General features: G+C 32.8%; 1 protein-coding gene and 1 pseudogene across 6 annotated transcripts; one reads left to right on the top strand and one right to left on the bottom strand.

Annotated features, from left to right (window-relative positions):
• The first annotated feature begins 16,368 nt into the window (after nt 1-16,368).
• LOC145587568 (E3 ubiquitin-protein ligase RSL1-like) lies at nt 16,369-23,974 on the top strand (annotated as a pseudogene). The gene is made up of 4 exons (XR_014101311.1): nt 16,369-16,876; nt 17,667-17,916; nt 20,998-21,770; nt 23,242-23,974. The product of XR_014101311.1 is annotated as an E3 ubiquitin-protein ligase RSL1-like (transcript).
• Nucleotides 23,975-27,854: 3,880 nt separating this feature from the next.
• Nucleotides 27,855-67,724, bottom strand: LOC145589479 (DNA-directed RNA polymerase III subunit 1-like). Of its 5 annotated transcripts, none has more exons than XM_081646061.1 (30): nt 67,622-67,724; nt 66,741-66,930; nt 66,487-66,616; nt 65,844-65,996; nt 62,151-62,316; nt 60,349-60,491; nt 60,038-60,150; nt 59,782-59,881; nt 57,106-57,321; nt 56,867-57,015; nt 56,634-56,775; nt 56,401-56,541; nt 55,551-55,739; nt 52,601-52,823; nt 51,016-51,109; nt 48,879-49,113; nt 47,624-47,815; nt 45,547-45,645; nt 44,512-44,715; nt 44,236-44,424; nt 41,835-41,982; nt 41,495-41,646; nt 39,187-39,345; nt 38,994-39,107; nt 38,813-38,889; nt 31,270-31,474; nt 30,964-31,166; nt 28,573-28,692; nt 28,354-28,461; nt 27,855-28,172 (listed from the first exon to the last, which is right to left on the bottom strand). In XM_081646061.1, the coding sequence occupies exons 2-28, from the start codon at nt 66,809-66,811 to the stop codon at nt 28,641-28,643; spliced, it is 4,059 nt and encodes a 1,352-aa protein (XP_081502187.1). In that variant the 5' UTR covers nt 66,812-66,930; nt 67,622-67,724; the 3' UTR covers nt 27,855-28,172; nt 28,354-28,461; nt 28,573-28,640. The 5 variants fall into 5 exon arrangements, with proteins under 5 accessions (XP_081502187.1, XP_081502189.1, XP_081502185.1 ...); XM_081646063.1 differs by having other exon boundaries at nt 27,855-28,130; XM_081646059.1 differs by having other exon boundaries at nt 27,855-28,461.
• Nucleotides 67,725-72,089: the final 4,365 nt, after the last annotated feature.

Below are 72,089 nucleotides of genomic sequence, written 5' to 3'. Positions count from 1 at the left end.
TACGTTACACCTTACTATTCAGTCATTGTGTAGTCATTTATTTGAACCAATTATTCATCTTAAGCAGTTACATTTGATTGTTATTTCATCAACATCTTGTTTTTGGTTACTTTTTGTTTTCATAACAATCTGCTAATTTTTATTTAAAGTTGCTCATCGCCCTTTGGTATATACTTTTTACATTTATCAAACAAGTTTAATGAAGAATGTTAGTTATGATTCATACATCCTCGTTTTTATTTGTTATACATGCATAACGATTTGTGTTTAATGTATACTTTGTTTTTGTTTCCCATTCTACTAAAAATATATGATATTATCTAAAAATATAACCGTCAAGTGTTAACGTTCTAAACAAATATTTAACAATTAAAAAATATCTAAGTTATAGCTGCATGACCAAAAATAATAATAAAACATTGGTGGCAGATGATTAATGGAGGCAACGGTTGATGTTAATAGGATTTGAATAGGATTTTGGTACGTCTTCGGAAGATTATTGATCAAACGTTTTTTGGTAGTATCGGTTTTATATTTCCAATCAACAATATCGATTTTCCTTTAATATTAGAATTTTTTAATAAGTATATAGGTTATGATCAACAATTGGCTATACAATCAAGTAATCTATTAAACTGTTAAATTAATAACAAACTAATTTTGTTTTAACCTATGTAATGTGCTTTTTGCAACATAATTTCAGTGAAATGGATAATGACGAAGATACTCATGTTATAGACCTCAATCAAGATCCTGATGAGAACATAAATGACCAGAACCGAGAATACGAGGATGATTTAGAGGTACAAGACGAAGAGCAAGCAAAGACTACGACAAATGAAGAGAACTTTGACCAGAACTCAAATGATCGAGACGTGATTGAGCCAGCTATAGGAAAGTGCTTTGCATCCGGGGAAGATTTTACAAAATTCTGTTATGATTATGCATTTAATAAAGGATTTATATTTTTTGCAAGAAACACTTGTTTGATGGCTTAGTTTAAGGCAAAGGGCATTAGTCGGACAGCTAGTGGGGAAAATGAGCCAAGTTACCATATGATGCAGCATATAAGATTTGTATGTAAGAAAGGTGGTAAAAGACAATCAGCCGGCTCGCAAATAAGTGAATGTAAGGTGGTTGTGTATGCAAGGATGATAGATGGTAAGATGTAGATACGAACATGTCGTTTGGAGCACAACCACGACCTACATCCAAAATCAAGTCGTTTGATGGTTAATTACAGAAGCATCGATCAGCCAACTGTTGACACGATTGTTAACAATGATCGTGCCGGCATATCCATAGTCAACAACTTCAAATCCATTCTAGTTGAAAATGGAGGTCATGGAAATATTACATTCAATCAACGAGACTTGAGAAACGTTGTAAACTTGGAGCGCCGAAAGTCCAGGTTTACAGGAGATGTCGTTGCTCTTGAGCAGTACTTTCAAAAGCAATATGATCTAAATAATAACTTTTACAACGCTATTCAAAGGGATTGTAAAGAAAGTTGATGAATGTGTTTTGGTCTGATGCAAGGAGTAGGTCGATGTGTGCAGATTTTGGCGACATTATAATATTTGACACTACATTCAACACCAACAGGTTAGATGGTTTTATTTATTTTTATTTTTTTTACAACAGATGGTTTAATTTAATTTGTACCTGGCTTAATAAAAAGAAAGGCATCGTAATTGTTACGTGTAATTAATATAGATTTGTTCCCTCAAAAAAAAATATACATTTGTTGTATCATCAGTAACATAACCATAACTTGTGATATGTGTACATGTAATAACAGTAATTAAACTAATCTTATCTATAAATGTTTAGCTTTGGTGAAATTGGTTATGTGGATTACTAAAATTCTTATTAATTATATAGTGACAATATAAATTTGGACTACCAATTAATTAGTAACATATCACTATACATTAGAATTTAAGATATAAAAGCTTGTGATAGTAACTTAAATTTAATAGTAACTTAAATGGTTAGAAGTATAAAATTTGGTACCTTAAGTGGTTTAATAGTAACTTAAATGCTGTAAAGTGTTAATGTCGTATTATTATCGAAGAAAATCATGTAGATTATTACAGTTTATAAGTGCGAATATAAGTAAAAAAAACTGTAGTGAGATTACCAATCAATTGCAATTTCAATTATAAACTGCCAGGTACCGTATGCCTTTCGCGCCCTTCGTTGGTGTCAACCATCATGGGTGTTCAATTGTCTTCGCATCTTGTTTAATCTCCCATGAAGATACGGATACCTTTGTATGGGTTTTCAATCAATGGCTTATATGTATAGGAAATGTGCCATTAGGTATTCTTACTGACCAAGACAAAGCTATTTCGAAGGCCGTAGAGACAGTGTTTCCAGGAGTACCACACAGGCTATGCTTGTGGCATATACTTCAAAATGCACCAAGGAATTTAGGAAGTAATAAACAGTGGAAAGATATTGAGGTTGCACTGCAAGTAGTTGTGCATGAATGTCTAGACCCAGATAAGTTTGACGAAGCATGGGATTGTATGGTGCAGAAATTTAAGTTAAGTGACAACAACTGGATAAAGGAATCATATGAGCTAAGGGATCGGTGGGCCCTGGGGTATTGTCAAGGCAATTACTGGGCAGGGATGTCATCTACTCAAAGAAGTGAAGGTATGAATCGTTTGTTCAAAAACTATGTCAGTATTGATATCCCGTTATGTAGATTCATTGAAATGTATGAGGCAGCACTGAAAGATTTGGTAGAAAAGGAGAAGAAATTGAACTTTGTTTCTTCGGACGCACCTCTTCCCGTGAACAAGACTATACTAGTGGAGTATGTATTTCACAGCAAGTACACAAATGCAAAATTCAAAGAAGTAAAAGAGGAGGCACTTGGGTTAATACATACAAATATAACAAAGACAATAACACTAGGTACCATGTCCTTTTTCCAAGCTGTTGAGAAGTTTCCAACCCCCATATTGAGGAGGAGGTGGAAAACCTACACTGTCACTATTGACAAGGACAAAGGTGATTTCTCATGCTCTTGCAATTTGTTTGAATTTAGAGGAATATTGTGTAAGCACATTATTAGAGTTATTGAGCTAGAGGATATTGAATTTATTCCCGAGAAATATATATTGAGTCAGTGGAGGAAAGATTTGGTTAGGGCGTATGAGGACATTGAGATTTCCTACTACGACCCTGATGAATTAAGAAGAGTACTAAGATTGAGAGAGTTAGCAAAAAGGCATAACTACCTGACCAGTTTAGCCATGCATAGTGAAGATACATTCAAGATGTACCAAGAGGCAACAGATAAAATTTGAATTGAATTAGAAGGTTCGATGGGTATAAAACGGAATAATAATAAAGAAAACGGCTGGTGGGATCAATCTACACGCAAAGTGTACGGGTATCGAAGGATTAGTCCTAAAGTAAACAATGAGAGACACCTCAAAAAAAAGTCTCTCAGAGCCCGAAGAGAATGGAATAAAAGACCCGGTTGACAAAAGACATACTGGAAGGGCAAACAAAACCAGAATTCCTAACCCATCGAAGAAGGGTGCACGCTGAAAGAAAAAGTATAAATATGCCCCTGAAGAAACTGCAAAGAGAGAGGTAACCTCGTTGTTTTTTGGTTTCCATTTTTTTATCCAAAATATGTTTTCCAATTTATAATCGAAATCATATTGTGTTATGAATTAATATAGTAACTGGATCCTATTTATTAATAACATAACAAGTACAAATATACCATCTTTCAAATTTTAATATAAACAAATAAAGTAGAAAATACTGAATAATTTGTGAGCAACTCTTACCGTGAATATGTATAAATTTCAACTCTTTTCTTCAAATGAGATAAGTACTTTTAATGGACGATGATTTGGAAGTACATAAGCATCAATCTTGCACTTTAGTACTATAATACAAATGTTTTACGTTAATACTACAATTTTAAGTTTATACGTTGATACATTTGCTATCATCCATAAATTGGGCTGTTTTATATATTTGTTTTTTTTTTTGTATATATAAACGAAGGAAATTATAAAGAGCACATTTGGCTCAATTAAGGGAAGGTGGAAATTACAAGATCAAATCACCAACCACCAGGGGATTGGTAATAGCAATAGTGTGCATGCTGCAAAAGATCAGGGACAAGCTCGTGACCAGAATACCATTTCATCCTTCAATCGGAGAAGCATTAGCGTTGAACAGTCAGATTCTACGTATAATCCAAGTTGTTCAGCTCCTACTTATAATCCAAGTACTGGAAATCCATTTGGTTACGTAGTACCTAGTAATAACTAAGCACATGAGTAATACGTGTGAATGAACACAAATTTATATCTAAAGTATGTGTTATAATAGATTTGACATTACTAGTTTATTGTTTATGAAACTTTTATTTCAGCACTTGCTACATATAATTTTTTAAGAGTTATTTTTAACCTTTAAATTCGATTACATTTTTTTTTTTATTTGACTACATTCAATTACATGTTAATTACAATATAAATTGTACGTAGGGAGAAAATATAGTATATTAAAATTAAAAACTAGTTATAACTATTGTAGCTTATATTATAGTTTGCAAATAAATTTTAAAAAAAATAGTTTGCAAATAAATGGCGTTGTATAGTGTCGATCACTACTAGTTCAAAACGATAGTACTTTTATATATAAAGTTCAAAATAAGGGATTCGTTGTTAGTAATAAGATTTTATACTACTTTTAATTGACAACCTGTTACCTTAAAAATGGTTAAGTTACTATTTTAATGTGTATACTACCTTCCGACTCCCTTCGGCCATTAATTGTTGCCATATTGTCATTTCATGGAGGTCTAATTTTGGATTAGTTAATACATGCATTACCGTTTGCTTAAAAAAGATAATAATAAAGTAATGTGATCTTGTAAGATTCGTGTCTTTATATATTGTTAATAAAATGACATTAGTAATATACATTTGACAATGTTCTATATTTATTAGCTTTAAAAGGGGAAAGATCTTGTCACAAATCAACAGTAATCATAGTATGTTTAAATTACATCAAGCTTAGGAAGTGATTGAGCATTAGTTCAGAAACGATTTTCTTACTCGTAATTTGTTTTTTCCTAATTAATGGCGATGTAAAATAGAAAATTGGAAGATTATTTTGTAAAAGAGGGGAGTATATTTGAAGATTAGTAACATTCGCGTCTTAACATAATCAATAATCTAATATGAATGCTAACATAGAAAAAATTAGAGTAGTAACGCTAACTTACAAAAAAAAAAAATGATTTTTCAATACAAAGATAAGTTATAAATTTACTTCTGACAAAATGAATATTGTTTAGTAACAGATAACTATTTCTGTTATATGTGATTTCTACACCAAGCGGCACATATATGTATTTGTATTTTGAAGATGCATTTTTTTTATAATAGCAATATTGTAAATAGTCATAGCTCATTTGTAATGTACTACAAATATTTATTTTCATTAATGTATATAGTAAATTAATACTTACATTATTTATTTTAACTAATAAATTACACATATGTTTAGTAAATAGGCTTGCTGGTTCAATCATATAATAAGAGTTCCATATGAGTTTTATAAGAACAGAAATTTAACACATTTGAAATTGTTTATTCATATCAAATTTGAAGTGAACTTTAACATTAACTCCATTTATCTATCAAATTTTGTAAAACTAGAGTGTATCCGTGCTAGCGTACAGTATACATGTAACATGTATATTTAAAAAGAAAAAATAATATTCCGTAGAAAAGATGTAAGTTTTTTTCTAAAAAAAAAATGATGGAAGTTACTTAATGGGAGGTTATTAAAAAAAAAAAAAAAAAAAAAAAAAAAAAAAAAAAAAAAAAAAAAAAAAAAAAAACTAAACTCAAGAGAGTTGAGGACTAAGGTTTTGGAGAAACCTCATTAACTGACTCTTAAATTATGTAAAATAAATTGTTTTTTTTTTCAAATTCTGAAAAGCAATGCGTTGTTTGATTTTTTTTTTATTTTTTCTTTTTTTGTAGTTTATAGACATTTAAATATTAACTCCCGCCTAATCATCCTCGAAATCAAATGTCATATCGATTTGGTCAATGGAAATACAATTTCAGATACGAGAATTATTTATTCGTTACTATTTTTATAACAAACATAATTATTAGAAAGGTTAGTGACACCAACTTAAAGTCGTAACATGTATTTGTCAGGTTTTTCAATATTTGTAGTTATGATTCTAAAATATTATTAACCGTTACTATTTTAATCAGAATCTTTTTAACACGAAAAATAACTCAATAAATGTTCTAATTGGGGTTCTCTGAATCTCTCTCCATCATCAAATGTTATGTACAAATTCCAATTGTCAAAATCAAATTAGAAGATTCATATAACAAAATAATTACTGCGAGATTTAAGTCCTGTGTTCGAATCTAATACTAAGTATTTGTTAATTCTAAGTGCAAGCTTTTTAATTTGTTTTTTTAATGTATTTGAATAGTACTCCCATCATTTGTTTAGTAACTCTAGATATTATACTACTAAGAATATACGTGTCACTATCAAGTTACTAATATATAGTTTTCAAAATACTAAAAAACGGTAATTGTTATTATATTACAATATAAAAACATTTTAACATCACGAAGAAATCGATTCTTCATCTTCGTCAAACCAAAATATTGGATTATACCCAGAATTGTACAATTCCAGAAAGTTTATCAAAACCAGACCACTTGATTTAATAAAATAAAATATATGTAACATTCAAGTTAAACAAAACTACAATTATTATTGGATTATAAAAAAACATTAACAATGAAGATTGAAATTACAACATTATAAGTCAATGATTTTATAAAATTACATAAAACGTGCTTTATTTATGGAGTGTGTAGAATGAAGTAGAATCTTGATGTATTGATCATATGAAATACATAGTTGAACACCATTGATTTTATTAAAAAAAATAAATAAATAAATAAAACATAAGTTACATCACCGGAAAATGCTTCCGTCGTTAATGGCTTCCTCTGTTTTTTTTTCCTTTTTTTTTTACATTACATTAATGATGGGGTGGGTGGGAAAGGTGGCCCCCAACCTTTGTAGCATTGGTGCCAAACAAAAACTCCCGCCTAATATACTGTTTTGGCGGTTTTTCCATGAATTATTCCCCCCCCCCAATTTTCCCTCTCCTTTATTTGGTGAATGGTTAGGTGTCAACATTTAATTGGCAGTGTATGTGGGGGCTACATACACTAAGTGTATGTGTAGTAGCTCGCCCTTCTACATGTACTTCTCTTTATTTCAACCTCACTACTCGTCATATAAAATGGGTCATAGTAGGGTCAATCTAAAGAAAAGCCAAACATAAACAACAAAGTATGAATCAGCAAAAGCTGAGTACATATGCACCAATAGGAATAAACACACTAAAATAAATATCCTAGTAATAGACAACAAATAAATAAATAAATAAATAAATAAGGGTATGTTCACATTTACTGAACTGAACTGATTGGAGCTGAACTGAACTGAATTGATCTAAACTGAATATTTTATAAGAGAGGAAAATTAGGAGCTGAACTGAACTGAACTAAACTGATTGGAGCTGAACTGAACTGAAATTAAGTAAATGTGAACAGGCCCTAAAACATGCTTGCCATACAACACAAGTCGAATTACCTTGACTCATATCTAACAATATTAGTTATTAAATAATAGCTTTGGATTATGCATCGAAAGAGTTTACTTCCTTAAAATAGCCCATTAAAAATAGAGCTTCCAATCAGGGAGCTACCCCAATTGGCACCTACTATGTCACACTTGGTGACGGAATTCTAGCGCATTAATAATAAAAGAAAGTACGGCGTCATGTATCCCTGTAGAAGCTATGGTTAAATATAAAACCCCATAACTCCCCCCATATGTTCATACTCAAGGTATATACGTTCCAACAGTTTTGGTGCGTATCTCTTACAATATACGTGATTTAACAATTTAACTTGTGATGACTCCAACCAATCAATTAAGAACAAACATAATAACAATCAACACATACTTTCAATTCATTCTTGAATTAATTAGTGAGCACATACTACTTATTTTAATTAAGGATTTTGCCTAGCTTTGTGCACAAAATTGCACGATTACTACCTTGGTGTATAAAATACACTAATAACTTACTTGACTCAATCTCAACTATGTGAGTGAGTAATAAATTAGTTTCTTGACTCGGCCTCAAATTATGTGGGTGAGTAAATAAATAAAATAACTTTCTTTACTCAACTCCAATAATAAATGGGTGAGAATACAATCATGAATCATGCTCAATGAATATAACTTTACTCTTTTCAATTAACATAAGCCTTGCTTATTAATTACATGTCTTCTTGATGATGAATAATAAATATATAACATGATTCAATTACTTTCAACTTGTATCAAGCTAATAATAATAATTGCTTCATACTCACGTACTTACATATAAGACATGGATAACCAATCGATCAATTCAAGTATCACAACACAACTTAACATGATACTAATTTCATACTTGATACCAATTTAACTTCCGAACACTACTAGTTACCGGGCAAATAACGACAGTTTTTTAACGATAGCTAGAAAAACTGTCGTAATATTTTAATTCTACGACGATATGATTTTTGTAACTGTTGTAATGTTACGACGTTTTTTAAACCGTCGTTGAGTTACGACAGTTTTTAGCCAATAAACTGGGGCAAATACAAGTTAATGTGCCAGATAAAAGAATTTTTGTTAATCTGGTGACATTTCTGTAAATATATTGAAAAAGCGTGGTTATTTATTTAGTACTTTTGGTGAGATGTCCAATTACTGTTTGCAACTTGCTTTTACTGTTTGGTAAGGAAATTACACATGTACCCCTCAACTAGTACATGAAAAGACGCATGTACCCCTCCACTGGTACTTGAAAAGACAATTATACCCCCAGATGTTTATCTGGGGAATTAACTGGGTACAACTCAATAAACTGTCGCAATAGAAACTAAAAATAAATATATAAAAAAAATAATATGTACGACAACTATAAAATTGTCGGTACTTACGACGGTTTTCAAAACTGTCGCAATTTGCAACAGCTTATGGCTGTCATAGAGTTGATTTTTTTTTAAAAAAAAATTAATGGTATTTAAATACACATCAACAAGCCCAAACCAAACCCTAATACTCTTCCGCCATTTCATTTTCTCTCCTCTCTATTTCCCCTCTCATTTTCTCTCTCCTCTCCTCTCATTTTCTCTAGTTTGCTCTCTTCTCAACCTTCTCTCAATTCCTCTCTTCTCTTTCTAAGATCATCTCCACTCTTCTCCTCCTCTCTTTTTCTGTCTCCTCTTTGTTTCTCATCCTCTTTCTTTCCTCTCTTTCTCGTCCTCCTTTTTTTTGTGTTAAAAAAAATGGCGAAGGTGGCTAAGCAAATTGAAATTCGTGTATTTAAGGTTCAATTTCGTGACGTTGAGGTGTTTTTTTTGTCAAATTCGACCAGAAAAATTCCAGATCTGGAGTTCTTATGGTCGAATTTGACAATCAACACCCAAAAAAGAGGAAATTTTTGAAGGTATGTTTATTTTCTTTTGATTTATTGAGGCTTGTTTATTCAAATTTTGTATTGTCTCGTTAATTTCTGTTTTTTTCGATTTTTTGTGGGTTTTTGATGATTTGATGTATATTGTATCTTTGTGTAAGGTGGTGGTGGGAAAGGAGAGTTGTCGGTTGTTGGTGGTGGGAAGGAAGATATAATGGTGGTGCGAAAGGTTGCTGTGGGGGTTAGGGGCAGGCAGGCCTGGGTATAGGTGGGGCAGGGGAAGGCCAACCATCGGTAAAACCATCTTTTACGACAGTTTTGTTTTTTGTCGTAACTTACGAAGGTTTTAAACTGTCGTATAATAATTACATCGACAAAATGAAAAACTGTCTTTGAAATTAGTAAAACCGTCGTAAAAATCTTTACGACAGTCAAACTGTTGTAAAAATAAAATTTTGCGACGATTCTAACTACGACAAAATGTTTACGAAAATTGACTGTCGCAACTATTTTTTGCGACAATTTTTGCTATTTTTTGCGACAAATTTTGGTTGTCGCAAAATAGCTTATTTCTTGTAGTGTAATATATATGGTACTATGCATAATAAATACATCCTATGCGCATACGTACCTCAAATTCGTCTTTCTAACTAGCCGCAATGCTAGAAATTACTCAAAAAACTTAAAGTCTCCTACAATACCAATTAATCCCTTGATTACACAAATTTTCAACAACTTTTAAACACTTTAAAACCTCTCTTATAAGCTGAAATTTTGGTTAAAAACCTTTAAAACTCTTTCTTTAAGTGGGTAATTAAAACCATAAAGTAATCAATTATAGTTTATACGTAAAACTTCCAGCATACTTTTGAAGATTTAAACCCCTCAAATAAATCTGAAAAATTCAATTAAAACCAATTAAAACATTCTCTATTTATAGATAATTAAACCCTTTTTATAAAAACACAATATAATAGTACTCCATAAAAATACAATCTTTAAGCTTTATTAACACTTCCAATCAATGGGTATATAACACCCCCAAATTAATTGCAAGTTAGAACCCTAAAAATCAATTCTCTTATAATTAAAACCATAACTTTTATACCTTATAAAATCATAATTTAAAACAAAATATACAAAATCTAAATTTATACTCTTTAATCATTAAAACACAATTTTAAAACATACTAATCATAATTTAACAATCAAAATCAATACCCAAAAATATATAATTATAGGAATCTTTTATATAATTGCATAGTGATTTAACCATAATCCTTCAAAAGGCCAATTCTCAAATCTCATGCATTTGAGTTTTTTTTTTTTTTTTTTTTTTTTTTTTTTTTTTTTTTTTTTTTTTTTTGCTGCTATAACCTCCAATTAAATAACTTCTACTTCTTCAATTTTTTTTCTAATAACTTTCACATCTTACATGCCGTACGTTAGCACGAATACAATCTAGTAATAATTAAAACAAGACGAGAGAGAAGGGTGTCTCACGGACAAGGTGACTGGTCACCAGCGACAGGTGTGCGATGATCGTCGGAGGTGGTCGGCCGATGAGGTGAGCTAAGGTGGACGTGGCAGCAACTTGGGGCATGCATGAAGCCATGTGTGAAGAAGTTTCACGCATGAAACTCCCAAAAATACTTGGGAAGAAAAGAAGAATAAGAAAAAGAAAGAAAGAAAAGAAAAGAAAAATAAAGAAAAAGAGAAAAGAAAGAAAAATAAAAGAAAAGAAAAAAAAAACTTACGTGGGAAAATCTGATTTCTTTGATCCTCTTCGTGTGGGAAAATTTTGGGGTTTTGAGGGATATTTATAGAATAGAGGATATGGTTAAAATTTGGGCTAAATAAATAAATGGGCTTGAGTTATGGAATATTTGACCCATAAGGGTTCAAATAAAGAATTGAGCTTAGTTAAATGATATGGGTAAATCCACTAGAAGTATGTAGGAATAGTTTACATACGATATTTTAAACAAGGCCCAATAGTTAGTAGTTTGGCCCAAAATAAATTTTGCTTTTATAAAACATTATAATTAAAATACTTTAACCCTTTAAAATATTTAATTAAAATACTTGAGCCCTTAAAAATATATTTTATAAATACTTAAATACTTTATAAAAATACATAAAAAAAAATATGGAGTATTACAGTTCAACCCCCTTAAAAGAAGTTTCGTCCCCAAAACTTAAGTATGAAAACTTTAAAAACTTGTTTAAAGACCAATAAATAGTTAAAATCTCAAAAACTTTTCTTAATACTTTTAGTTGTTGTACTTTTTGTGCCTCATACTTCCTATTTCTATACTCATTTCTACACAAACTTATGTGTAGAATAACAAACTTTCTAACAACTTACACAACCTACTGTGTAAAATAACAACTTTACTAACAAACTTACACAAAATACTGTGTAAATTATCACACTAGCTAACTACCTCACACTACTATTAGTGTAAGATTCAACCTTGGTAATAAACTTACACATCCTAGTGTGTAAGACAATCAAACTTATCAACTAAATCAGTGTAAAGCACTTTAAAATGCCAAAAATAAGGAAAAAGCGCGTAATTCTACCGCACTCTACCCCCCTTAAAGAAAACGACTTAACTCAACTTTAGAATTATGTTGTTCTCTTTCTCATTCCATCTTTGGTAAAATCATAATACTTCTTTATGTTCATTCCTTGTTGCGAGTACCAATAATCTTATCAATCCTTTACTCATTATTCCAAAAATAATTAATTTCCACCTAAACCATCGTTTACTAATCCTTTAGTAAAAGTAATAAGCCCCCTTATTAATTCCTTGTAACATACATAGAAATATGAAGCTCTCCTCCCTTAAATCCTCTCTTCTCTCTCCTCTATTTCAAGTCCCCCCCCCCCTTTTAAACCCTAGGAGCTCGTCGAAGCTCTGGTGGCGCGGCCGTACTCCGGTGAGCCTCCTCATCTTCTTTCTTATTTTTCTGCTTCTCTTCCCCTTTCCTTTCTATTCCCCTTTTCTGTCTTTTAATCTTTCTCACACTCTAAAAACCCGAAACTTTCACCTTCTTTATTGAGGATTTTTAATCCCTTTTTGAGGTGTTTGTGTGAGCTATCCTAGTTATCGAAGGTTTCGAGGGAGGTTTCAGATCGCCTTCGGCGCCGTTTCCCACTTTTGCGTGGAAGGTTAGTGTTCGTTCAAAGGGTCTCCCCGCCGGTGAAACAAGGCCTAAGGACTAGGCCTAACGCCGCCGTCATTGGTCATCGGCAATTTTGACTGTGATGGAAACGGTAAAGTTGGGGTTAGGGTTTTGTGGGTCCTTGCGCTGGAGGGCTAGGCCTAACACCGCCATCAAGAGAAGTTCGTGACAGAAACGGTGAAGTTAGGACTAGGGTTTCAAGGTTTCTTGTGTTCGTGGTCTCGGGGTTTTCGGTTTGGGTGGTGCTCTCCTCTAGTTTGTTCTCTTTTCTAATATGTGTTTTCTTGGTAAATTATCAGAGTTTACTTGTGTTAGTTTGTTTTATGGTATTTTTTAGCCTCCTTTAGTTGTTTTCCGGGCTATTGAGTTGTTTTGGCTATAGTATTTTGGATGGTTGTGTTCAGAGGGAGTTAGGATCCTTTGTTAAGGATTGTGGTGTGGTTATAGTGGTAAGAGAGTTTACAGGTGTGGCTGTTGGGGGTTTGAACAAGAAGTTGGCCTTGGCTAAGGTGAAGTGTGTATTTTGTTGGAGTGGTATTGGTTTGGTTTCTTTTCCTTCGGTTGTAATGATTCTTGTGATCATTACTCTTGAAATTTGTTATCTGAAGAAGGCGCCCAAACTTTTTTTGGGGTTTCTCTAGCCTCGAAGATGTCAAATCTTTCTTGCTAACAAGGAAAGCTATTGATTGGAAGGTCACTAGTTTAAGTGACCCATTTGAAGACCTTACTTGGTGATGAGTTGATCCCGCTAGGTAAGGAAAAGCTAGCCATGGTAAAACAATTTTGATTCACTTCGTTTTTCTCTTTATGCATGGTGTGTAGTATGTTTTTGCTTCTTGGTTTGTAAGGAGTCCCTAATCTACGACAGGTCTAGTCAATTCAAATTTAATTTTGTTTTTAATGTCAAAAGTTGTTGTAAAGGCTTAAGGGTTAAAAGCCATGTTTTAAGTTTTAGTTCTTGTTCTGTATTTTGTAAACTCTGATTTTATAAATACAATTGCTATTGTAAAAAAAAAAAGGTAATAAGCGCCTTACTATCCCAAACCTTGATTTGTTTAGCTTTTTCGTAGATCAACTTTGTTAAAATCAACAGTTTCCTTTGTAACTCATGCCTTTAGTTTGTGTTCTTTCACAATGACTAATGAAGATGTCTTGTACTTTACCAAAGTCCAATGATAAGGCTACGCAAACTTATATATTTCCATATACTTTGGCTCAAATTTTCTTTCTACCAAAATTCATTTTTTGTTTCATGAGTTATACTTAATAACACTTGTTTTTGTTTAAATTTCACCACTCAATTCATTCTTGGATACTTTCACTTGCTTCTCTATAACTTAACTCATTTAAGTCCTTTAAACAGTCATGTCACTTATGTTCCTTGACATAGTAAACTTTATAGTTCTTTCTATACAAAATTTCCAAATGTTCCCATGCTAATGTCGGTTTGTATATACCATACAAATTTATTGGTTTGTTGACACACTCGCTAGAAATCACTTAGCTCGAAGCTTCCTACAAATAAAAATACGTAACTATAATTAATCCACTATTCTCACAAATTTCCAGCACCTATAATACTCTTTAAACCTTATAATCAACCCAATTTAATGACATAAAAGCCATAAAACCTTTTCTTTAAGTGGGTACATCAAAACCTTTCTTTCTCTCTCTCTCTCTCTCTTTTTTTTTTTTTTTTTTTTTTTTTTTTTTTTTTTTTTTTTTTTTACGGGCACTTCAAATCCTTTCAAAAAGACTTAGTTTTCATGACTTAAATAAAATTTCAGCATACTTACATAATATAAAACATCACTTTTAGACTAGAAAATCATATTTAAATCATTAAAAACATTTTTCCCTTTTATGGGTCATCAAACCCTAACTCAATAATTAAAGAGTAGTGTATATAATTAAATTACAGCATTAAATTGAGGGTTTTACACTCATTAAAAACATGTTTTAAACCATGAATTAATCAATAATAACAACCTAGCACAATTCCTAACCAATTAAATAAAATCCCCAATTTCTAGGGTTTATAATTAGGGTTCTTGATTAAATAAAAATCTAAAATTTTTATCAATAATTTAACAACATCATAATCCCAAAATCAATACCAAAAAACATAATTAAAATCATGCTTTAAAATCAATAAAACAATAAAATTAAATTAGGAAGAGAAAGAGAGTTTTTATTTTTTTTATTTTTTTTAATTTTACCAAACCGCAAAAGAGGAGAGAGGAGAGTGAAGATGGCCAGCGGGGTGGCCGCCGGTGCTGTTGCCGTCGATGGTGGCACTGGTGGTCATCTAGTGGCGCCGACGTGAGGGGAGGAGAAGAGGGAGAGAGAGGCGTGGGAAAGAGAGAAAAAGAAGAAGAAAAATAAGAGGAAAAGGAGAGAGAAAATAAAGTTAGAATTTTTGGGATTTTTGTGAAATATGACAATTATGAATCTTGAGTGAAAAAATCTTGAGGTTTAAAAGTATTTATACTCCCCTTTTGAAACAAAAACTCATAATTACAAAACTGTCAATACTAAATCCTACTCCCCCTTACCTTTTCTTTTGGGGCCAACTTAGGCTTTGTTTAGTTCACCTTACTTTTGCTTATCTGATCTAGTCTGATCTTGTTTGATCTGATGTGGTTTGGTCTGATTTGGTCTAATCTGATATGATCTTATTATCTGACTTGACCAAACTTTGACCTTAAGTATACGATAATCTGTAAGAAAAAAATATATCAAGTGGGATCTTATTAAATTCGTAATAATGTGTATTTATTAATATGTAATTTTCATAATTTTTTTTAATTACGAAATTAAAGTAATTTAGCGATAAAAAATTGTACATAAAACGATGATATGATCTGAACTTATTTTTTTTTATCTGATATGATTTGAACTTATTTTTTCTGATGTGAACTTAAATTTTTCTGAAATAAGTAAAAATAAGGTGAACTAAACAAGGCCTTATTGGGCCCTTAAGTTTCCTTAACTTTCCAATAAGTTAGTCCAATCATTTAAATAAAATTAACGCAATTAAAAATGTTTTTGTTGCCTCAATTCATGACTCATTTAAGTTATACATACTTACATTTTATTTAAATAATTAATTTCTTTTTAAAATGAAATGAATCATTTTAATAAAAAATAAATAATTTATATAATATAATAAAAATACGGAGTATTACCGTCTAACCCCCTTAAAAGAAGTTTCATCCTCGAAACTTGAGTACGAAAATCATAAAACTTTGTTCAAAACTTGTTTAAAACCGTACTTTTTCACCCATTTAATAAAAACTTTTCTTAATACTTACCTCAATCCTCATGGCTTTTTTTGGTCCGGTATTCGTGGGTTTGACACTTTGAGAGTGAGGGATAAGGGTAAGGGATCCCCACCCTCAAAGTGTCACTTGTGAAGATTGAACTCTCAACCTCAAGATTGAAATATGACAATCTTACCACTGCACCAACCTTAACTTGATATTCGGATCAAATTTCGAGAAGAGAGTATTTTTTGTTTTCATTGTAAATATACATACGTATAAATCGTACGGAGTATAATCGTATTAAATAAGTCAAAACTGTGGAAGATCTCCTGACATTCCAGAGAATTCTTGTGTCTCGATCAAGCATCAACAATGGCAGCCACTTTCAACACCGACGATGAAATAACAGCCATAACAGAACAAAGAGTGGAATTAACCAACGCAAAAACCCTAGAATCCGACTTAGATTTCGCCTTCAATCTCCAATTAGAGGAAGCCTTAACCGCTTCTCTCTCTCTCTCCTCCCTTCTTCCTCTTCTTCTTCTCCTCCTCTTCCTCTTCCAGAACCTTCTTCTTCCAACAACAATGGCGACGAACTCAATTTCGCAGATATTCAGAGTGAAGAACTCGAAAAGCTTGAACAAGAACGCCGAGACCATGAATTCAGCGAAATTGAGGCGAAGAAATTACGAGATGATCTTAATCGTTGTATTCACGACCAGAAACTTGCTCTTGAGATTACTCGTTTGCCTGAAGATGATTGGGATGAATTTGGTGATGAATTCGAAAGGCCTTTCGATGAAGGTTCCTCGTCTTCTTCAGTCGCCTCTCCGATTTTCAGGTAGTTTTATTTAAAGCTGTGTTTTATTAAGTTTTTGAGTTTTATTCAGTACAAATTAGTTTTAATCGATAAATGTTGGTAACTCTGTTGAACAAATACATTGAATTTTAATAAGTTTTCGAGTTTTATTCAGTAAAAATAAGTTTTAATCGATAAATGTTGGTAACTCCGTTGAACAAATACATTGAATTTTGTTTAACTCCGTTAAACAAATACATTGAATTAGTATTAATGAATCAGTTTTCGATTTTTTATTCAATAAAAATAAGTTATAATAGTTAAATATTTGTAACTATGTAGAACAAGTACAATGGCGAATGAGTAAATATCAGGTGAAGAGAACAAGGTGTTAGGCTAGCTATTTTATTGTTTTAAGTGACCAGTTTATGTTTTTTGGATGTTATATTTTGGTTGAATATTTTATGTAGAGTTGTGATTTGTAATGTTATTGTATTAATAAAAGTGCAATGGTGATAGAAGGTTGATTTTGTAAGTCTATTGAGTGATTTTTCGTGTTTCTTGGTTTGGTTTGTTATGCCCGAATGACATATTTTGAAGGTTTTAGTTGTGTTTGAAGTTGGATATCCGGCATTTGAATTTGAATGCTTAAATGCATTGTCATTTGATATGATTTTTCCTAGTTTTATGGATGGTATTGTAGATGTAATTGTGCTTAAGTTAGCAATTTAGTATTGATTGTTTGCGTAATTGGATCTTAGGTGTCACACTTACCTGCGGATAGTATGTTACTATGTTGTGATTTTAATGTCTTATTTTGGTGAATCCTCAGGTTGTATTTTAAGGGCTTAGTGGAGGTAAAACAAGTAGGAAATACCGAGGCTACACTAGCTGGCATTGGAGTCGCAATTTGTGATCCAAGGGAAAACTTGATTTTTGAGTTGAGCAAGCCTTTGGTGGGGAATGGAAAGAGTCGTCGAATAACTCAGATCAAGGCTTTAATTGAAGGTCTTGAAACTGCTCGTGCACTGGATTTGAAGCGCATCATTATCTTTTGTGACAACCTTCCTGTTTACCGTTATGTGAGTAGAAACTCCCTTGTCCTTGTTCTTGTCCTTGACTTGATTGATTGTATATGTATTAAAATCGTGTGAAATGTATTTTTTGTGCAATTATATATGGCTATTCAGACTATACTGTGAGTGAGTCAGATAGGATCTTTTATGGCATGGATATCTTAAGGGCCTTTTTGCTTTTCATTTGATGGACGAGCCTTAGCCTTTATAACACCCCTCCACCATGAAATATTAGTTAGGAAAACTATATTGAGAGGCTAATATGATCACTTTCTGGATTTGGGAGTAGATAATGACTATATTTTTGGTATGTGTCAACTTGAGTTGAGCGATAGAATTGGAGAGAGGATAGGGATGACCCTACCATTGTGAAGTTATTATGGGTATGTCATGCTAAATTCCTTGTTTTTGAGATGTTGAGACTGCGTAGCTAGCTATATATTTTAGATAGAGGAAGCATATTGTTGTGAAAAAATGTCTTAGTCCCTCTGCCAATAATAACCGTTGATGCCATTCACTTGTTTTACTTTGAACATTTTTGTCCACTAGTAATGTATAAAAGCAAGTATTATTATGTAAAATGATGCAATTATTTTAATATGGATAAACTATCTAATCAATTTGTATACTCTAATTTGGAGTTCTATGAGAGTACTATAAGATAGCACTTGAGTTTTTCAAAAAAAATAAAATAAGATGTCACTTGAGCATATATTTCAGAACGCTGCATGCAGCTTGGCTAGCTAAATTGCATATGTAATATGCAAATCTTAGCAAAATTTAAATAGGGAGTCCATGTATGTACCACCTTGTGATGAGCTGATGATCCTTTTATCTCGGTTGCCACAGATCAAATATCAATTAGCTATAAATATTATGTGTTTAAATCTTCTTTGACCAGATAGCTAAAAGATTATTTTGTTTGCCACACTTGTATTAGTCATTAGTGCTGTTTGAACTTAAATATTTTTCCACCCAAAATTCCCTTACATCCTTGAACTTTTGGGGATGGAGCATGGGGCCAGGTACTCTCAAAGTAACAAATTTTCTCCATAGTTGTAGACAAGGCAGAGCTTAAACTATAAGAAGGAAACCTCAAACTGTCAATTCCCTTAATCCCATCCACTTAAATTATTTAATGCCGTGTCATGCTATAGAGTATTGTATTGTACTTGTGAAGGAAACCTCAAACTGTTACTTGCTACTGCAGTTTGTGATAAAGCTTAGATTTCAAAGCACCAAACTTGGGTATGATATTGTTTCTTGGCCACCTGAAAGCTTCCTAAATTGAATAAAGTTGAGTTTTTTTTGGGACAGAAGACGTTAAACATATTTTGAGCTTTTGAGTTTTGACTGCTTTGATTTGGATGAAGAATTCTGTTTATTCCCGGTGTGCAAAAAGTTTTATTTAAGGATTTTTCTTATCTAATATGGAGTAGTAGTATTGGGGTTTCAATGAAGTTGTTTCAAGGAAATTATGTTTAGAAGATTTTTCCACTGTATTTCAGATTAGTTTTCAGTCAGTTGGAATCCTAGTTGAATCCTTCTATAATCATTTTAGTGTCCTATTCGTATTTAGGAATTGAGCACTCTTTATATTGTAGTAGAGTGATTAGAGTCTTAAGATGCAACTGGCAGTATTTTATTGCTGATACTTAAAAGTGCGGTCGGCTACATTTAAAATGTGTTTATATCCTCAAGTTCATTTAAGTTACTACCTTGTTCACGTGTGGGATATTTTTTTTTTTTTTTTTTTTTTTCAACTGTATATATAAGAAAAAACACATTTTATTTAACCTCAAACGAAATGATACAAAGTAGGGGTCTAGGAGATCAGCAGCAACAAGGCCAAATAGTTATATATAAAAAAATTTAGCATAATAGCTATGAGTGAGCTCAAACAAAGCTAAATACACCACTTGCTCCCAAAAAGTAACCAGGGAGGAATTTCAACGATGGAAAATTTAATTATTCCTCTTTAGTTAGAGCACCAACATAATAGATATAACACAATTTGCTATTAAATTTTATACCTCTTTGCCTTCTTACTTACAATGAAATTTTAGTTGGCCTTAAACTCTTAAAGAGTAGACGGGGCAATTCAATGTAACCAGGGAGGACTTTCAACGATGGAAAATTTAATTATTCCTCTTTAGTTAGAGCACCAACATAATAGATATAACACAATTTGCTATTAAATTTTATACCTCTTTGCCTTCTTACTTACAATGAAATTTTAGTTGGCCTTAAACTCTTAAAGAGTAGACGGGGCAATTCAATGTATCCCTATTTCCAATGAAACATCACTTTTCTTATCTCCTTGGTTGTAAGACATAAATTACATGTGGGGTCGAAAAGTTTCATAATAAGACAAGTATTAAGTTTTCTCATACAGTCATACTAGCAACCCGAAAAAAGCTTCACACACTTTGACCTATGCATTATTCACATACTCTGACTAGCTTTGGTGTCATTGGTGATTTATATTTAAATGGAAAAATATAATCATGTGGGATCTTGTAAATTTACTTCAATTTATATTTTTAGTTAATGATAACTAAAGATATTAGCGATTGAAATAATGCAATGGCAAATGTGAAATGAGAATTGTTTCTAGTGAAAAGAAATAAAGGAAGTACATTCCTTGATTTTATTTTTCCCACGGTGGGTGATCAATTTACGGTTGGTTGTTAAAAATATGCCTTGTACAGTTAGCCCCTTAGGGTTTAACCTAGCCACTATTTTATGTGGGCTATGGTATTTGTTATGTGGGCTATGGTTTTCTGTTTTTGGGCTTATTTCTGGCCTATTCCATTTTATGTTTTGAGAGTACTGTATAAACTCCCTTAGGGTTTAACCTAGCCACTATTTTGTAATCTGTAATTATAACTCTCCTCTCGATTGCCTTTTTGTGGATGTAGCTAATTCATCGTTAGTGAACCATGTAAAACCTGTGGTCTTGTTGCTGATCTATTTAATCTTGGTTGGATCTGTTACAACAATAGTCATGCGTGAAATATAATTTTTTATTTTTTATTTTATTTTTATTATTTATTTATTTTTTTTTATTTTTTTTATTGGATGCAGGCTATGCATGCATGGCAACCAAAACAGAGGAAGGTTGTTAATTTAATGGCAAAAGTAGAATTTCTTCAAAAGGAATTTACCTACTATCGTCTTTGCCTTGTTTCCCGAAATGTTATAAAGTTTGCATTCAAGCTTGCTAGAGATGCTATCACTTCTCAGATCTCCAAACCTACTGAGCCTAACCGTCTCAAGATTTTGAAGGAGATTTGTGTGATCTGCTTGGAAGAGACAGATCAGGATAAAATGTTCACTATTGATAGATGTCTGCATAAATATTGTTTCTCTTGTATGAAGCAGCATGTGGAAGCAAAGTTACATAATGGGATGGTACCAAAATGCCCTCATGAAAGTTGCAAGTATGAGCTAAATGTTAGCAGCTGTGAAAAGTTCTTGTCACCTAAGCTAATTGAAATTATGAAACAACGAGTTAGAGAAGCATCGATACCTGTTGCTGAAAAGGTATATTGCCCTTACCCTAGGTGCTCAGTATTGATGTCAAGAGCTGAGATTAACGACTTTGCAAGGAAAGAAAATGTTAATAGAAGAATATCCGGGGCCAGAAAATGCTTAAAATGTCATGGGCTCTTTTGCATCTATTGTAGAGTGCCATGGCATAATAATATGTCCTGTTTAGAGTATAAGAGATCAAATCCAAATCCGCAGCCTGAAGATGCAAAGCTTAAGTCACTTGCAACTAAAAATTTGTGGCGCCAATGTGTGAAATGCAAACATATGATTGAACTCGCTCAAGGTTGCTACCACATGACATGCAGGTAAGTTTACTTCACACTTATATATTTTATATTAAAAATGTATTTGGTATGGCTGTATGGAAGCATACAAAGTTGATTTAATCTGGATGATAGGATGAGTTTGTCAAAATAGTCTAATGAGCAGTCACTAGTGTCAGGAGAATGGAAAATGAAGTCCTGAGGAACTGCTAACATCTTGTCACATGTATACTTAATTACCCACTCCGAATATTTAAATATTTGAAATATAAGTGCTAAGTAACTGGGAATGAAATCCAGATTTTTTTTATTTTTTTATTTTTATTTTTTATTTTGTTAGTTTTTTGTTTGTGGACGGTGCTTTTAGATGATTTTTGCTAGCTGACTCTGAATCATTTCAGAATTTGAATTGCCAGTATCAACCTTATGTTGTACGCACTGGGTTTTGGTGTGGGTTATGTGTTGTTAGAGTGCTAGGTTGAGGTTGTGGAGGACTGGAGGTGCAAATGGAAGATGCTAAGATGACTTGTAGTGAAAGAGTTGCCTAAGGTATATTAGGTAAAAGAGTATAAGAAAGCCAAAGTAGTATACCAATAACCAAGGGGTGAGAAGTAGAAGATGGCTTGCTGAGTAAGTGTAAAAGAAATGCAGGGCTGCTCATAGAAGAAATGTTATAGATAGAAGAGTTTAGGAAAAAAATCATGGCTGAATTTAATAGTTTGTTGAATGTTACAGACCCTTACAGTTATTAATGGATGCACCTAGTTGAAGTCTCATGACCTTGATGTTCACAGTGAGTGCGATCTTGATCATTGTGGGAATTCAAGATTCATATCAGCTTGTTGACGTCGTGTCCATTAATTTGTAGTGTTGGTACAATGGATGGAAAACATGATAAGACCTGTTAGCTTTCCTGGGTAGCTTTGGCTTAGATTCCCATATGACGAATGTGATAGAGTAATATTTCATGCCGGAAAGTTTACAACTTTACATTGATACTATCACATTCATTTTATTTGGTTACCCTCTCTATTACCCTTTCTTTTCTAACACTTGTGGCTGTTGGGCTGAACACCTTGAGAAGCCATCATATTCTACTCAGATTTCAAACCCGAGGCCCCTGCTCTCTGGTTCTTTAGACCATTTTGCCGATCTAATGAAGTAGAAACTGAATTTTGTTACATATTTTGCTTTTGAAAGAGCGGCGTGTGAGTGGAAATGGGAGTTTGGGGATTTGAAAGTGGTAATTGGAGCGAATTAGTATTCAGAGTCTGATAACAAAATCATTGATATATCTCTGACTAATGCCCTCCCTTTGCCATCCTCTTCCTTTTTGCTATGATAACACCAAAGGTTTTAAAGTGTTTTGAGTGTTATTCTTCTCTGTAACCCATAACCTTGACAAAATCTGGTTTTGTGATATAAATTTCTCATTCTCAATTTTAGTTTCCCTACAATGAACACCCTTAAGTTGTTAAAAACTAAAATTATAACATGTTCATATTGTATGCAGATGTGGGTTTGAATTTTGCTATACATGTGGAGCCGAGTGGAAGAACAAGAAGGCTACATGTTCATGTCCACTTTGGAATGAAAGGAATATCATGTATGATGACTCAGATTTTGGCGATGATGACGAAGAAGATTACGATGAAGATGAATATTACTCTGAATCTGGCTCTGACTCGGATTGGTAACTGCGTAGGAAGATCACAGCATTCATCTTCATTTTTGTTTATTTTGTTTATAAAATCGTTTTCATAGTCTAAGCATTAAAAACTGCTTACTGCATCCCCTCTCCCAATCTCAGTCACATCTTAGTCTTCTGAGCACTTGAGCAAATCCCAATCATTCTGATTCCTTCCTTTGTGTTTTTGTCTGTCACTAATTGTTTTGTTTTTGTTTTTGTTAAACTTGTTAAACTGATCAAGCCCCACTTGAACTATTAGCTGATCTTAACAATATTAATTTCGGCTTTCTAAGAAAAAACCCGCGGATCCTGGTTAAGTTGGAAAAATTACCCAGAATAATTTTAATTTTGCCACATTTGTCCAAAATAATTGAAAATAGTATGATAGAGGGGGGGTACCATGAAACATCACCCGGAAGTACATTACATATAAATAAAAGAATATTGGAACAAAGTTAATGTTCCTTCTTTTATTTATATGTAATGTTCTTTATTTTATATGTAATGTTTATTTTACCCATTCATTTTCTCTCTCTTCGATACTCTCTCTCCTCTTTCTCTAACTTCTTCCATTTTATTTCTTGATTTTTATAGTTTTTAAGTGCTTAATTGAGTTAATTCATCACTCACAAATGCATTTATGCTAGATTTTACATTTCAAAATCCGAATTTCATAATCAAATTTTCGGATTTTTCATGATTTGAGAATTTTGGGTATTTTTTTTTTATTTTGGCTAAAAAACTTGCAATTGAGTGTTCAACTTGCTTGATTTTCACTATTAATTCACTTTACAAGGGTTTTTTTTTACTCATTTGAGGTATTACTTCTCTTTCTTTGTTCTACTTCATGAATATGAAACCTTAGGTTGTGCTTCAATAGTGAACTCTCTCTTTGCTTGTTATTTTTACTAATATTTTGTGTTTTGTGATAATATTTGTTATTTTTACCTATATTTTGTGTTTTGTGATAATGAAGAATGTTTGTTTGAATTTTTGGCACTACCATTGTTGTTCATCATCTTCTTCCATGGTTTGGGTAGTAGTATTTTTTTATTATTTTATATGTAATATTCTTTTTCAAAAAGATAATGTTCTTTAATACTTAAAAATAATGTTATTTTATTTTTAAGTTATGTTCTTTTATTGTATGTAATGTTCTTTAATTTATATGTAGCCTTTTTTTTTTTTTTTTTTTTTTTTGAGATGTACTCCATTTATTATTCAACAACATAATATCCCACTTTTTATAAATTTAAATAAAAACCCTACTAATTAACTTTACGAACATTTGATTTCTATGTTAGCAAAATGAAATGTACAAATTCTAAGATAGACCTGATTTACAATAAATTATTGTAGACCAACTGCCCTTGTCATTTACTCACATGAGCTTCCCTCAGGTCTATTATTTTCTCTTTCTTCAAAGCTCCATTCTCTATCTTCATATCTGCAACACTCTCTCAACACTTTTGCTCTCTGATCTTCTTCTTCAATGGTGAAAATTAAACACGAGGCGGTGTTTCACAAAATCGTGGTAAATCCTCCTACTTCAACTTGATTTTTGAACTTTCTAAGCTTATTATGATTTTTTTTTTTTTTTTTTTTTTTTTTTTTTTTGGGCCCAGATTTTGTTCTTCTTGAATTGAAGCTCTTTAGTTTAGTATTAACGATCTAGGTTTTCAATTTTCGAGTTGATTTTTTGACTTTTAAAGCTTATTAATCGACATTTTTTTCTTGGATTGAAGCTTTCTTAAGAGGGTTTTATTTATTTATTTTAATTTTTTTTATGCTTCGATCTTGTTTAGTTTTAAGGATCTAGGGTTTCAATTTGTTCAATTCATGTTTTCGCTATGATTTCGTATCATTATTTTTGCACTCATATTTTTTTGTTTAGTGTATTATAGATCTTCGATATCAATCTGAATATTATGCTCAATTTTTGTTGTGGACGAGGTGGAGGTAAGGAGTTTTGCTGCTATTGTTTGGTTGAATGGAGGGATGTGAGTGTGGTGTTGTTTAAGGGGGTTGTGGTGTATGATAAGATTGGGCAAGCTGACTTGTTTGTTGGTGCTGCTCTATTGCTTACCAAGGAAGTGCTCTGTTGCTTATTATGACTTTGATGAACAGTTTCAAAAGTTGTAAATGACCATGTACTTCTTTGTATAATATGTTAATTGTGTTGTATCTATACAATGAAGCATAAAAAAAATAGGGAAAAAGAAATTAATGATGTATTTTGGATTAGCTCAATAGCTACAAATTGGTTTAAAGCTATTTGGATATGATAAGTGACATCGTGTTAGCTATTTATGTAATCATGTTATATCTCGTTGAAAAATAGTGAAAATTGTTTTTTAATGGTAAAAGTCTATTAGCTCAATTGGTAGAGCAGCGTGCAAATGCACAATGATGTAGGTTCGAATCCTACATAGGCTAGGTAAAGATAAAAAACAATGAAATGTTGTAAAAATACGATAACTATATAGGACTATATTTAAATAGGGGTCACTATATGCATGTCTAAATATGGGTTTTGAATAAGGGTCACTATATATTAAAATAAGGTCACTATATTTAAATAAAGGTCATTATGTATAACTATGACAATATCTAAATAAAAGTCACGAACTCATTGTATACATGTATAAATATGGGTTGATAATATTTTAAATAAGAGTCACTATATATTTAAATAAGGGTCACTATGTTTAAATAAATGTCACTATTTATAACCATGACTATATTTAAATAAGGGTCACTATATATACATAAGAGGTCACTATATCATAGTATTTAAATAGGGTCACAATACAATTGAGAACAATGATAACCCTTTCTTAGAACTCAGAAGCTCATCGCTCACGTTTGTTGCATTATTGATTCTTTCACAATAATAGTCCTTTCAAACTTATCATATAGGAAACACAATTAATTAGCTATGCATAGTGACCTTAAGATAATATAGAACATTAATGTCAAAATAGCCACAGTGACTTTTATTAGATTTATAATACTCCGTAGCTTTAATAGTCAAATTAGATCAATTACACAATATGTCTATCATCTTTCTCAGAAAAAAATTAAAAATTAAATCAAAACTACAAAACAATATGTTGAATATCATCATCCTAAATCTAATCGAATCAACCAATACAATCAGATAGCATTGGAACACCATCAGTTATAGTTGAAATAGTACTCAATTGAAGATTATCGTTATCCGATCCTCTAGTTCGTCTTCTTCAAAATAATCAATCTCATGCTGTTTGGGTCCATTGTTTTTAAGATCTTCAATAGTAATCTGCGAATAATCTGAAATATATTGAATATAATTCATACTATTTACTCGATTTTTTTGGCCAAAGTAAATCAAATTAAAAGCGTAATTGATATCTTCATAACATTTGTGTTTGATTCAAATTCACGAATTGATTTGTTGAGATTGATAGCAACCGAAAATTGTTGTTCCATTGATGAATTCAGCAATTCGTGAATTAATTTGTTAAGATCGATTCTTCCATTGATGAATTTTGCAGCTTTAGCGTTGCTAGGTTTTTCGTATAGGGGTTTATTTTTGGGTGGGAAGACGGTGGGCTGTTTGTATATGGACTGAGAAGTATAAAACGGGCTGCCTGTTTTGTTGTGTACACTTGAGACCATAAGGTCCACAATAATTTTATTGTGGACCAGGTCCACGCAAGATCTTCTGAATAAAATGAAGGTGACTTAAATTTTCATGTAACATTGTATCGGTCCAACTATGTCACAAATAGGAACGAATAAGGTGTATAGCATGAGTTCCAAACAATCTATACTCTCTAAATCTTTTCATGTATATTTAGTTAACGCACCAATAACCCTAATCCTTAAACCCTAAACCTTTACATCATTATAAAAGAAAAATAAAACGTTAACATCAGTATAGGTAAAATAATTCAATTTGTTTTGTTTAGTTACATTACTTCCGTAGATAGTAAATGTAATTCTTTTTAATATACTTTCATTATAATAAAAATAACATTGTATTTCGTTATATAGTTTAGAAATCCAAGCAACTTAGCTAGTTTAACACGTGCCAAAACCTTAAAACAACATATATTCAGCATGATAATGAGAAATTTATACCCTGAAATTAACAATAACCATTAAGTGGTGATAAAATATACTTGTATTTTTTTTGTCCTTTTTTTAGGCGGTTAAATCAATAATTAAAAAAAAAATAAAAAAAAATTCTCAAAGATGGCAAAATATAAATTTTCAAAAATATTGATAACATCATCATCATTCATTTTCTCAAATAACTACAATTCATTTATGACTTTAATGTATCATACTCTCCATATTTTATTACTAGTATGCTGGAAGTGGTATTGGTAGAAGAATAAAAAAAAATAAAAAAATAAAAAAGCAAAAGTGAATAAAGTGGGAAGGAGATAGAATATGAAAAATGTTAAAATATAATGTGAAGGGACTACTGTGGGAAGGAAAATAGAGAAATATTGTTAAAAAAAGTTTCCAAAATAAGAAATAGAGTGAGTAAAAATAAAATACAGCTGCAAAAGGAAAGTGGAGCAAGCAATAAAATAAAGGGAGTACTAGAATTACTGTAGATGGAATAAAACAAAATATAAATAAAAAATAAATTTCAAAAAAGGAGCCTGTCTTCTTCAAAGTGTAGCTTCATCTTCTTCGGAACTGAACCAGTATAGAGCCTGTTTCCAAGAACAGTATCCAGAAGAGAATTATAATGATCACTGTATAAATAAAAACTCCAATTTATCAGTACTTCAGTTCCCCTATCCTCAAACTATGAACACGCTCACTAAATTATTTGGTATAACTAATGTGACACTTACAGATGTATTATTAGTTTTGTGAGCTCGAGCAATGATTAATTAAATTTCAGAACATTATTAGCTACGCTAAGTTATGTACCTCTCTGATTTGGAATGATTTTTTCAGCAACCCCAAATCAGGGTAGTCCAGATAAGATCAGGCCAATTTCAGGTCACAGGTCACAGTTGCTATATAAATATAACCATCCTGTATAGTGGAGAAAAAGTTCATAAGTCTTGCGCAGATTAAAAAAAATGGCAAGAAAAGATCAAATTTGAGAGAGAAGTTGTAATGAATGAAAACCATCCAGTACTTTACCTTGGTCTTTGCATTTTTAAACATTAAATTGATGTTGCTTGTTCGATCATTGGCTCTTACTTAATCAATCAAGAAACTATCGGATCTGATGCGTAATTGAGTGCTGGCAGAGAATCATTTCTGTATAAGGGTGAAAAAATTGCAATTAAATTAGGTTTGGATCTAAAAACTTCTGATGTATGCACAGTGCAAGTTCAAGCCCATACATAACACAAGTACATTATCTTTCACTGGACATCAATGGACATGATGCAAGGTGCTATTAAATATTATGAAATTTCAGTACAATTCATACGAAATATTAAAATTGGTTCACCAACAAATATTTTTGATGTACTCCCTCTATTACTAAAAGTTCGAGCCACTTATTATAGACTTGGGAAAAATTAGAGGCTAATACAAAGGGGTGGGGGGGGGGGGGGGGGGGGGAGGTATAAAGTAAGAGAAATGGAGTAAACAGTTGAGTAGGGTAAGATAAAAGGTGGATAAAGTAAAACAGATGAAGTTGGGGTAAGTAGGTAAATAGGGGGTTTGCTAAAAAAATGAAACTAATTAAAAGTGAGTCGAATCTGAAATACCACGAAATTGTGTTATCTAAGGGCCTGTTCTGATTTATTGAACTGAGCTGAGCTGAACTGAACTGAACTAATTGGAGTAAACTGAATTGAATTGAATATTTTATGAGAGAAGGAAATTAAGTTAAGAACTGAACGGAACTGGACTGAAAATAAGTTGAAGAGAACAAGCCCTAACATCTTCGGTTTAAAAAGGCTGCAACATTGTTAGATACATCTCTTTAGAGCCTTCCATTGACAGTTGTAGGATATAAATCTAAGCTCATGCTAAGAAGAAAAAAGTTCACGGTGAAGCAGCACTTAACCGAGTTTTACAATATTTCATTATGCCACTTCCATAGTCATTGTGCATTGTTGATTGACTAAAGATACCCAACAAAGGATTTCATTTTGCTAATTAAGTTTTACAAACCCAACAACATGGTCTGTTGGCTTCTCTTTAGGAAAAGAAGTTTGAGTTAATTAGCTTTGAAGGTGTTTCACAGAACAACTACATCGATTCAGTATTTATCATCCCCGTTAATACAGGTTGACAGTTGAGAATAAATTTCTGACATAAGATTTCATTTAGTTAATCAAAGATGCTGTCCCAAACAACATATTCCAAAGTCAAGATTCAATTTCACAGAACATTTGCATTAAGTTAGTATATGCAGTTGAAAAAAATAAAAACACTAACATAGTCAAGATGAAACTTCACAGAACATCTGCATTAAGTTGGTATAAGCAGTTGAAAAAAAAAAAAAAACATTGAGAGTTGTGTTTCAGATTTAAATTGAAAAAAAAAATACACTTGAGAATTGTAATATGAGGAGCATGGGTGTCTACATCCAACTTTCTTTACACCTTGGATGCGATATGTTTGGATATAGTGTTCAAAGGTTGGGATGGGAGAGTACGAGAGTAGGAAGGTCTCATCTTCACACACCTTGAAGATACTTGTTACACACAACCATCTGAATGGCTACCAATAGAATAGGGAATTACTTTTCTATGGTATTTTTTTATAGAATACTGGAATTAGAAATAGTATTTAGACAAATGTATTTGCCCAACAGGTAAATATAAAATCAAGAGTGAACTGATGAGTTTCCTATAAGTTAGGGACACTTCCCTATTCATTCACCATTAAGGCAACCACAAACATGTTCCTGCATTTCCTTTCAAGGCTATCTGAACTTTTAACCTATAATTGTGAGTGGCTAGTGTAGAACCTTAGGAGTAAGAAAAAAGCCAATCTTCTAAGCATGACAGTTATGCAGAGAGAAAGGGGATAAGTCATTTAATCCTCACGGTTCTCCCTTTTAAAATTTGTTTTATCCTTGCTTTCTCTTTGGTATCAGGCAAAGTGCAGAAGCTGGTTCCTTTCGGTAGCCTTGAGATAAAATTGAAGGGAAAGAAAATTAGATTTCTCATTGGCAAAGTTTCTTCACATATACCATTTCTCTTTCTTCTGAATTCTTTGAGCAACAGCACACTCGTCATTATTTACAGGGCAACATTATCAACAACGATTGGAGAACAAGACTGTCTTTAACCCCTCCTTTCACATTGGTAATCACTTGGTGCTATTCAATATTGTTCTTTACATCTTGTAATTAAAACAAGACAGAATTACTCAATTATTTCTAGTAAACATGTCCTAAAGCCATAATTTATACTTAAAATTGCAGATTTAGTAGCAAGACGTCAAGACATCTACAATAACACAATATAGTTGATACATGTAACACATTTTATGAACCCGAAGTCCCGAACAGGTAAGGCACTTGGAAGAAAAAATAAAGTCCACCACAATAATATATTGTCAACGTACCTCTGCATAATTTTCAAAATTCCAGTGCCAATCTGCATTGGTACACCCATGATGATGCATTCACTAACTCCTTCAATTTTTTCTTCCCTCCCATTCACAGAACCATTAAAAAGATGATCAGCAGTTTTTTCAAAAGATGCCAACATCAGTATACTTTCTTTCATTTTAGCAATCCCAACTCTAGTAACTGCTAAAACCTCCCCCTGTTACATGAGCAATAAAGGCAACAAATATTTAATCTGTTTTCAGAATATAAAAGAAACCATCCCGATCAATGTGAACAGAAATCATGAATAAAGATATAACCTTAAATGTCATCACATCAGCGAGAAGCATCATATGGCGTATGTCTACATCCATAGAATGACTTTGCATGACCTTGTTAATTTCTCTGATGATAGAGCTCCTTGCAGCTTCTATTCCAAGAGTTTGTTGGACTTCAATAATATGATTGCTCTCTGATTTGCATCCATCAACTCCTTGAATCCCCATGGCCTCCCTAAGCCCCGTCCTATAAAAAACTCAGAATTACATAACAAATAGAATTACAAAAAAAAGATTTTAGGAGTATTTGGTAGCAAGACGTCAAGACATTTACAATAACACAATATAGTTGATACGTGTAACACATTTATTTAAGTGTACATATTAATGAGGGTAAACATGTAAATACACATTTTGAAGGGTATAATTGGCGGCACGTGAATCATAAGAGCAATCTTATACTTTTTATAAGGTACAGATATAATACCTCATTATCTCTTATCACGTCTAAATTTTCAATATAAGTTAACAGTAGATAGCCAAAGAACTTAATCATGTTATGAAGTGTCAAAACTAATTTTGGTACTTAAAACTACCGCAATAGGACACAACAATTAGCTATCAATGCTTGTTGACATCCTCAATCCACTTCTACTTCTAAAGGATAAGCCCGAAACTGGTTGCAGAATTGGCAGTTAAACTATTTCCAGAACAGTAATTTTTAACAAAAAGCAATTTATAAACCTGCATTGGGTCTAAACTCTAAGGAAACATTAAGACTAAATTATATGGAATTATATCTGTCATATGTTCAACATATTGGTGCTTCATCTTTCTGAGCTTGTCAGAAATGATTGTGTGTAACTAAAATAGCCCACACAAGACATACACACATGATAAAATTGACAGATCAGTAATCTTGGAAAGATAATAGGTACAAGCATATTAAAAATCATAGACATAAACCATGATCCTTCATGCAATGTTTCCAACAAAGTATTTAATGCACAAATGTTACCATGATCATCATAATTACCATCATGATCAAACTATTGTCATCAAAGACTGATGTCACCATACACAAGAGGAAGCACATAGGTCAGTAACTTTAAGTCAATAAAGCGATAAATTATACTCATCATGGAACAAGATATAGAAATTTAAAATAATTTATTTGAGATTCCAAAAATTAGAAACAACCCATAAAGCCATATTCCATTCAATTGGGCAGTCCAAGCCTTGCTTTTATTTTTATTTTATTATTTATTTCAATTCGATTTACTTGTACAATTTAAGACCTTATATCTAGAGCTGGCAAAAGCTGATACGACACGATAACACGACACGAACAGGACAAGAAAAAAGCGGGTTAGTGTTAAGGGTTTTCAACCCGTTTAGTTCAATGGGTCAACACAACACAACACGACACGACTAAATAAATGGGTTGGGTTAGTGTTGAAAATTATAACACGAAAGTAACAAGAGTCAACCCGTTTAATAAGCGGGTTGTGTTCGGGTCAACCTGTTTACTTGTTTAATTACTTAAAATAAAATAACAACTATTACACTATGGATCAGCCCATAGTAAAAATGGCCCAAATGAAAAATAACCTAATCTCAATCAATACTAATACTACAACTAGCCGTCATCCCTACTTAGCTACTTCTCTCACTTAACTCTTTCTCCTTCACTCTTACTCTCTTGACTTTTTTTTTTTTCTTTTATTATAATATCTTTTAAATTTGTCGATTGTTTTTTTTTTTTTTTTTTTAAATCTATTACTCAAATTATTGTGTTCATCATCTGTTTAATGTATAATGCTTTCACTTTTGTGATTCGAATTTCTCACAGTAGTAATTCTTGATCTTCGTCTCTTCCTTTTCTCATTCACTCTCTAACTCTCTCATAGTAGTGGATGAATTTGGAGCTTTTGGAACATGTAAATCAATTGAAAGCTGTAATGCTTTAAATTATATTTGAAGAACTAATATTCTAGGCAAAATTAAGGTTTTAATTTTAATATAAGGGTTTAATTTTTTTAACACGAACACGATCCGTTTATCTAAGCGGGTTACACGGGTTATGTTCGTGTTACCCGTTTAATAAACAGGCCGTGTTTGTTTTTAGCTATCTTGACCCGTTTATTAAACGGGTCGTGTTCGTGTCAAGGGGTCTTCAACCAGTTTATCTATGACCCCGGAAACAAACACGGCACGACCCGACCCGTTTGCCAGGTCTACTTATATCAAACTATTGTCATCAAAGACTTATGTCATCATACACAAGAGGAAGCACATAGGTTAGTAATTTTAAGTTAATAAAGCGAAGGATTATACTCATCGTGGACCAAAATATAGAAAATTAAAATAGTGTACTTAGGAGATTCCAAGAATGAGAAACAAACTACATCTCCCCTTTCAGTCACTACATTCAAAAGGCAAAAATTGATATATTCCCTGTCTTATTTTACTTACCCAATTTGACATTTTGTTGAGATCATTTTGGGGTTAATTGCAAAGGTAAAATGTGACAGGAATTTGTATTAGCTAAACTGCTAAAACTATAATCCATTCACCTTTTTTTTTTTTTTTTTTTTTTTTTTTTAATGTTTGCTATGCACATGTTCACCAAGAGCTTGCCCCTACAAGTTTTTAAGCTCAACCAATCCAGTATTGACTTAAATTTATGATGTGCATCAAGAGGGAAATTCTTTGGAAGGGTCTAAAAAACTCCAATATAGGCTACTCAAAGAAGGAAAGAAATGCATCATTTAATATTTTTACTTAGTTTCTTCTAGATTTTTCCTTACAAATTTTTACCTTTCACTTGAAAGGGTTTTTCTTGGTTTAAACACTTACGATTTATTTTACTATGGTATCTCTTAGTCTATAAGTTTCCTTATATTTCTAGGAGTTTGTTAGTTTTCGTAGGAGTCTAAAGAACTGCAGATACGGACTTGAAGCTCAAGGAAAACATATGCCTTATAATATGTTTTTGGAAACGCCAATATGTCAACTAACTAATGAAAGTGGTTTCACGAGAATCAGAGTTCATTTGGTCAGTCAAAGAAAGCAAAAACCAAAACCGCACAAACTGCCAAGTAGGTTGGTTTTGATAATTTCCTAATCTAAGTAGGTTTAGTATTCCTAATCCACTTAGGTTGCTTGGAGCTATAGGCTAGGAGCTTGTCCTAGTCCTAGTAGGTTTAGAATTACTTATTTGTAGTCTATAAATAGTTGTAATTTCATGGCTTTTGATAGACATGAAATTGAAATTAATAAAAAAAAATTTGGTTTACTTTTGTTTAAACTTTTCTTTGCTAGTTTTCAATCCAAAGAGTTGGTTGAAGATTAGAACATTAAACACTTAGTGTCTAGGAGTAGGCTAAGAGTTTAATCTCAAATATTAGTGTCCGGGAGTGGGTTAATTAATTTGGAGATTCGAATTATAAGTTTCAAGAGTGATCTTGTGAGGAGAAATATCGGTTCGTTTATATTCAATCTTAAAGAAATCCTTGAAGGTTGGATCTTTTATTTCAAGATTGTGGGTTTTCTAAAAACTTGAATAAACAAGGGGTTAGAATCCACATCAGTTTAGGTTGATTTTAATTATCTCAAGGACTCTTAGACTATCGTGAACAACCAAAAAGAAACCTATTGTTGTAATACAAAATCTTATAACAGGATGTCTGATATATAGCTATTTGTCAGACCACAAGTATATTCAATCAGTGGCGTTCTCTCCCAGCTGAGCCACCACCCTAGTCTCACTACCCATGACCATCACTCCCAGCAGCCACCCTAAACCACTGCACCCAGCCCCACCTGCAACTGTTCCTGTCTCACCCTCACACATCTCTCTCTCCCCTCTTTTTAGCACCAAATAAACACGTTGAGGTGCGCCGGCAGAATCTTCCGCTGAAATAGGTTCTAGATAGTGGCAAAGGAGAGAGAAAAGAAGATTATACAGAGATGAAGTTGGGGGGATGATTGATGAATGCTCTAATAGATTAGGGAAGATGAAACATATCAGGAATTGTAAATCAGATATGTGAAAGAGAAAATTTAGGATCCGGGGTGGCGGTGATGGTGTCAGCACCATCAAGTAGGTTTGTTTTGGATGTTGATCTATTCAATCTCCCATAGGTCAAGCTTAGTGTGAGATGAAATAATCAAGAGTTGGAATTATTACAAGCAAATCAAGCAAAGTTGGAATTATTAAAACCTAATTTGCTTAGTAATATTAGCTTACTTCTTTTATTTAAAAGTCATGGTTTTAAATAAAATAGTAAGTATATTTTAATCAACATAACAGTTTTTCAAAATTAGAGCATTTCATATCTTATAGACTTATGCTCTGTATTCTACACCAAAGCAATTTAAACCATTGATAAATTTAAAGCTATTTGCCATCCAAACTAGATGTTAGAACAAAACAAATTACCCAACAGCAAATATTAAACATTCACATGTTCTGCAATTTCCAGTCAATCAACCACCTTATCATCAAAGGTAGATGGTATACAAATCTCACAATCTATATAATCCACACTAAATTGAAAGAAAAACATCTAAGAAAAGGGGAAACAGATAAGGAATTGTGAACACAAAGCTTGATTTATTTCATTGTCATGATCTTCCCTATTCCATCCTACATGATGCACATGGGATTCATTGATTATGTCTATTACGCTTAAGAATTGAAGCTCTTTGATTGGAGGAATTCTGAGAAAAGGGGAGACAGATGATAAATTGTGAAAATAAATCTTGATTATTCTCAATGTCACGAACTGCCCAATCCCATCCTACATGATGCATAAGGGTTTCATTGATTATGTCTATTACACTTAGAAATTGAAGCTTTTTAGTTGGAGAAATTCTGTTTTGTAGTTTTACTAAGGAGTGTAAATGAAATTTTCATCTTTGTTTCATTTAATATGTTGAAATTAATTGGAGTAGTTTTGGAGCTAGCTTGTGGAGTGAAAAGGGAGTTAGCAGAAAAGGTACAGAGAAAGGAGAGAGAATGACTGAGAAAAAGTATTGTGGTCGTCAGCAATGATGCACGAATACGCCAATCTTCAGCCGTCTCCCGTACCGGGGACAATTCCTGAAACCAAAACTGCATTCATATTATGAAAACAGAGGAAACTTGTAATGTTATCTTTTCTCTTCTTAAAAGAAAAACGGAAACCATCAAAAACTACAATGGTCCCGAACAAGCGAACATACCCTAAGGTTTTTGGGTTAATAGTTACTATGGTTTAGAATAATAGTTTGATATTCCAGTTATTAGTAATGTTTCTTAGGTTATTAGTTATGGCTTTTATTTTTCAGGTTATTAGTCAAAATTTGCGAGTTTTGATTTGTCCCTTGTTTATATGCTTTCATGATTAAAAGTTATAGTTTTGATTGAAAATTTATGGTTATATGTATAAAAGGGGGTAGAGTTTTATTTGAAACTTATGATTTTACATCTAAAACTTATGATTCTATGAATAAATTTATACTTTTACGGTCTTTGATTAAAAATTTATGGTATGTATGTTCTGTGTCAGTTGCTGTTAATTCTAGTTTATGGTGACAGTTTTGGGTTATTTGTTCTCCTTTCAGCTAATAGTTAAGTATTTATGGCATGTATATTCTATGTCAATTGCTGTGAATTCTAGTTTATGGTAACACTTTTATAATTCAAAAATTACTATTCCAAAACAGACGGAATAAGCACATAAAATATTTTTTTGAGGTTTAGAGTTTAGACTGAAATCTGTTAAAAAAAACTAGGTAATAAAAGTTGCAAGGAATGCAAGGCAAAGGTGCACACCAGGTGAAACACTCCTTTTGTGCAAAATAATAAATCAATTCTACAGCATATTGGAAGCATTGGATTTCATAATCCCAATTTTTGCCGATTCGCTTTTTATTAATTCCAGCTTTCGGTTATTTTGTAATATCCGAACTTTGAGGGGTATTCACCTTCTTTGGGCCTAGTGGTTCCCTGCCACATGTCAACGCCTAATTGTCTAATTTTTATTTTTTAAAAAAACCCCTCCCACCTACACCACCACCCCTACCCACCCCACCCCTGAAAACCACCTAACTCACCTACCCAACCACCAAAAACCATTCCCTTCCCCTCTGGCCCTACCCCTCCCCACCCAAAGAAAACCACCCCAATCCCCTTCCCCACAACAATTAAATCTCCCTACCTCCCCCCACTACCGAAAACAACCCCCTCCCCACCCCCAAAAACAATCCCTCTCCCCTCCCCCCCCCCCCCCCCCCCCCAACAAAAAAAAAAACAATCCCCTTCCCTTCCCCTAGAACCCCACTACTAAAAACCACCCTAGTGGTGGTCTCAATGATGTTGGAGATAACACCAAAGAAAGCGAATAGCCCTCAAAATTCGGATTTAAGAAAATTAATCGATAGTTGGGATCATTAAAAGCAAATGGCATAAAGTGGGATTATTAAAACAACATAATTTCACTAGAATAAATGATTAAAGAACGCACATTCAATATCATAGCAATACCCGTGCATAAAATGAGGAATACAGCAGATTATAATCATGAACCTTGTTGATAAATTGAGCATTATCAGTGGACATACAAGTAAAATAATCTGAAATACAGGAATATGAATGATATACACCAATAGAATAAAAGGCAAAAGGCATACTATCAAATATTAGTGGATTATTTTGATTAAGGAAAGATACGGATTTGGAGGGTGTTTATGTTGTTGTGAGTTGGGATATGGGGGAGGGAGAGGGGTGTAAGAGAATTGAAAAAAAAAAAAAAAAAAAAAAAAAAAAAAAAAACACAGGAGGTCAACAAATCAAAAGCTTTATCACTGAAAATCAGTGAAAGACAAGGAAAAGGAAAAGCATATTGAATACTCCCTCCGTCCCTAAATGATGTGCCTGTTCTCCTAAACGGGTGTCTCAAAATGATGTGCCTGTTTCTATTTTTAGTTTTTGTATAATTACCTACATACCCTCACTTAATACCTTTTAATCTACTTAAATACCCTAAATGCCCTTTAAATTTGGTGCCCACATGCACTACTTGCATAAACCAACAAATACATTATTGTATTCACAAAAAAACAAAATATATTACTCTTTGTAACTGTTCTTAATGTACTAACATGATTATATACATACTTCACTTTCCTCGATATTTGCAAAATATTAGAAACGGACACATCATTTAGGGATGGAATGAGTAATAAAATACACATGACATAAGTGCAAACCCTGAGAATCTGCCTAAGAATCATGACTTGTCTGTTTTTTGATGGGCAAAGAGGTCAACGGCTTGCATTGAGGTGAGCATTTTTTTCAAACTGAACTATATATAGTCTATTAAAGCAATATTCTTCTCCTGTGAAGTGTGTAGTAAGCACTCAAACGAAGTTGATACACAACTAAATTAACTATATTTCCTTCCTATTTCCATTTTCTTACTTCATGCTATGTATTCTTCCGGGGGGGTGGGGGTGGGGGTGAGGTGGGGTCGGAGAAGCATGGGAATCAATAGAAAAGCATTAAAGCCACTATCCAGTACACAAAAAAGGAACTAACCCTTCAACAATCAAGTTGAGCTTCCCCTTCTGTCCTTCCACATCAGCAATAATTGCTCGTTCAACGGTATCAATACCCTGAAAATATATGTTACTGGTTAAACTAAAGAATCTAATCTTTTTGACATAACATCAAAACAGCAACAGTACCTAAAACAGCAACAGAAAATTCTCTAACCTACCTTGACAACAATAGTGGAGAGCTTATTTTTAAGACGGTGTAGTACAAAATGAGCAGTATGCCTATCACAATCTGGCATGACAGCCAGCTTCACATCATCAAAAACAATAACATTCTGCAGATAATCATGCATTAAATGCATATCAAAACTATTTAAAACTGAACGAAAAAAATTCAGAAGAATTTCTTTTTACCAGTTTGTCATTCTTCCGCTTCGCCAAAGATCTTTCGATATTGTCCTTGACAGTATAGGCATTTATACACAGTCTTAAAGCATTAATTTTTCTCATGTCAAGTTTAACAACGACAGAGGCTCTAATTGAAGTCATAATAAGCTTTATGCTCTTCGCAACCTACAAAACAAAAGAAGATGAAAAGTTATAAGGTAAAAAAAAAAAAAGTAAACAGACACAGAAACTGGACCCACAAAAGGAGACATTGGATGGACTTTGTTACAACGGTATAAATAGCACACCCACCAAGGATGTAGGAGTCGAGAGCTCTTTTGGGCTACGGCGAGGCATTTTAGTAGAGTTGGAAGAGAGGATTAAAAGGCAAACTAAAGCACACAAGGTGTATAGGGATTGTAACATGAACTTACAGGTCTGTGATCTGTTAAATGCAGAATGTGGTGAATGGAATGCAGAGCTGATCCATAGCTCTTCCACAAGTGATGATAGCAACCTTATCCTAGCTATGCCATTGTCTAATAGAAGACCAGAAGATTCGCTTTTCTGGAATTTTACAAAGGATGGCACATACTCGGTGAAGTCTGGGTATTGGCTTGTGAAGGAGGGGTTTCATAACAATGTGGGAGTTGTGGAAGATGAGGTAGTCGGGAAGGGTATATGGAGTATCGAAGGCCCTCCAAAAATCTGACATTTTCTATGGAGAGCGTGCAAAGGCTTCATGGCTGTAAAGGAGAGGCTTAAATTCCGCCACATTGTGCAAGATGAGTGCTGCCCCATATGCTATGCGAGCAGTGAGACGGTGATTCACTCTTTGTTTAATTGTTTGTATGCAAAACCAATCTGGGAACACTGTGAGTTTGTGTCTACAATACATGAAGCTCCCTCATCTAATTTCTGTGATAGATGGGTGTGGCTGACATCTAAGTTAGAACGCAATGAATTGCGAACTGCTGCTATTTTAATGTGGGCTGCTTGGTCTTGCCGCAATAAGAGAGTATATGAGCATGTTGATGTGAATGCCTTCCAGATTGCTACTGGTATGATCAGAATGGTTGATGAGTATAGGAGCTATTTAGCTAAAGTGGGGGTTGGAAGCGCAAACAATGTTGCTACAAACAGTAATCTATCCTGGAAGTGTCCTGCTTTTGGTATTTACAAGATCAATGCTGACGCCCATTGCGTGGAAGGAGTTAAGGTGGGTTTGGGTGTGGTGATCTGAGACTGGGAAGGCAAGATTATTCTTGCTGCTATAAGAAGAGCTCATCCAACTACCATTGAGGATGCTGAAGCAATGGCAGTAAGGTTTGGAATTCAACTTGCAAGAAGGTTTGGCTGTGAGATGATTTCAGTGGAGAGTGATGCGTCTAATGTTAAGAAGGACGTGACAAGTGTGAAGCAGAGTTATAATCATACTCAACTGATTATTGATGATATTAAACAAGCTAGCACTTCTTTTAATTTCTTTGACTTATCTTATATTCCTAGAGCATGTAATACCGTTGCTCACCTTGTGGCTAGGTGGGATACGGGTAGTAATGTGGAGTATGTTTGTACGAACTCCTTTCCCCAAAGCTTAACAACTTAGGTGGAACTTGACTTGATTAATAATATTGTGCTAAGCGTTTTTTTTTTTTTTTTTTTTTTTTTTTTTTTAAAAAAAAAAGGTGTATAGGGATTGTTTTTACACCCAAATTTATGATATAGTAAATGCAGCTCAAACCTACACAGAAGCTCTAGAGCCGTTCTATTGCCTCTAGGAAGCTTTATCCTTATTAAGCACAACAAGGTAGTGGTAGCACGAGAAAAAGCATTTAGAAGGTGACATGAATAACAGAATAATTTACAAGATAGATACATATTTATTTTTATTCTTTTACAATAAATGCATTTCAAATGAAACCCCCCCCCCCCCCCCCCCTCTTTTTTTTTTTTTTTTTTTGTTCTTTTGGTATATTTCAAAAACTTCTTTCTAAGGATTTCCTACTAATAGCATAATTTTGGGATAAAATTAACTTTTAATTATTTTCAAATTCTGATTATTTATGTAATAAATGCGAAGTTATTTATGTTTTCTACTATTTCAAATTGTATTAATTGCACAATAATTATTGCTTTCCACTATCCCAAATTGGACTCTTATTTTCTTTTTTTCGATTCTTTTTTAATATGATATGGGAACATTGCCTGTCTTCAATGTTTTCATTGGTTCTTTCCCCATTTTTTAATAAGAGCAAAAGAAAGCAGAAGGGAGTAGTTTCTAAACATCATTTCTTAAAAAGAATAAAATAGTACACCGTAGATATTTACATACCTGGCCCAACAATGTCTTTTCAATTTGACCCTTTACAGTTTCCGCAATCTCCATTGAAGTATCATTCTCAAGTTTTGCCATGATAATTGGTGTGCTTATCTTTTTGCTTGCATTCATAATTTCTTTGATACGAGGAACTCCAAGGGTAACGTCTACAAAAGTTAAGGATCAAGCCACATACAAAATAATTAGGTAGCCTTCTTCATCTTCTTTTGCTACGTTTTCACCTTATATGACTTAATTAGCCCATGGGGGGGGGGGGTGGATAGAGGTTAAGATTGAAATTGGGGATTGGGTGAATGGAGAGGATAAAATGAAACTTTCAACAATGGACACTTACTCATGCTGGCAACCCCAGCAAAATGAAAAGTTTTCAAAGTCATTTGCGTCCCGGGCTCTCCAATACTCTGAGCCCCAATTGCTCCGATAGCAGTTCCAGCTTCAATCCTTTTTAAACGAAGCCGAGAAATGCAAGCATCCAAGAACACCTTCACAATGTTTGACCAATAAGAAAATTAAAAATATATATATTAGAAATGTGTAAACAGAGAAATGTGTGAAGCCAAAACAGCAATATATACCGCAGCTCCTTTTCCGTATTTTAATATTAGTACCAACAACATGGCACTTGAGACATACAGTTATACCATACACGAATACACCCAAGTAAAAATAAAATATATGCAAATCTGACAAGCTTCGATGCTACTGTCAATAGCAGGAATTTGGAACAACACCCTGCATGTGTAGTTTTATATGAAGTACGTAATCTGCAAGATTACCAACAGAAAAGTAAACACTTCCTGGTTATTTTTTCCTTGGAAGCTGTAAGCCAACATTCTATGTGAGTTCACCTTGACCATGAGACAGCCATAAATAACAACATAGATTATTGGGTTATGCTACTTTGCTAGATTTCTGGTTTGGCAATGCTATGAATAAAAAGACAATAGATATCAAGGTTACAAGGGACGAGTTTCAATTGGGTACGTGGTACAAAAACGGATATGCAGAATGCTAACTTGGGTGAATCTGTTGTAATGGGTCTGGTTTCTCTTCAAAAATCTGATAACATATTAACTATATAATGATGTAGTACCTATCTGATGATGAATAAAATTTGAAGTACTCCTAAATGAAATATAATGTACATCAAAAAGAAAATAAATAAATAAATAAATAAAGGTGTAGGTCCTATTAAATTATTACAAAGAAAAAAAGTTAATCGATTGTGGGTCCAAATAAATTATTTAAAGGGAAAAGAGGATAACAGAGTGTGGGGACAGAAATTTAAGCCCAAAAAAATTATTCCAATATTCAATTATCTCATTTCTCTCTCCGCTATCCTCTTGAACGGATCGACCCGTCTTCAACCTTCCCTTATCCACCCTTTTTGAAACTTCACAAAGCTTAAAGTCATTGACAATTTAACAATCTCTAAAATAGCAAAAACATAAACTCAAGCTTTGAAATTGGGTGTCATAACTGTCATTTTGGGGTGTGTGCCTTGCTCTAGCGAAAAGTTCTAGGCTTTGAACGCTTGGCAACACAAGGCTTAAATTCTTCTATGATAGGTCTAGATCCAACAAGAGCTAAATCTCTTTGACTCAATGCATGGCCCACTCATGTGGCTCAGCCTTGCATGTCCATGCACCATAGTCAACGATCGAGTGATAGGTTTCTCTAGGTGCCCAAAAGGTGGTAACACTAGTAGGAAAAGAGAACATTTAATGGAATAGGAACTAGTATATCAACCGAAAGAGGAAGGAGGATTATTTGTTTGAAAATTGGTTATAAAGATAGTTGCTATGATGGAAAGACGGCGATACCTTCCTTTGGAACCTCAATGGTTGGCAATTTACTCAATAATAGGTGAAATGAACAATGTAGGGTGTGGGTTACTCATTATTTTTATCTTCCTCTCATTTGTTGGCTTCAAAGTAGTGATGATTATTGTATTAGAACTTATCAAAATGTTAAGAGAGGTGAACATCTATTTTTTGGAAAAATCTAAGTTACCAAGGCATCCTTGCGATAGAGAAATAGACGAGTCAGTGAGTCACTTTGATTATTTAAGACCATAAGTGTCAAAGGTAGAGGATAGTGCAGTAGTTAGGATGATTTCTTGCAATTCTTATTTAGTTCACCATCCTTCACCTACGAGGTCCCCCACCCCTTCAAGATCTATGGATATGCTCGCCAAAGAAGAAGACCATTGATGGCTATATCACCTGATATGTGTGTTATGTCATGCCTACAGTGAGAAGTGCTCATATGACTTTGTTTAGTTTGATGCCAGGTAATATTTGGAGGATACTCTTTCATGTACAAAGGGAAAAACTAGTTCCAAGTAAAGTTTTAGATCTCTTGTATGTCAGCTTTGAAGGCTTTGGAAGAGCAAATGGGAAGAAGATATGGAGGCAAAATGCTCTTATGGCAATAATGTGGTGTTTAAGGTTTAAAGCGGAATGCATATTTTTGCAAGGGAGCCACATGATCGCTGATTTGTTGTGTGATAGAATAATTCACTATGATTCTTATTAGTCTAAAGCAACAGGGAATTAAAGAGTTACATGGTTGGGGAATTCGGATGTGATTGGGCTAGTGCATAAGTTTCAAGAACAGCTTGTCCTCTCTTATTGTCCTACTGTACATACTGCTGCTATTTGCTCATTTATAAAGAGATCTTTTATCACCAGAGAAAAAAAAAAAAAAACTCTGATTAAATTAAAAAGTACTACCTGCAGTTGCTGCTCAGAAACATAGCATTTTCTTTCAGATAATTTATTGAAAAAACTTAATAACTTCATCTTGAAGGCACCGGAGCAACCACCACCGGTACTCATATCATAATCTGAAAGCCTCTTATCTATGATTTCAGAGATTACTGTATGAGACAGGTTCATATTTCCCCTTGCAGGGCAAGTAGCCTGCACAAAGTAACTTGTTAGATCAAAGTTTCATATCTTAGATGCAACACTGGCTTGACAATCTGGAAAGCTATGAAAAAATTATACCTCCACTTTGAAACGCAACCGCTCAAAATCCAGCGGAAATCCTTCTGCCCCTTCCATTTGAGCCGGATCCATACCATCATCACCATAAAAAAATTGAACAATAGTTCCATTAGAATTTCTTACAGTCATGTCATAATGAACTGCTAGGTCCTCCAGGCATTTCATCAGTCTACGTGACATATAACCAGTGTCAGCAGTTTTCACCTGCAGCAAAGGCCATTTATTACATAAACCACTCATTACATGAATTAATGCTGCCAAAATTGAAACAACTATACATAGTAGACAAAGTAACAAAACTTAAGTAAAGGAAGCAGAAAGCATAGATCTAAATCTCATTTACATATTAGATCATAAAATTAATGATTGGTATTAAATAACCTTAGACATATACTCCGTATTTACCTAGCAAAATGTGAAAAGTATTTCAATAAAAAAATTTCAGAGTACTCTCGTTGAACATATACTCTGTGATTTAGATTTTGGCCATGGTGTCAAAGAACTTCAAAAACAATGTACTGCCTCAATTTCATCCCAGCTAGTAATATTTAGATCCAGTCAAATTCCCATCATATAAAGTAAACTACGTTTACAAAAGCTACCATTTAACAAGTGTATACATGGAAAAATATGCTCGTATATCCTTTGCAAATTATCATACTATAACCATAAGTTTAATTGACATGATATGGTTTATATGCTGAAATTTATCTCATCAAATATTTTTGTATATCTTGAATTGCTTCTGAGATCAGAAGAAACAAAGGGAGGAAAAAAAAAAAGGAGGGGGGACAATCCTTTATCATAGTAAGGAACTAGTAGTTGCATGAACCATGAGGTACTGGCCCATGTTTAGACACTCAACTTTTGTAAACAATTGGACTACAAAATTTTTGCAACGTGATAAAGAGCTATGGCATGGTTGACAGTTTGAAAACTTCCGATTTTGTAAACACGGTGAAATAAACAGACATGCAAGCTCAAAAATAATACAGTAATCAAAACAAATATACACATTTAGTAGTTTCAACATACAGCTGTATCCACAAGGCCTTCTCTCCCTCCCATAGTATGGAAAAAAAACTCTGTAGCTGTCAAGCCGCTGTAAAAAGAATTAGCCACAAAACCCTTAGCCTGCAGAAATCAGACAATGAATTATTTCTTGGCACAAGGCATGCTCAAATCAGACAATGAATTATTTCTTGGCACAAGCACAATTATAGTATACATGCATATGCAAGGGGCAGTCAGTAGAGAAATTATTAATGTATCGGACTAGACCAGTTTCAAACAAGATCCCTCATATGCAACTTTCCAAGACATGCATTTTTGTTTTTATAAAAATATCACAATTGAAAAAAATCTGTCTCCATGTGAACACATTAACCAGCCTATAACAGACAGACATACTGCATTGCAGGAGAAGCTTAAAACATATTTCTATAGTGCATCTCTGAAATCCATTAAACTCCCCATATCAAGAACATGAGGAACTCCTCAGTAACATGTGAGACGTGCGATGCTAAAACTAGATTATAACAGGATTCCATTTTCTCAAAAAACTAATCCCAATGTAACAAATAACCACAAAATTAATGTTACTTTCCTTGGTGCCCTACAATAATTTCCTTATCATATAAATAAGTCGCTTAACCAACATCCCAAGCATTATCCAGGTAATACCAAACCGTTTGCTTGATATAATAAGTAGCTCAACCAGCATACCTAGTTGGTCATAGGACCCTAATTTTGTTCCATTATCATATCTGAACTTATCTTAACTTATCTGATCTTATTAGCCCTTATTAGAACTTATTTTAGTTATAAATTAAACTTGGGTAGCCCTGATTAACCCTTAGCACAACTAATTTTTCCTGAACTTATCTTATCTGAACTTATTAACCCTTATCTAAACTTATTAACCCTGAAATAAGTGGAAATAAGGTGAACACAACAGGGCCTTAGTGCACAGAAGAAGCAAAAGGTGATGCTAGATTAAAAAAATGGAGAACATAAAGTTCAATGTTCTCAATCTAAACCCTTGACTGTCAAAGTTCAGATCAATTAAATCCCCCCATTCATTTTCTTGTGTCGTAATCACAACTCATATCAATGAGTCACCCTAGCAATATAGAGTGCAGATGGCCCATAAATCAGATTATCCAACTCCTTCAGCCTGCGTATCAGCATAGCTGAAAGCATCCCATATTAACTCTTTATATGAAGGAAAGGTTAAAGCATATTGATATGTTGGCATCTTATCCCAAAAACTTGAGTAGATTGATACAGAAAATGACCCTCTTTTGATTAATGACGTACTTAAATAATATAATTCTTCTATCCTGAAATATAAGTCCCAAATCACCCAAACAATTTTTTACCTAAAAAAGTTTCATTTTTCCTTTATTGACGATATACAAGCAAATTTCCTGATTCTATCATAGTGCAAATTTCAGTAGTTAATAAGGGTGAAAGAGGAGATATCGTGGCTGCAATATAAAACTAGAAACTATTTATGCACATATGATATTAATCCCTCTTTCCCAATATAAAATATCATTTCACTCAAATTTTGTCTCTAAATAAAAGTCTCATTTTACCTTTACCTACTTTTTTATTCACTTTTAATCAACCCACCCCCGCTATCTTCTCTATTTATTCAATTTAAACAAGTATCATGTGTCATAATTAAAAGCATTCAAAATCTATCATTGATGAAAAAAAAAAGGTGAAGCGATGTCTATATGACAAGAAAATGTTTTCATGTTATCCCAAAACGCGGGTGACTGAATATAAATTTCCAAAATTATATCACAGAGAAAATCTGAATACAATATCCAAAAACAAAAGGAAATGAATGGAAGACGAATATTGGGTGTATATATATATGGATTTTTCTACATAGTAACCCTATGGTATTCACTTTTCTAAGCTATGCCCTCCCCTTTTCAAACTTCTACGCTATAACCTCAAAGTACATTCGGTGATTACGCTGTAATCTTAGCGTTAACCTTCCTTAAAAGGCAAGTGGTGCAATAATTAAAAACAGAGGAAGTATAAAATTTATTAAAAGTACATCAAATAAATTCATCAAGAACAAGATGAAACATACTTCTGGAGTCTTGGAATTTCTAGGAAAGTGTGGTAGACTGCGATCAATGAAGCCATCAGGTGCTCTGCGCCCTCCAACTGCTTGCTGACCTACACATGCAACCATTTGGCTGATATTGATTGGGGAACCTTTTGAGCCACATTGTGACATGATTAACGGGCTATTCCTCCAATGGAGCTCTTTCATGCAAACCTAGAAATGTATCCATACAGATTAATTATTTTGATAAAGTTAATAATCGGCAACCAAAGGAAATGAAATATAATATTTAATCAGCTCCTTTTTAATAAGATACAAAATGAATGCAATAGTCCTATATGGTTATAGTCGTCCACACTGGGCAGGAAAGAGTAGGCATGGTTCCTGTAGTTTGTTTAGTAAGGATATAAATTTACGTGTTGTGCATTAACTCTGCAAGTGATCAAGAGTCAATGCTTCTGGTTCCCTGACCTTGCAGGTAGACCATCGGGTGCTCTATCTCCCATGTTTATCTTTATTTGAAGGATTGTATTGCCATTGCCCTTAAACTTTCCAAACCTGAAGATTATGCCTTATCCTAGTTCAGTCCTTTGCCTGTGCTCGCCTCTCCCTGAAGCTTAAATGGAATCGAAGAGGATATATGCTAACTCATTAGTTAGAAGTATTCACTCTGTTTCGTAATAATTGCAACACTTTCCTTTAACATTCCCTACATAATAATTGCAACACTTTCCTTTTACATTCCCTACATAATAATTGCAACACTTTCTTATTTAGTAAGGACTCACTACTACTCCCTCCGTGTTTAAATAAGTGAAACGTTTTGACTTTTTGCACTATTCATCTAATTCACTTTGACCAATGTTTGTGATTTATACATTAGAATAAATATAGTCTAGTGAGTACTTATTGGACTCGTCTCGATGAATAGTTTATTAATGTTCACTTGTTATAATTTTTACTTATTAATAATCAAAGATATTATCAGTCAAAGTTTTGCATTGCCGTATGTGCACAAGGAAAACGTTTCATTTATTTAAACATGGAGGGAAGGAGGGAGTATTAATTTATTTCTCTCTCCTACAAACCCCACTTACACGACTTTTATATTAGTTTCTCTCTCCTTTTAACAGTTAACATCCCCACTAACTATACTTCACATTATAAAACTCCCCGCCACCATATAAATTTCCTACAAATTTGTGCAATGCCATGTATTGTTATTATTACAAAGGGGTAGTATTAATGATACATTTTAGTGGACAAAAGTCATTACCTTTCCTGCTATTTCACGAATTTCATTCAACACTTGAGTTATTTTTGTCTCTAGAGTTTGGGATGCATCACATCCGGGCATGCAAGCCAGCTCTCCCTCGTTGAAGGATTTTATTAACTCATCACATGTTTTATATCCCTTGACTATATCAGAGTGTTTTTGTTCAGCCAATTTTTTCCCTGGTTGAACATCATCAATGCCAATTGAAAACCCGTGATTACCAATCCATCTAGCACTGCAAAAATGAAATAAAAATAAATTAAATTAAATTATATATTAAGAAGGTAACCACAATTTAAACATTCTCATCTCCAACATCTAGGAAGGGTTCCGAGCATACAAAAATACACTGAATTGAAACTCATGAAGACTAAGAAACAAGATAAAAGATATTCTGGAAAAGCTAGAGCACACGACATCATATCCAGTAGGACAGCTAGCACAGTAGCCACCTTACATGACCACCAAGTAGGCAAGTAGTCAATTAAGAAGTACAAAAGCGACATAACAAATTCATTAGCTGAACATCATTAGTCTAGCTTGAGACTTCTCACCAGACAAATGCTAGTTCTTCTGTCAATACAACATATTTTTTAATGTGAAAACATAGAGTGTCACATGCACTACAACAATAAGATCATATGAACATCAAGTATGGTAACTTGAAATATATTTGTGAAGTGATTGAAGTCATTTATCCCGAAGAAGAACCATGTAAACAGAAATACAACAGGAGAATAAAGAGAGACAGTTGATGAATAAGATATAAACAGTTAGGCTAACCCTCTAAAAGAAATAAGAATACACTCCCCCCCCCCCCCCCCCCCAACCCTAAAAGTTGATCTCTTACTCTCTTAGAGACTTGGATTACAAGATTACAAATATAGATCATTTTATGATTATTTCCTCTAGCCCTCCAGGAACTTCAAGGTTATATATTAAGATTATAAATCAAACATCCTGTCAATGAATCAAGTCTAGTCAAGGCTGGAAGACCCAAATTACAACCAAAGATACTAGACTTGGGTTCATCCTATTGACATAACCAAGTTCAAACATCTGAACTAGAGTTAGCACGTTCATCTAAATGTTCTAGATATTAGGAATTGAGAAAGATGAGACTTTGGCACATCAAGTTAAGGGACTTTCTATCATCATCATAAACAAGTCCAGTAACTATTGCAGAACTCATGTTGGTTTTTTAGTCTAAGTTTGAGCATGTGGAGTAACATAAAGTCAATATTGTATTGAAGGTAGCTTATTAGTTTTCGATTTCCCACATAATTTCTTACTTTAAAATTTTCTTTAAGGATATAGATTACAATACCAAGATGTTATGAATAGTGTCAAAAATCAAAATATAAAATTAGTTTAACTATTGCATAACTCGTGTTGGTTTTTTAGTCTAAGTTTGAGCATGTGGAGTAACATAAAGTCAATATTTTATTGGTAGCTTATTAGGTTCTGATTTCCAGTATAATTTTTTATTTAAAATATTCTTAATGGATATAGATTACAATAGATTACGACATGTTTAAACTTACCTAAATTTGTTCATAACTATCTAATGAAATATGTTAATAAAATTTAATAGTTGCATTAATTAATTTTTCAATGAATAAATATATAATAAGATCGATTTTTTTTTTATTTATAAGAAAATTACATACGCATCTTATAATAATAAATCATTAATGATATCCAAAAGTTACTTGCTTCAATATGCGTAGTACATCTTTTAATTTATCTTTTTTTTCCTAACATATATTACTATGTAATTATAGGTGGAGATAGATACTAAAATGTTATTTAAGTTAGAATAATTTTTAGTCACTAAATCTTATCTTGTGTTCTGTAAAGTTGTAGCTCCATATTACTTTTACCATAGTATGTCTATATGATATACGTATAAGTAACACATTAATATAGATACTTGACACATCAAATAATGGAATAATATTCTAGTTGAATGTATATGGAATAAATATAATGGCCAAATAGGAAGGAATATATAAACTCATTACAAGTTTAACTCACATTTGACATAGCGTACCAACTTTGCCAAAATCATAACAGAATTTTCTTGACCTGAAATACAGCAAAAGAATATGCACTAGCAACATTGTTGAGCATTTACCTCAGTTTTGCTAATCGATTCATGCAAGCAGCAGCAGCATGCGCATTATAGTCTCGAACAAGGACAGAGAAAAGCCCAACTTTATTGCCATTTCCTGCATTAGTTTAAAAACAATCTTTAGAGTCATCAAGTAGTTGCAATGTCATATCTAGCAACTCTGTTATTCCTCCAAAAATCAGGATCGCTCATGTATATTGAAGCCAATATGCTGGCTTCAGAATAAAATAGCCATCCAATTTTCAAAGCAGGCGATATAAATTATCAAAACTCGACTTCTTACAGGCTTGTATTACCCTTATAAAAAAAATTGAATAGCAAACAAGTTATAGAGTATGGCATCATCTTCTTTAGGCTTTATTCTTTCCACATCCAAAAGCCTTGTGTGAACTTAGTTTCCCATATATGAGCTCATCTGAACTTATTGTCTTATTTTCCCTTATGAAGGCTTACATGAACTTGTTGGCCTTTATCTCAATTTAGTTGTGAATTGAGCTTGGGTAAGGGTAACCCTTATTAAAGGGTTCATAACCTATTGGCCCCTTTTTAAGTATGTCTTAAACTTTTAAGCATTTAGTTAGAAACGGAGAAAGGTTAGGGAATTTTTTGCATGTAAAAACTCTAGATCTGAATATATTGATGGTTTTGTTCAAAATTCATTAATAAAAGTTATGATTGAAAGCAAGAATAAGGGTTTCATACTGAAGCAATAAATTTATTAAATATTCACAGATGGAACTCTTTTAAACTCTACATTTTAAACTTTTATTGAAAAGAAAACACAAAATAATATCAAATGCCATCGTCAAAGCCAAATATCTTAATCACTCTGATGTACAATTGCTACATGGAGTGATTTGGGTCTCAAATATTAAAATTACCATTTACCACCACAAGACATTTGTAAGTTCCTCACTGAGAGGCCTTAAGACTTTTTTGTTCTTTTCTTGTGTATATATATATCCCTCCTACTACCCTCTGTAGCTCTCAACTATTTTGTTTACCTAATTAAAATCCTAAAGTTCTTATTTGATAGATAATTATAGCTTTGCGTTTTAAATATATAAATAACTAGGAAAAAAAAAAAAAAAAAAAGGAGGGGGGAGGGGGGAAGTGAGGGGAGCTAATAATCATTTAATACAAACTAAAGGAAAGGGCATCTAGTCAAAGCACTACATAATCTTTATCAATCATAATCAATCACCTTAATATGATAGTTTATTTTTCCTTCACACGTATTACATCTAAACACACTTATTCTTAGTCCTCATAGTCCAAAGGTAGGACAAGGGAATCCTATTTCCCTAAGATGATATAAATTGTACTAGCTTAGTTTCGCAATGATCTTAACATTTGCCATTTGCAGAAACTAAGACAAAAGAGAGAGGGTGTGTGTGCCGCAAGTAAGCGGTTTAAGAATAAGGCACATAGAGTATGGTGAATTCACGGAAATGTAAAATTGTTGTGGGACACAGCATAAGATAGTAGATGGATGTGGAAAAATCGAACATGGTAACTGTGAAACGGAGGTAAAATATGATGATAACTACATAAATAAATAATCCAATAGCAAAGTTTAAAAGCTGACCTAAGGTAGTTTTTCCTAGTTGCCCAGACATTAGTTCACTGTTGCGGAAGTAAACAAAACCATCGTTCGGACACATGGTTTCCTCCTTACAGTACATAGTCTCTCTATCTTCAATTTTGCGATATATCTTCTCTTTCACCATAAGATTTACAAAGACTTTCAATTGTGCATTTGGACGTAATAGAACATTAAATAATTGTTTACCCGTCCAAAGCTCAACTGGCTACAAAACAGCAAAGGCAGTTAAGTCACTAAGCAATACAAAAGAAATGAAAGTTGCATCACATAATACTAGTAAGCTCCATCAATGCTCATTGGAAAAACACATCATTGTTACATATAATTTTCTACCTTCTCTACTTACAAAATATTATTTTTCCAGAAGAAAAAGTTCTTTGGATTCTCGTTCGTTAATTAGCCACAACCCACCCCCGCCAGCACCCAAAAAAGAAAAAAGAATATTAATAACTCCAACTTCCCTTTCACATCAAGCACCTGTGTAGCATACTCAACACTCGCACACGGTGTTATGACACCGAGACTCTTCCCTTTGGGCCAAAGTCAGACAAAGTTTTTGTAAAATGGTTATTTCAAACACTTAATTTTGTGCGCAACACTTCTAAACTAGTCTAACCAACATTTTACAAAAATGCATTTGACATGACCTCTCTGATTGATTAAATCATTTATTTAGTTTGGGGAGCCTCACAAACCCTGTTATTGCAGACATGGTAAATAATTTTCCAGCTAGGGGGTTGTGGTAAGGAATTCAATTCTCCTTTTTGTATTACTTTCCATACTTAGTACAAAGATCTCTATATGCTTGTCCTCAAATCTTAGCCACCAAGACAAGGTAAGTGGTTTGAAGCTATCTGGGATAAAAACAGTGTACCTACCTTGCATCAATTTAGGGATACCCTATGAGGGGTATTTCACGCGGTTGTTCCATCATACATGGTACATTCAGCATGTGTATATTATACTACTGTTGATTTTTTCAGATTATTCTTTGTAATCTAAGTATTAATGAAATTTTTATCTAAAGAGCACAAGGGGTTACAAGGTATGGTTGTGACAGTAACAAAAAATGCAGCCCCCATTGTCTAGCTTCAACAAGTATTAATCTTCAAGGCGGAGAAAAACAAATGAAAATGATTTACTGCTCTCAGTCATAATCAGAATCAATCAAATTCATCAAATGCAGAAACGAAAAGCAAAACAACAACAATAACAATCAAAGCCTTAATCCCAAAGATGGGTTGGCTACATGGTCCAAAAAACTTCTTCATGTCCTTTTAAACTTCTTCCATGTAAGTGTTATCTTTTATCTTTCCTTGCCTCTTCTGAGATCTCCTTAATCTAACCCTCTACTTTCCTTATGAGTACGTCTTTCAATCTCCATCTAACGTGCCCAAACCAACACAATCAGCTCCCCCTTATTTTTTATTCTCAATCTCCACAACTCCAAATTTTTACCTAACATCTTCATTTCAAATTCCATCCTTTAAAGTGTTCCCACACATCCATCTCAAAATCTGCATCTCTACTACATCTGCTTAATATGATATGTCCTATGAAGCTACTAATAGGTGGATGTCCAAAAAAAAAAAAAAACTCCCATCTACACCTTTTAGTTTCCTAGGGCAGATGGACAGCAATGCAAGGGATGGACCATCACCCAAAACCGACCCACTCCATCACCACCTGTCATTCGCCTATTTCGGGATTTCGTCCATTATTTAAAATTAGGTGGATTAGACAACCAGGTTTCCATTTAAACTTCCATCCTACAAATTTGAAAATTACATTTTAGCATTCTTCTTTGACATAAACATGTCTTGTTTTCCAATAAGCAACATAATCTATGGGCGAAGCTACTATAAAACAGTTGTATAAACTTTTGATTTGTGCGTTATCAAGCTTTTTTTACATAAAAAAAGATGAAATCAATCAAATATCAATTTGGCTCATGTCATGGGATGTGACAAATTTTGTACACTGGCATAAAATATGATGAAATGAACCCGCTAAATAGAGCTATGTGTATTATGGAGCAATAATAAATTATGTCAGAGATGTAACTCATGCAAGTCTTTTCTCCAACTAAGATGTAAATTGTAATGCTTTTGCAAAGCTAAATATTCAAAGTTTCTGTGTAGAATATTATTCCAAGAACATTTGCTAATTGCTATTATAAATTTGTTTACTTTTTTTTTATTAATGCCTATAACATCAAAAAAAAACTAAAACTTCTTAGGCTTTTTTTTTTTTTTTTTTTTGGCAAAGCCTTTATATTCAAACATTCATTTTTTGTTGGGTGCTTAACCCCTTATCTATCATCTAGAAGAATTTTCTTCAAATTTATCATTGAGACCAGGGAAAATAAACGATAGTGATACTTCACAACTTATTAGACAAACCATGAACATTTCTATTCAATTGTGATATAATGAAAAGCTTTAGTTCACTGTCATTCAATTTATAAACTTCCTCTATTTTTTAATACTTGCAACACTTTACTCAAATGGAAATGTCATAATACTTCCAACAGACTAAAATTGGAAGGTATTTTGGGTGAAAAGTTGTCATAATACCCTTGTTTAAAGCTCAGGGCCCACTTAATAATACTCAACACAATCTCTCAACCCCATTTACATTTATTAAATAATGTGAGACCAACTTTTCTTATATACTGTGAATAAGTGTGTGTTGCAAGTATTCAAAACAAAGTATTTTTTTTTTACAATTTAACAAGGTTGACTAGTAGTATAGTATTGTATACTTTGTATCTACTTTATGTCAATTACAAAAGACAAAAAGAACATATACTTCATTAAACCCACTTAGAAATATTATATCATCCAATTATAAAGAACAAATTCATATAACATAGATATAGCGCCCACAACAAACCTTAATTAACTCTTAGTAACATTATTACTCAACTAACCTTAATCAAGGCTGGTGTTGGCAAATCAATGATTTCCATTCCATCTCCCATATAAGAACACATAAGAGAAAATGTTGCACGGTCATAAAATGTGTCCTTTCTAGTAATTAAATAAGACGAAGTCAAGAAATCCTGAGTAGAAGCGACCAAAATAGTTCCATTTTTAGGTGTACATAGATTGTTTTGAACCTGCAATGAGGACAAAATATATAGTGACTATTAATTAACTACTAGTGCAGCACCATTAGACAAATGAAAGATCATGCTATAGCACCATTACCACCTACACCACCGAAAAGGCAATAAATTGGGATACAAATCACCTTGTACACAGTAATGCAAGATAAAAATCACCTTGTACATAATTACGCAAAATACAAATCATCCACTACATGTTAACGCAAGTCATATTTCATTCAGGAATACCACAATTGGGTAAAAAAAAAGTCTTATTGATGTTAAGTGACATGATAAACTATGTGAGCAAGATGATGTCCTAGACCTAGAAGAAACAAGAGGTAGATTCTACAAAATTCCAAGACTTAACTCATTACCACTAACGAACACCTAACATAGATATTATTGAACATCATTCATATGTTCCTGCTAAGTTTGCATGTCATCTTAGGCACAGAACCACAGAATTATTTCTTACACAAACATTTGGCACAAAGAACTACTGCCAAATAAGTAACAAATAAACAAATTACAAAACTATTTACACATCACAATAACTAGCTACATGATAAAGGCAAAATCACAATTCACAACAGATGCAAGAATTGTGAGTATGCGCAATTATTGGGATCAATAAAATCTAATATTCTTGATGACTAAAATTTAAGTTTACCCCCATCAACAATAAAGCCTCTGCTCGGGCCTCCTGTGTTTGTGGGACATGCATATTCATCTCATCACCATCAAAATCAGCATTGTACGGATTGCAAACAGATTCATTGAATCTCAAAGTTCTCCATGGCATTATTCTAGCCTACAAGCAAACATATAGAAGTCAACAATTAGCCTCAATGATGTAAATGAAAATTTTAAAGCATAACATCATTTTTGAAAATTTCCCATCACCCTGTGGCACATGATAGACATCCGATGCAAACTCGGTTGCCTGTTAAAAAGAACAACATCACCATCTTCTAGGTGACGATGGACAATGTAGCCAAACTTCAACTCATCAGCAATCCGTTTTCTAGCAGAAAATGATAAGTCCCTGCAAAAGAAATATGTTTCATAAGATGGTCTAGTAAAAAAAAAAAAAGTATATTCAGATATATTATCACATGTCAACAATAATTTCTCACTTTGTATCCCCATTGGGCTCTACGACAAACTTTGCACCCGGATACTTCTTTGGCCCATTACGTACACACTGCCTCAACTTTTCAATATTGTGATGGTTTACACATTCAGGGTAAGTCAAAATCGATGCCATTAGCAGTGGAACGGCAACCTGCAAGAGAAAAAGTATTTTGTTTTTAAACCCAAACAAAAAAGATTAATTGAAAAAAAAAAGAAATTGCTGAAAATAAAATTCTTAAACCTCCGTGATTTTCAAATTAGGATCAGGTGAAATGACAGTCCTTCCAGTAAATTCAACACGCTTCCCAGACAGATTTCCACGAAAGCGTCCCTGTTTTCCCTTTAGACGTTGAACAAACCCACTCAATGGCTTTGTAGGTTGTTGGGATTGTAAAGCAACACGTACATCGCTGTTTATGTATTGAGCCACTTCAACTTGAAGGTAATCCCAGTCATCCTGATAAATGATAAATGTCATAGTTACTATCAAACTTTCATACATGCTTGCATGGTTATTATAATTAAAAGCAAAAATATAGTTCTTCATGACATCATGACAGGATCATATCTACTTCAAATAATCTTCCAACCAAAGAAAGCATATTACGACATATCATACAATCAAAATCAGAAATGTGGAACTTGAGTAACAATATCAAAATCAGATTTCTTGTTTGCATGTTAGACATATCTAGTTTCAACAATTTTTTAAGCAGATTTGTGTAACTCATATAGCACATCAATGTTGCCTGGGCTAATTTGGAACAGAGATGATGATAGCTCATACTAAAATTCAAATAAGTAGATAGAACCTAGACTGATAGGTTATATCACAAGGATTTTGTGTCATTATTTTGTACTCCCTCCATTCCATATTATCATTCTTTAAATTATATATCAATGGTTTATTCGGTCATCAGATTAAATATAAATGCCATATTACAAGTGAGTTTTGAGTACCAAATTGCCAATGCATAACTAACATCACCTTAACAAATATGCATGCCCTTAAAAGACACTTATTTTAGAATTGTAGGGGTATAGTACTGCATACAAATATATTGTTTCTGTAGGTTATTGGAATAATGAGACCTTGCATGGACATTAATAATTGACGTAGGAAAGAGAGAAGATATCATATTCAAGAGTTATATAAAAACAAAAGGATGAAGAGAATTGTAATGAAAAAGGAGGCCATCAGCATTCTACCCATGGTGAAGGCAATTATGTACGTATATGGATTAAATATGCATAATTGTAACTCAAATACAATGTGCATTTTTTTTTAATTTACAACCTTTTGTAACTCAAATATGATGCGAGTATTTTACATTTTCTCATCCTTCTCAATTTAAGAAACTTTTAAAATCATTGCAAGTCATACAATTATTTTCCGCCTAACATGCTACCTGCCCCTTCTCCCTATCCGATTTCTTTTTTCTTGATTACAATATATGTGTTTCTCATTTGATAAACTGGTTTTGTGAAAATTTTAAGTTTAATATTTGCACATTTTTTGTACAGTGGCTACATTTGTTCATAAGATAACCCTAATTAATGTAACTAACCTCAATTTACATGCAAATGCAAACCCTATAAACATCTAGAGCTGCAACCATAGAAATTGAAGATCTCATGCTAAACAATAAGTACACAAACAAACATATAAATAAATAAATAAAAGATGAGATCCTATGAGAAGATAATTAAATTTATAAAGATGATAAAAATAGATGTGCCTCACATTAGCCTATACAAGTGTGCCTCGTATTTAAAGGCATATGCCTATCAACTAGGCTCTAAGGTCCTTTAGGCTTAAGCGCCCCACACCTTTTAAAATTAAGATGATTATTGGAGAAAGTCTAGATGTAAAGATGAGGGAAACCTCTGAAAGAATGCAAATGGAATTGTATAGCATGTTAATCATATCTAACAACATTAAAGAAAAGCTCAATAATACCACCATAATACCCTTACTTCTTCCTAAATACAAAACCCAGTGAACCATAATACCCTTACTTCTTCCTGATTAAAAAGCCTACAAAATCAATCAGACAACAATAATATAATGTGTAGCAAACAAACCAATTACACAGTTAACAGCCATGATTGCAAACGGCATATTCCACGCTTGCACAATACTCACAATGCAAAAGTGGAATATCCATGGATGTACTATTATTTTTGTCCTAGTTTCACAATCTTCTACATCAAAGGAAAGAATTACAACTTCACAAAAACTATTCACTCTTCAAATATACATAATTTCTAATAAAACCACTTAACTTTTGTTTACCAACATATTTTTTTTATAAGAACATAAACATGCAAACAGATTATTGGACAATATTAACAAAAGCTAGGATTTAGCAACTAAGTTTCCATCTCCATCCTTCATGTAACTAATCCTTACAAGCACATATAACATAGAATTCTCATGTAATTTTTCTTTTAGAATTTGTCTCAGATTCAAAATTTAAATCCTGAACACAGTGACATGTTTGCCAAAAAAAAAAAATCATACACTAATACATCCTCCGTTTTTATTTACTACCTCTGGATCGTATTATATGCAACTTTGGGGTATTATTTGTGAGATATAAAAAATTTCAAAATTGCATATAATACGATCCGAAGGTAGTAGTTGCAACATTTTTACTTTTTACGTTTGCCAATGCACAACTCAACAATTAATATCTCTAATTATCAACAAATAAAATCAAATTTATAAAAATTTAATAGTTTGAAAGGGTACATTAAGACAAATATAACAAGATCCCACATGACTATGCTTTTTCTTAAAGGTGAATCACTAAAGAATATTAAAGTAAAACGTGTGAATAAATGGACGCGCAGCGACTAAATAAAACCGGAGTTAGTATATATAAAACGAAGGAGTCAATCATCAGTATCTTACCAGAATTTTAGATGAGCTGCTAGGTTCTTGCAGACCCTGATGAAGGCAAGCATTTGCTTGAATAATTCTCTTTAACCTTTCAGTTATATCATTTTCGTTGCTGAAAGTGTTAAGAAGGAAGAGGATATAACATCAGAACGTGACTTGAAATGCTGATGTAATGTAAGTATTTGTCTTAGGGAAATTCTTTTGGTAGAGAGCATAATTGGAAGTCAATTAAGAAAAAGACACAAGTAGATAATAATAGAGGCTTGACCTTTGAACTCCTCCATCAACAAAAACAGACGGACGAAGGGCCAATGGAGGAACAGATATGTTGGTGATTATAAGATTCTCCGGTCTATTATTTAAATAGAGCAACTCGCAATCCTGCAAGATGATAAAGACATATACTTGAGCTATTTAAGGATTTAATACTTCCATCCATCAACCATCTCTATTTATTTAATTCAGCTACATTGTATATACAGCCTACACTTGCACACACGCACGCGAGCACATATTCACACAAAGCAAGAGAGAAAGAAAAGTTAAAGACAGCATAAATAATAGCATTAAAATATTCACCTGATCCAGCATTTGATTAAACAATAATAAAGCATCATGTGGATTTATGAGAGGAGAGGAGTATCCATTATCTTCTTGGTTTTTATCCTGTTTTGGACGACTATGAACTATTTGTAATGCAGTTTTGCCCTTCTTGACCTTTCCTGAAATACATCAGTAATTGCTAAGTTTCAGCAAATATTTCAAGAGAGAGTAAATAGCACAAGACCAAAAAACGAGAAGGATACAAAGATTACAATGAAACAGCTTTATTTACAAAATATGTATGCTTCACTAAAACACTCGTCTTCACAGTTTTAAGTGAGGCATTATTTTTAACCCAAAATCAGTTGTAGGCCACTAGCTTGTCAGCAGAAGCTAAAATTAACACCAATAATGTTCACACCAAGTTACAGTGAAATTTCCGCTTTATGTAAAAAGACAAAGCTAATGGGAAAACAAGAATAACAATAACAACAATAACAATAATAATAATAACAATAACAATAATAATAATAACAACAACAACAACTTTAATAAATGTAAGGTGGCCCATCAATAGGAGAAGAGGTGTGAGATAACGCCTTCAACGTTGGGAAAAGAATCAAACCCCAGACCCCAATTTAAGGGATTGGGTACAAGACTGCCATGCAAATCAAACATTTGATGATGATCAATAATGTATAACTAATCACACAGGGTGTAACAAACTAGTAGTAATGTAAAAATAATATAAAAGAAATAAGCAGCAAGATTCAATCCTTAATAACAGAGTAAGCATTGAGGAAGGAGGGGAAGGCTTTCATTTAGTCAACTGCTTCTTACAGTGGTGACTTGAGGCCAACAATATCTAGGGGTAGTGACTTTAGGTACAAATCTCAGAAGATCACTGATTTACACAAAAACGAGCTGCCTATCCACTAGCCCCTTCCCTTTTTTATATATACAAAAGCTGCCAGAAGGATCCTAACTACCCCTATCATACTTGTCCTTTGGTTCCTGCTCCACAATATCCAGCCAAGGTGAGGATGGGGGGCTTCAATTAAAACACATCAACGTACCCTCTCATTCGACCTGACAACCAAGTTGAAACTCTCACCAATTATAACTAGAGAAAATCTAGCATTCCTTCTTAAATTTCATTTAGAAAGCAAATTTCTACAAAATTTTCAGATATTGTAACTCCCTTAAGAGCAGCAATATATAAACCAAGTATTTTAGGGCCTTTATCTTAATTACATATTCAGCAAACACCAAGCCATTAAAAGAAAGCTAAATACCTATATACTCCATGTAAGAGAAACATAACATGTCACATAGTACATTGCCCAATTCAATTAATTCCAAATTGTCTCAATGTTGCTTCAATTAATTCTAAATGAATGTAAAACATTTGGCTTCGAGAATTTATCAAGGTGCCCAAGTGACAAATCTTCTCTTCTTCAATGTTCTAAAACAACTCAAGATACAAAAATTCAAATGGCTAACACATGGAAACACTTGCCCTTTTCAACATAGCCACTTACAAAGAAGCATTTGATTCACAATACTTGCTTTATTTAATCTTAGAATTTACAAATAATTTGAAATTTTATTCCAGAAAAAGTCGGACCCCAAATGTATAATAAGAACAATTTATCACAAGTAGCAGCAAAAACATATCCTAAACATTCCTGGATTATTGATAAATCCAAGAGGCCACTATTGTACAAAAATATATTAAAATTAACATAAAAGATGAACAAGAGATACCAGATACACAATAGGACACAAACAAAAGCAACTACATCAACAATCGATAGGAAAGGGAAGTTATACATTACCGTTCAAGGATCCGCATCTTAAACACTGCACTTCCACTTTGGTGGACAGCTTCTTTATTATCTTTTTCCTCAGATCAGTTTTCTGCAGTGAATCAAGCTTGGTATTTCTCATCTTCTTTAAGAAATCTTTACGTTCTTGTTCTGGTAGCAGGATATGTGAGCAAGACTGGAGAGTAAAGGAATATCAAGTTTAGATGACACAATAGCCACAAGTCAGGCTAGCATTTAGAAAGACAAGCAATGAACATATCAAAACATGATCTTAATGCATGCATCTGTTGAACAACCAAGCACACATGAACAAGAATGAAGCCAAGAGCCAAAGCCAATTTGGCTATGCATCACAAATTGTCAAACCATCTCGGAGAAACAATGACATTGATGTATGGAGGAGATAAGATCAGGAAAATAGATCATGCAAACTTTATCCATGTAGTATAAGCTTATAATGACTTTAGAGAATATTTTCAGATACTTACTTTTTATAGCATTTATTTGTAAAAAATTAGAGATGTAAATGGTCACAGTTTTTCATTGGCAATCATAAAAATTAACACAGTACAATTAAAACAAGTCTGGACTCCATGGTTGGCCTTTTTCAAGGAGGTTTGACGCAGTTTACACCTAGATTAATGATGTTGCTTCTATAGGCAGTGTAAAGGCTCTGATCTGCAAGAAAAAGCTTCTAAACTGATAAAAGTATCTTTATTTTTTTTAACTCATAAAGTATCTCATTTAACCCAAAAAAAAAAGCCAAAATAAAAAAAGTAAGGCAGTTTTCCACTGTACAAAATTTATTGGCATCAAGGACCTCCTCCACACCCTTCAATCCTCTTAGTCACCCTCCTAAGCACCTTAATAAAGTAGTCATGTTTTCAAAATTGTTACCCGCTAAGTTTATGCTTTGAACACAGGTCTCAACATTTGAGGTTAAGAAGTCCTATATGTCCTCAAGATCGTAACTTCCCAAGTAGATACAATGATTCTAATTATAGCCAAAAAATATATTAAGACATCAATCAATCAAAAGCCTTAATCCCATGAGTGGGGTCGGCTACATGAACCAAAATTGGAATCATAAAGGCAAAAAAATTGGAAGGAAGAAATCTTAGTAACGACATTATAAGGAAATTCAGACACAGTAACATTTAACTCTAATTTTTCACAGCATATGTCAACAACTCACATCCACACACCAATAACTCACCCTACGCTACTTCTAGCTTCTCATTATACTATATCTCTTAAGTTCAAACCAACAAGAGAGCATTGCATATCTACTACTTCTATTTCTTGTTATCACTTCTTTTCTCTCCGTATTATAGTTAGCCATGGCACAGAATAACTTTTCATTGTGCAATCAGACGTGAACACATAACATCCATATCCAATACATTTAAGGAAAATTTGTCAAAAATAAGCCAACCTTTACACGATTAGCTCAAAGTAAGCCAATCTTTTAATTAAATTAAAATAAGTCAACCTGTATAAGATATATTCCCAAAATGAGTCTTAACTGGTTGATTATAGAGGTAACCTGTTATATAGGTTAAATATGCCATGTGTTATTAAATGATTGGTTCCCATTTAAAATTTTAAAGTAAATTAATCTTTTAAAAAAAAAATTCAAGAAATAATCCTCAGCTCCCCTTACGAAGAACAGTCCCACCTCACGCCAACTAGCCACCGCTGATCATCCCCCTAGCACTACCGACCAATTTCTTTCTCTTCCCTCCAGCCCTCTCACCGCAGCCTCTGCTCCTCCCCCTTTTCTATTATTATTTGGCGAATTTCTGGGTGGTGGTTTTTTTCGAGTGGGTGTTGGGTTTTTGGGGTGGGTTTCGGTGGTTAGGGTTGGTTTTTGGGGTAGAATCATTGATATTTTGATTGTTAGGGTAAGGATTTGAGGTGGGTATGGTGGATTTCAGGTGTTTTCATTGTGGGTCTACGAATTTGGGTTAATTTCGATCGACGAAGAGCGGCGTTTAGGGAGGGGGGAAAGGAAACGATTAGGTAGGGGAGAAAAGAGGTCGGCCGGCATTCAAGGAGAGGAAAGAGAAAGGGGTCAAATCCACTCATGGTGGGGTTGGGAGGGCTGGCAGTTGGAAGGGGTGGGGGAGGTTTTGCGTGCAGTGGCCGGCGTGTGGGTTGGTCAATGTTGAGGTGGCCTGGGTATTTTTTTAAAATATTTTTTCAGTAATTAATTAAGTAAATAATTTTTGATAGGTTGTAGGTCATTTGACCTATTCAAAATAATTACCCTTCAAAGTTAACTTATTCTGAGTAAATAAAAAATTTGACTTATTTTAAGATAATTGCACAAAGGTTGGCTTATTTTTGACAAATGTTCCTACATTTAATATGATCAAAGTTTAATTCAATTTAAACTATTAATAAATCAATTTATTTTGCAAATTATTATAGAAACTCAAACACTTCACATCAATAATCCTTAACTATTTAGAACCATATTGCCTAGTCAAAACTATTGGTTACATTCGGCATATAGCGTAACTTTTAACTAATTTGAGGTTATTTTTTAACCTGGTTTGGGGTGATGTATAAGTATATAACCCATTAAAAAAAAAATTATAAATTACAAAGTAATTATTTAGATAAATTTTTGAAAGGGTAATATGCATTAAAAGTGATTTTTAAAGGGTCAATTTCTTGTAAAGAGAGTAACTTTGTCTTTAAAAAATAGGCCACTTTCATATTATTTCGAGGAAATTGTTGTTTATTTTAAGGAAGTTTCACCTTTATACAATATCTATATATTGTACACCCAATTGATTTAAAATTTTGTATTAGTTAACAACCCTAAAAGTCCAACGTTAGTAACAACTCGAAGACACAAGGTGGGTTACGAGTTCAGGTAGTAAAGAAATGAAGTAGATGAGGAAGAAGAGGCTTATAGAAGGGGGCAGCCTAGTCTGCGACCAACCAAAGTAGGATTGGAGATGCATTTATTGCAAATGAAATCACATCTTGCTTGCTTGTTACTTGAAATTTTTAGTCTTATTAGTTTAGGACTAGTATAATTATATAACATATAATTGTATTTAGTTTAGAAAAATATTTTATTTCAGATCTAAGATAAGTTTATAAAGACTTGTAGACTAAGGGTTATGGGTCTTCATCTTTCGCACTCACAACAACGAGATGAAATTACAAACGCTCTAAGGTTTCAAGATTAGAGTTCTAGGGAGGTGTAGGTTGAAATTCAAGGGATGTTATGAGGGTTGCTAATAATTGTTAACCGATTAGTGACGGTTCGTGGTTTTTTCCCTTACTATTTGTGAGGGGTTTTTCCACGTAAAATATCATTTGTCATTATCTTTTAATTTGCACCTTTAGTTTATATAATCAGTTGTATTGTTCGTGTTTAAGCTTCCATTATTATCAAAAGTTTTCGTACCCCAATACTTCTAAAGACTCCCTTTAGGATTTGGAAACCAATTATACGCAATCTTACTCATAATAGAATGGCTGTTCCAATTGATCCAAAGCATCAAAGAGTCAAATTTCACATGTATCTTGGTTGCATCAGAGACAAAACCCAGCAAGTTGGCAACATGCATGGGAGTCACACAGCCAAAGTGACTAGATTTCCAAGCATGCATCATAAAATCTAAATATGAATACTTTGGGAGTTTGGGGAGTAAAGATCAAGAGGGTAAACACAGAACATACCTTGCAAATACACTTCAAAACATCTAGAATGGCACCAATATAGCCAATATTAAAAACAGGTAGTGCTAGAGTTAGACATCCATAATGGCCCGGACAATCTTCAAATTTTGCATGGCATGTCGCACATAGACCACTACTTTTGTTTGGAGGACCCTGTAATCAAAGAGTATATTATTGAACTTCCATTGGAAAGCTATACATGAAGCGTATCAAACGCTACAGAATTGTATGCAAAAGAGAAAAAGTTATAATGCATATTACAGAGTATTATTCTATTCAGACTATTCTACCTCAATACCAAGCCACAAAGAGCAATTCTTAATGAATCAAAAATCATTATATGCACTACACATGCATCATGTCATAAACCACATAATTGTTGTAGATTAGGGAAAAAACACATATTTCTCTTCTATTTTCTTCGCCACCTATAGCATTTTCAGGCTTTCAAACAATTCCACAGCTCTAATTATTTCCAATATTTTAAAAGACCATTCAAATTCCAATACATGGTGAAATCAATAGTTATCACAATAAAATCAACACTATAGCTACCCAAGAATCTGAAATTCCAATTGCATTTCTAATAAATTGTTGAAAATCAGCCAAAGTTGAGAGCAAACAAATAGGAAAGAAATTCCACCATTTTGGGGTCCAATAGTCCATTGGCAATAGGCCTTTTCTGGGCATCATAATAAAGACCTTTAAAAACTTCAACTTCCGATATTTTACCAATCTCCGATGCCGAAAACATAGAAAACTTTATGCTATCACTGCAAATATCAATGAAAAACAAAATCATAAGCCAATAATACATAACCTGAATGAAAAATCATCAAAATTGGAAAATCAATACCAAAATCTAATAAATAATAGAAAAAATAAAAGATCACTGACATTCGGCGAGGCTCATTGTCCTCGATATATGGCTGCTTAGTGAATTGTATATTGTCATAAGGCCTCAGCATCTTGAAAATGCGGAGATTTTTTTGAAAATTACAGAAGTTGTATTCTTGATGTTGTACACCCAGTGGAAAATAGCAGTCCGTCGAATATGCTAAACATGGACAAGGTAATTATCAGCACACTGCCATAGTACGAGACGAGAATAAGGTCAGCATACAGCAGGGTTTAAGAAAACCAGTGTTTTGTGTTTTTGTTCCTCTTTTATTCCTCTTATTAGGAAAAATTAACATCAATAATCTGAATTATAATTTACCTTCTCATTTTAATCTCATCTATTATTTAACTTAAAATAATCTCAACTATTAGGTCTAATTTCATAGTTCAATCCTAACATAAAGGGTTGTGCAATACAGTAGGATCCAAATTTGATTCAATTATCAAACAAGGCTTAAAAAATCACATAATTTTAAGAATATATGATATGATTCAATTATCAAATTAGGCTTATAATTTTCTTTTCTAGCAACATAATCTTAGAATTTAGTACCAATAATTGAGATTTTCGAATCCTACACTAAGTGTCACCATCACCCATCCACGGCATACCATCACTCACTACTAGAAAAAATACATTTGCCTTTTACGGCGAAATTCATGAACGTCTTTAATTTATAATCTAGTATGCCATTCAACCCACCCAGCACTGCATTCCATTTAATAAATCGAAAAAATAAAAATTCTCGCTGACTCTGCCGTTCGAACTTCAAAACCCCAAACCCCAGCAAATTCAACCCCAAAATTCCCAGAAATGCAACAGCAAAACCCCAAAATTCGACAAGATACGATGATAACAACAACAAACAAAAACTTACCTTAGAAGCTGCTTCAATGAGGGATACTAGATTCAACAGAGAACGTCAACTGCGCTTCAATGGAGAACGTTGAGTGCGCTTCAATGAAATACTTCGTAACTGCCATTCAAAAAAAAAATAAAAAAAAAATTTAAAAAAAAAAAAAAAAAGAGGTAGGAATGGAGGCTTTTTACGAGCCATGACCCGCCATAGTTATAATATGGGTTAGATCCGTCGGATAGATAAATGGGGCGGGTCTTTATAGAATCGTTTAACTATGAGACATGATGTACTTTACGAGACATGATGTATCTCCTATTGTCTCTTTAATTAGTATATTTTTATTTTTTTTAAAAAAAATAATTTATAAATAAACAAATATTTTGCATATGTAAATAAATATAGATCTTACGGTATATTCAGAAATTACATCACAAAGATACAATAATGTCAAAGATATAAATAAATATTTCCACAATCAATTATCTCCTATAATTAAGGAAACAATAATAATCACCAAGAAAATATCTACTAAATGTACCGTGATTAATTATGCAATCTTCCCTTAAAAAAAAAAAATCAATCTTTGATTTAATAAAAATAAGGAAAATTCAACTTTAAATTTGCAATCTTAGACTTAACAAAAATACCCTTCAAAAAAAGATTTAACAAAGATAAGAAAGGTCTGTTAATATAAATATAAACTAGTCTTAACGTGCGATGCACGTCTGTTTATTGTATTGTAATTTTTTAATTTTTAAAAAAAAAATCTAAACCCAATCTACCTGCTCCTATCACTCAACTATGAAACACACAAAATATGGCATTATTAGTTAACTCCTTAATTGGTATAGAAAGTATTGAGAGGTATGGATGAATCAGAATACTGTAATTTTAACCTTTGAGAGGTATGGATAGAAAGACCTAAAGTAAAGCAGAATAATGAAAACAAATAATTCACTTGAATTATTATTATAGCAAAAGTATCAAAATCAATTACTCATAATATTTATACCGTGGAAATTCAATTGCCAAAAACATTAAATAAATATTACATTTTCTATTAATCTTCATCAATATCCAAAAAAAAAAACAAAACTATATCAAACTATAAAGCAAAATTCAATATCACCCAAATGTATTCTAGATCTGAAGAACACTTATTTATACAAAAATAATAAGATTCATAACTCATCACCAAACAAAACACTCAAAATTACAGAAAAATAAAATCTCAAAAATACTAATATTTGTGAGATGATAAAATTACCCTTACTTTTAAAAAAATTGGTTGTGAATTTATAGTCTTACTAACTTTTACTAATATAATCGGCAATTTGGAAATAGTACATCAAGACATGCTTGAGGAAATTTGATTGAAGATTAAGAGAAATAATTAGTTCCAATGAATAAAATTTACAAAATATCAAATACCAGAAAAAAACTTTTCAAATGAAAAAAAAAAAAAAAAACCTTAGCCTCCTCTCTCTCTTCTCTCTCCTAAACTCTAGCCTCCATTGTCAATGTTGAAGGGGCTTCCAACGGATTTTACTGGTGGAAAGCCCCAATCCTTATTTTCTATTAAGCTTTTTGTTTCTTAGGTTAAAATAATGTCTCCCTCGAAAGAAAGGGTTTATCTCCTTCGAAAGACATGGTTTTTTCGATCTCCTTCGAAAGACAAGGTTTTTCGGACTCTTTCGAAAGACAAGGTTTTATTTGTGTTTAATTTGGTCTCCGGTTGTGCGGGGCTACGATTGATTATGGCTCGGATTCGGGTTACGGAATCAGCACAAGAATTTACTTTCTCACAAAATTGCGAAGCGACGACGGATCCACTCAAAAAGTCGTATGAGACAACAAATCGAGATTGTGCCGAATTGTTATATTTATGTATTTGGATTCTTAGCCCTTCCCCAATTAATTGTTGTTTGATTTGTTAAATTCGTTTTCATTATCGTGATTTGTCAATTGTAGATGCCATATGGCTTTAATTAATGAAATTTAGTGTCCTTTAGGACTTCTTTAAAAAAAGAAGGGAAAAAAAAACCAGAAAAGAACCATCAACTGAAAAATGACAAAATTAGTATAGATAATTACATAGAAATTGAAAATTCGATTCGTCGTCAACACCAATTTTAGAGTTCAAAGATGAAAATTTTAGACAAAATTTAGACATTAAAATTTACTTTACATTTGAGAAATTAAGGGGAAGGAAAATAACAACTAACCTTTAAAAAATCCGAGAGATCATGTAGAGGAGAATGAAAGGGGATTGAACAAATGGGGAATCAATCGATTTATGAGAACATTTTGTGAAAAAGAACTATTTTCAACGGGAAAGAGAAATTGAATTGTGAGAAAGAAGGGGGAAAAAGACAATAACTTTCATTTTAAAATCCTATAAGTAAGAATCTAACCCAATTTAATACTTTCAACACTTCAAAAGTAAGAAACCCAATTAAAAATTTAAAAAACGACCAAAAAAATTTATAGACTTCAAATAAAAACATCCGGTTAGTGAAAACTATTACAAATTTAACACTTATATGTGGTTCGAGTCAAGAACAGTACAATTGGTTTTTCCATTACCGACAAAGCCTTGACCCAAAAGAAGACTAAGTTAAAGAAAAGACGACATGGCTAGCAAGATTGTGAAGCGATGGTTTTGTCACAAATTATATAAGAGTAATCAAACTACAACCTGAATTCAGATCTGAAACAAAAAATTGAAACTGGTTGCTAGAAATTTGACGAAACAGATCATGATAACCCAAATTTTTATCGAAAAACTCAATATTTGGTCTCTGGTGATTGAGCACCTCCCCCAATCTATGCAAGATAATTGTTCCGATAAAAAAAATTAAAAAAAACCACTATTTCAAATAAAAAAAAAACATACAATATAATTCCCAGAAAACGTTACAAAAACGTATAAAAAAATTAAAAATAAAGAAGAGAGAAATTATAACCTTATATGCAGAGCAAATGCGAAAATGATTAGGGAGTTTAGGCTTAATAGGAGATGGGAATGATAAACTGAGTATTTTACATTTAAGAAACAAATGAAAACAACAGAGGAAAAGAAATAACAGCCAAAAAGGGAAAAGATAATTGTAACGTTTCACTTGGATAATTTTTTTGAAAAGATAATTTGAAGGCCAAATTTAAAAAAATAAATAAATAAATAAATAAGTAAAAAAGGAAAAGCAAAAAATAAAAAAATAAAAAAAAATGAAAAATAAAAAGGATGATGTTGCACTCCAAATTTCTTTTAAACTTTCCTGTTTTAAAATAATAGTATTGATTATGCAATATTATACTTAACTTTATAGTTAACTCACTTTTGGTAACAAATAATTAGTAGTTTGGTTATATACTATTATGTCTGTATTTTATTTTAATATAGATGATGACTATATAATTAGCTTATAGAGAAAGTGAAATACTATTATATTGTTATTGATGGGAACATATAAATATCATATCAATCAATTAATAACTAAAAAACACATCAGTGTTGAAACATGTCATCTTTTGGTGTGTCTTTAACTTTTTGTTTTTGAATAAAACTAGTCTTAAACCCGTGCGATGCTCGTTTGTCTGTTGCATTATTATGCTAAAATAATATTAATTATCATATCTAACCAGCATTTTGTTCTAAAACATTGGTTGATACAGTGGTTGTTTCTTGGATAATTACACTTTGATTTGCCATTAATCTATTGATTCTATTCCTTTGCTGTGTAATAATACACTTTCTCAAGAACCAAGCATGCCTTTTAGAGTCCATTGTCCATATCTACATAGTTGAAATTTATAATTTTTTAAATAAATTTTAAGATATACCTACAAACCCCTTTTTTCTAGCTAGCAAGTCATCTCAAGCTTTGTAAAAGCATCCAAGTAATTGGTATCCAATTAAACATATAAGGTAATCTCCTTGCCTACTTGTTGAAATCACAAATAAACATAATTCATGGTTGATCATGAAATTCTATTAAGTTTTTAAGACCTTACTCGTACTAATAAGCCTGAGATTATATAGTGGAAAATGAATGAATGGAAAGGCAAAACATAATCAGATAAATGTTTGCATGATGAAAAGTGGATGAAGAGAGGGGATGAAGTTGATTTTTTTTTTTTTTAATTTAAATAAGAAGAGGGGTCGTGGTTGTGGTTTGTGACTAATTCTATTTCACAGATATAACATTACTATAAGATCACCTCTTTAAGGTTATTGTTAAATTTCGATTTTTAAAAGAGGTATCATAAACTATGGGTTTCATTTAATTATGAATATATCTAATGTAGCTTCACTTTGTCTACAACTATGCATTTTTCTAATCCTGCCAACATGACGATAACTATCAAAGCAATTGAAAATAAATATTGCACAAGTTTAGTTTGAAAAACATTGGATATACAACTTAATTGGGATTGAACATGTATAACTAACCACCAATTGTATATACCGAAACATTAATCAACA

The sequence above is a fragment of the Chenopodium album genome, chromosome 17 (genome assembly GCF_948465745.1).
Source record: "Chenopodium album chromosome 17, dcCheAlbu1.1, whole genome shotgun sequence".
NCBI classification, from domain to species: Eukaryota; Viridiplantae; Streptophyta; class Magnoliopsida; order Caryophyllales; family Amaranthaceae; genus Chenopodium; species Chenopodium album.
This window is presented reverse-complemented; position numbering and strand designations above follow the sequence as displayed.

Bases quoted from the DNA above. Each gene is read 5' to 3' on its own strand.
- LOC145589479 (XM_081646059.1), bottom strand. From the start codon at position 66,811: ATGCTGAGGCCTTATGACAATATACAATTCACTAAGCAGCCATATATC. The intron at 44,425-44,511 runs GTATAATTTTTT...TACTTTGTGCAG, and splicing joins GGTTGCGTTTCAAAGTGGAG to GCTACTTGCCCTGCAAGGGG. The intron at 41,983-44,235 runs GTAGTACTTTTT...AACATTGTGAAG, and splicing joins TTTCTGAGCAGCAACTGCAG to GTGTTCTTGGATGCTTGCAT.